This window comes from Benincasa hispida, chromosome 10, assembly GCF_027475165.1.
Source record: "Benincasa hispida cultivar pf3 chromosome 10, pf3_genome.v1.1, whole genome shotgun sequence".
Lineage (NCBI taxonomy): Eukaryota > Viridiplantae > Streptophyta > Magnoliopsida > Cucurbitales > Cucurbitaceae > Benincasa > Benincasa hispida.
Genome location: NC_143487.1, coordinates 32,140,303 through 32,212,391, shown reverse-complemented (window position 1 = coordinate 32,212,391; position 72,089 = coordinate 32,140,303). Strand labels below are relative to the sequence as shown.

At 33.5% G+C, this 72,089-nt stretch overlaps 2 protein-coding genes, 1 long non-coding RNA gene and 1 pseudogene across 5 annotated transcripts; 2 read left to right on the top strand and 2 right to left on the bottom strand.

The window, feature by feature from the left end:
- Window positions 1-680: 680 nt before the first annotated feature.
- On the top strand, window positions 681-1,847 carry LOC150033270 (uncharacterized; annotated as a pseudogene).
- A 9,075-nt stretch (window positions 1,848-10,922) lies between these two features.
- LOC120088444 (OBERON-like protein) lies at window positions 10,923-14,654 on the bottom strand. 2 transcript variants are annotated; one of them, XM_039045748.2, is made up of 3 exons: window positions 14,317-14,654; window positions 12,506-13,610; window positions 10,923-11,793 (listed from the first exon to the last, which is right to left on the bottom strand). In XM_039045748.2, exons 2-3 carry the CDS (start codon window positions 13,590-13,592, stop codon window positions 11,279-11,281), a joined length of 1,602 nt encoding a protein of 533 aa, XP_038901676.1. In that variant the 5' UTR covers window positions 13,593-13,610; window positions 14,317-14,654; the 3' UTR covers window positions 10,923-11,278. The 2 variants fall into 2 exon arrangements, with proteins under 2 accessions (XP_038901676.1, XP_090162060.1); XM_090305934.1 differs by having other exon boundaries at window positions 12,506-13,604; window positions 14,317-14,640.
- Window positions 14,655-35,885: 21,231 nt separating this feature from the next.
- HSP89.1 (HEAT SHOCK PROTEIN 89.1) lies at window positions 35,886-43,082 on the bottom strand. The gene is made up of 20 exons (XM_039046895.2): window positions 42,789-43,082; window positions 41,998-42,183; window positions 41,821-41,894; window positions 40,639-40,764; window positions 40,460-40,553; window positions 40,292-40,375; window positions 40,064-40,207; window positions 39,868-39,981; window positions 39,714-39,773; window positions 39,522-39,596; window positions 39,326-39,430; window positions 38,834-38,974; window positions 38,647-38,739; window positions 38,467-38,544; window positions 37,717-37,971; window positions 37,467-37,569; window positions 36,853-37,027; window positions 36,661-36,766; window positions 36,494-36,583; window positions 35,886-36,237 (listed from the first exon to the last, which is right to left on the bottom strand). The coding sequence occupies exons 1-20, from the start codon at window positions 42,906-42,908 to the stop codon at window positions 36,112-36,114; spliced, it is 2,349 nt and encodes a 782-aa protein (XP_038902823.2). The 5' UTR covers window positions 42,909-43,082; the 3' UTR covers window positions 35,886-36,111.
- A 3,261-nt stretch (window positions 43,083-46,343) lies between these two features.
- Window positions 46,344-56,208, top strand: LOC120087994 (uncharacterized). 2 transcript variants are annotated; one of them, XR_005484781.2, is made up of 2 exons: window positions 46,344-46,709; window positions 55,554-56,208. It is a non-coding gene; the product is annotated as an uncharacterized LOC120087994 (long non-coding RNA). The 2 variants fall into 2 exon arrangements; XR_016523669.1 differs by lacking the exon at window positions 55,554-56,208 and adding an exon at window positions 46,860-47,163 and having other exon boundaries at window positions 46,348-46,709.
- Window positions 56,209-72,089: the final 15,881 nt, after the last annotated feature.

Here is a 72,089-nt window from a genome sequence, read left to right as displayed (position 1 = left end):
AATGGTTACTACTATCACACATAGAATCACGATGATGTTAGGAGGGTTCAAAATAGTGGAGTTAGTATAACGGCTACAACAATGCAAGTCTCTAGTGCTAAGGATAAAAGGCCCGTCATGTCAGATATGACCTTTTATGGTGTAATACAAGAAATACAGGAGCTTGACTATCATAGATTTTCATTTATTTTATTCAAATGTAATTGGGTTGAGAATAGAACTGGAGTCAAAACAGACGAGTTTAACTTTACCATTGTGGACCTCAATCGTATTGGACATAAATCAGACCCATTTATTTTAGCCTCTCAAGCAAAACAAGTGTTCTATGTAAAAGACCCCGAAAATTCGGGTTGGTCAATTGTTTTAACATCTCCACAACGAACAATTGAGGATGATTTTTATGAAGATGAAATAGGAGATATGCTACAAGAGTGTGGTTATGGAGGTATGCAAAGAATGCCCAATGTTGATACATTTACTGAGATTGATGATACAACATCCACATACATTAGACATGACTGTGAGGTCGATGGGTTGATAAATAATGTATTAAACATGGTATGTCATTTACTATGGTTATATGTATTTAAATATTAAGATTATATGTTTTTTGTGTGAGTAATGTTTTTTTTTTTTTTTTTTGTGTGCAGATTGACATGGAAACTTCAACAAGTAGTAGCGAGGATGATAGAAATATGATCCCACAAAAACATAGTAGAATAAGTATACCACGTGGCCCAACTACAATGTCTGAGTTGGCACAAATAAGGACATCTGGGCAACGGTTGACCATCGATTATAATGAACATGGACAATCGGTTGGATCTGAAGCAAAGAAGATGCAGAGTTATATAGGAGTTTGTGTTCGACAATAAATTCAACGTATGATTCTTGGAAAAAAGTTCCAAACCATTTAAAAGACAAACTTTTTGATTGTGTAGAGGTATGTTTTCTAAACTTTTAATTCATGTGCATAGTAGTTTATTAGTTTATTGTTTAACTATTTTTTTCATTGTGTAGATGTCGTTCAATGTGGACTCTAAGTTCAAACAGTGTATACTAATGTCTGCATCTAGGAAGTTTTAGACTTTCAAGACAACGTTGACTCAAAAGTTCATACTTCCATTTAAGGATGAACCTCGGTCTTGCAATTTCCACCGCAACAATATTCTCATATAGAGCAAGATCATTGGACATCGTTCGTCAATGAACGATTGAGTGAAGAATGGGAGGTAAGTCATTCACAATAAATTACATGTCAACATTATCATTGTTTTGATAGGTAACTTCAACTAGATTTGTTGTACTGAAAATCAGTCTTGTTAAAAAAGAAAGACATGCGAAATGTGTATATAATCACCACATTTCTCAGAAGGGCTATGCGAATCTTGCCCAAGAATTAGTGAGTTATTCGACTTAAATTAAATATTTTATTCTAATATGTTTATGCTAATTAAATATGTATGTTCATATAGAACCTATCGAATGACCCTTCTTATCGGGCGACTTTATGGAAAGAAGAAAGAAAAGGAAAGAATAATGAATACTTTGATGAAGTTACTCGAGAATGTGCCAATCGGATTGTAAGTATATATTATGCAAAATTTAAGATGACATATATATAAGTTTAAGAAGATATAGATATTGTGTGAAAATTGTAATATATTTTACAAGATAAATTGGCTGAAGTTCATGAAGGTGAAGATGTTCTCACTGAAGCATTGGGTACGGAAGAACATTGGGGACGTGTTAAAGGAATGGGTGATTTTGTTCCCCATTCTCAATATTTCAAATTAGTAAAACCAAAGTTCTCTATGAGCCAAGAAATTAAAGGAGGCTCTAGTTAAAAAAATTGTTCAACATGATAAAATATCAAGAGAAAGAACTCACAGCAAACAATCTCATCAGTTCAAATCATCTGTTGAAAGTGTTGCACTAAGTGCATCTGAAGAAGATACTGAGAAGATGTCTAAAGAAGAAGATATTGAGAAGATGTCTTAATGTCAGTTAAGAATTAAAAAAAAAGACTTTAATGTCAGTTGCAACCGACATTAAAGGCCTTTAATAACACTATCTTTAATGTCGGTTTAAAATCGACATTAAAGCCCGAATTTCTTCTAGTGACGAGAGACTAAATGCGTGTGTATGGAGCTAAAGGTTTGATCCTTATAGGATACATAGACTCTGACTTTCAGACTGATCGGGATTCTAAAAAATCCACATCAAGGTCAGTGCTTACTCTAAATGGAGAAGCTATAGTCTTACGAAGCATCAAACAAGGATGAATTGTATACTCCACTATAGAAGCTGAATACGTAGTTGTTTGTGAAGCTGCTAAAGAGGCTATTTGGCTTAAGAAGTTCTTACTGATTTGGAAGTTGTTCCAAATATGTCTTTACCCATCACACTTTATTGTGCTAGTAGTGGTGTTGTGGAAAATTCTAAGGAACCTATGAGTCATCAAAGAGGCAAATACATTGAGCGAAAATATTCGATTTGAGAGATTGTGCAATGAGGTGATGTGATAGGCATGAAGATTTCTTCAGAGCACAAAATTATTGATCCATTTACAAAGGCTCTCACGGCCAAAGTGTTTGAGGGTCATCTAGAAAGCCTGATTCTACGGGACATGCAGCATACTATCTAGGGCAAGTGGGAGATATAACTGAAGTATAGTGTATGCCCTAGTTTATTATATATATATATATATATTTTTACTTTATTTGTATTGTACATTTCATTCCCTTGGCTTTAGGAAAAGTGGGTGATTGTTGGGTTTGGTGTCCTAAATCTCTCTTGTATTCTCCTAGTTTGTAAACTCCGTAAACAAATTGTTATCAATAAAATAATTGTTATTTTATGTGCATGTACTCAATCCAATAAACTAAAATCCTAGGTTATTTTATGTAATTTACACATGTATGTAAAGACAAACAAGTGGATTATGTTTAAATGATAACTTGAACGGTCTATAGTAGATGGATAAGGTTGGGTACCTTATCCTGGTGGTACTACGAATATGGCCTACTTTGTAGTTGTTACAAGTGTTGTAAAGTTCTACAAATGATCTGATCCTGATCAATCATGTGGAGACATATGAGCGAGGGTATCCTATACAAAGAATACTGAACCACGAAATGAATAGTCTCTCTTTATAATACCATTGCTAGAAGAGACTTACATTTCACCAAGATGACCATAGGTGACTTGACCTGAATCCTGGGTGAGTTGTGAACTTCTGCCTATAAAGGTGGTCCTTTGATTTGTATGGGTGAGAGTGGCTAGTTTCGCCGACTCAATATGTCTACCATTTTGGGGATTCATCTGATTGAGAAACTGAAAACAAAACTACATAAGAAGGAATTCACTCATTCCCTATTGTTAGGATAAGTAAAGAAATTGCTCCACTAAGGGCTGATTCCGGGGCTGAACAATGAGGTGTCTCACCATCTTCTGATCAAAGAGAGATTCAGTTATAGTTGAACTATAACTTATTGTTCATTAAAGGGATCAGTAGTACTTAAGGAGTAGATGTAACTATAGGTGCAAAATGGTAGTTTTGTCCTAGTTGTACTTATGAGCAATTTGTGAAGGGTCAAAGCACTGTTGATTGGTTATATCCAATGGGCACAGAAATATATATGTAATGCGAATAGTGCAGCTGTCGGTCTTCAGTGGAGTGACAGTTAATGGAGGTTGATTAATTTAATTAAAGATTTTAATTAATTAATCAAGTATCATTGAAGATTCAATCTATAGGTTCATAAGGTCCCCTCGTTAGCTCATTTGGGATTATTGAGAATCGAATTAATTTTGGATTAATTTGAATTATTCAAATTAATTAAAGAGAATTAATTATATGAGATATATTTAATATATTGTATAGGATACATTATATAATAAAGTTTTATTGAGAGAAATAAATATTTAAATATGATTACAATATTAATTATATGAATATGATTCATATAAAAACTATAGGTTAAAGTTAATGTGAATTTGATTCATATTAATTCTATAGGTTGTGTGAGAGATTTATAGACCATAGGTATTATCTGTGATATAATATAAATTAGAGATTATATGTTATATGTGATATAATATATAGTTTTATTAATTATTCTTATTTAAAGTTTAATTAATTAAAATATTAAATAAGAGGGAGGAAGTTAATTTTGTAACCTCCTCCCCTTTAATCTTTCACAACCTCTCAGTATGCAAGTAGGGGCAGTTTTTTCATTTGACAAAATATCATCTTATTCCACATTCTGTGTTTGAGTTTTTCTTTAAGATCTCTTTCTCCCTTGATGAAATTCTCACAAAAATTCCCTTCCCTTTCCAAAATTATTCCTATTGCGAGCCCATAACTCCGCATCGGTTCTCATCCTTGAGAATAACGAGGAAAGTCTCGTGGTAGTGTATGGTTCTTGGTATTGTAGTGTTCGTGAGGATCCAGGAAAGTGTTTGAAGATTCATTCGTGTTCGTGCGGTAGATCGGAGAGGAAATTCGTGAAGAAAATCGTTCTTCAAAGGTAAGCTTCGAAATCCTCTTTTTCCTCTTCAAAGCATGTTGTAATTTTAATTTGATGTTTATTCTAAAATTTATTTCATGTTCTCTACTTTTCTATGGTTTTCAAAATGGGATTTTAAAACGTATGGTGTTCACACGCTTCCACCTGGGATTCAATCCCTTCAGAGTTTACTCCTCCGGTTATTTAACTCTTTGCGATCTTTGAAGGCTTGAAATTGGCCCTATCGCTTGGTATTTCTAACCTTTGAGTCGAATCAGATTGCTTTCTGGCTGTGAATCTTATAAACAAGAGGTCCTTGGCTCTAAACGAGATTGGAAGATGTGTTGATAAAATTTTCTCTCTTAAGAAGAGGTTTAGTTACATTTCATTTCTCTTTATAAATCATTTGGGTAATAGGTTAGTTGATGCTTTAGCAAAGGAGGCTAAGGCTATCCATCAGGATAGTATTTGGGCCTGAGATTTTTCAGCTCGTTTTCTCATTATGGTTGAATCGGATGTTACTCATTCTTAGACCATGAGACAAGTATAAAATTCTTTCCTTTATTCAAAAAAAAAAATGAGAAGAAAGATTCCAACATGCAACTTTTAAATAGGAATGTATATTGTCTAAATTAGTTTGTTTAAAATAGTATTTAAAAAAAAAAAGTCTAGAAGTGATGGAAAAACACAATTTTAATTAGTTAAAATGATTAGAGAGAGAAAATTTTAAGATTTTTTTGTTTGGATGATCTTTTTGTTAAGCTTAAATGCTTATTTGACCCACTTTTCTAAACATAAGTGTAATAACTCGATGGAGACACGAATGAACTGATATCAAATTCGAATAAGAGGGACTCTATGGACATGAAAGTATAGTTAAGAAATGTTTAAAAGAATTGAAAATTACTACCAATACCAACAAGGTGCACCTTCTTTTTTTGTGGCTTAATCATAAGAACTTTAAAATTAAGCATGTTTTGTTTGGAGCAATTCTATGTTGAGTGATTGAGAATTTTCTTAGGATGCATGTGAGTGAGAACAAAGCATGCTGAAAGGACTAGTGTTGGTTTGTGAGGACAATTTTCACTTCTAGAAACATTCAAGACAAGTAAGGATGATGTAGTCAGGTCATAGGAGATGCAGGAGAATGTTGGGACCATCAGATGCCAAATCTGGATTCCGAATCTTAGACTTGAGGTGTTACAATAAGTCTTATAACATTTTGTTTGCATCATCATGAAGTGAAATTATAGAATTGATCCTGTTGTATATGTTGATGCTCGACTCCTCGTTCTTGATTCTTGTTATTTCACTAATTGCTCCTCTTTTTCCTTGCTCCTTTTGCGATTCATTATGTAATTCTCCTTTTTTGGGTTACTCATTATATTTAAAGGAAATGACAACTCGAAAAAATGTCAAAAAGAAAAAGGAAAAGAAAATCTATTGAGTAATAAGAGAGAGTCGAGTATCATCAACTTGCATACACAATAACGATTCAGTAATTTTATTTGGATAAAAATTCATAAAACTTAAACAACTTTCAAATGATAGGTTAGATTTTATTTGGATGGAATGAGTTATTGAGACAATTAAGTAAAAATTGTAATTGTTAAAAAGAAAACGAGAAACATGAAAGGAAGTTATGATAAAAGATTTCAGTGATAGGGAGCCGATCTACTTTATGGCATTATTAAAAGGGTTTTATTCTTTTGATGCATAAGCTAAATCAATCCATATATTTTTTACTAACCGTTTCTTTAAAATATTAATTTATTTGGATACAAGCTAAAAATTCTAATAAGAGAAAAACTTTGGATAAAATCATGAATGAGGCATATCATATTGGACAATCAATTTTTTTTAAGAAAAAAATAAATATGAATTTCTATTATAATATATATATATATAATACATCATCTTAAGTTAGTCAACTAGCGGTCAAACAACCTCACGGACCATTTAAAAAAAAAAATTCAAACCTCAAAGACCAAAAATATCTATTTTAAAACCTTAAGGATCAAATAGATACCTAACTCAAATTTAAGAGGCCAAAAGTGTATAATATGTCATTTTTTTAATATAAATAAAAATCAAATCTTAATTAAAAAAAAAACATTAAAGAAATACAATACATATGTAAAGATGGGGAGAAGGAGACAGAATTTGGTGTTGGTCCCATAAGAGTTTGGTCTCCGAACACATTTTAGTGGTTAATGTCTTTGGTTTAGTATTACGTTGGCTAACGCTAATGTTTCCAAAGGAACACGACAAATGTCTCAAAGCCTATATTATTATTATTATTATTATTTGTTTGTTCGAAGGCCAATGCTTTATATCTAACATTATCAATTTCTAATAAAAATTTAAGAGTGAATATCACAATTAATAACCTTTTATTTGATAATGAATGCTAAAATAGTAGTAACCATAATCCTAAGATTTGAGATAATCGTTGGTATAACATCGTATCATAATAAGATGTCCTATATTACTAAAAAAAAGAGTAAGATGTCCTATATGTTTAGAATCTTTGTAATGTCATTAAATTTTTGGGTTCATGACATTATGTTTAGTGAAAATTAAAAGTAGACTAAACCTTTTTTTTTTCACTTATTTGAAGTAGTTTCTACTTAACTTCTATCGATGTTCTTAGATTTAACCACAAATAAACATGTATTGGATATTTTTGTAAAATGTACTAATTGTTAATATATTAGAGTAACTTTAATAAAAAAAAAAAAAATAGAGATGTCGGTGAAAAACTTCTAATATATAAAGATCGAAGGAAGCTGAGAAAATTTTTCTTTTTACTTCAAGCGTGATTTGAATACTTAATCTTTTTAGAGAGATTATTACTGATATCTTAACTTGATAAATTAGCTGAATTTTGATCTAAAAAGCAAAGTTATAAAGTGTTTACATTAAAAATGCAATTGAACTCTTCTTGGAGAGGAAATATTAGTTTATGAATTTATAGAGTTCATTAAGAAAAGTTTTTTTTTTCTTTCCTTTGGTTGCCTTTTTAAAGTAGTTGATTAAGTGCTATAAAAACCACTTAAAGTGGTTGAAGGCCAAGAAGGATTTAAGTGGGTGATTTGATTATTTGTTGAGGTATTAGATTTGACTTGAACCCTAATCTGTCTACTTCAATCTTAGTTTCAATGCCATTATATACCTCATCAAAAAGATCAATGCTTTAATTTGGAGATTAAAAAGAAAAAAAAAAAAAAACATTTTTTGCTTCTCCCTCTCTCTTTCAAAATCTCAATTAATTGCTCAACAAAATTAAACAAATAATTAAAGAACAATGGGGCTAATTTCTCTTTTGTTTAAATTGAAAATTGCTTGGGTTGCTTCAAAAGAAGAAGATCATCCAAGAATCAAACAAGATTTATGGTACAAATGACCTATTCTTGTGGCTTCAATCATGCTTTCTTTCTCTTTCACTCTTCTAAATAGTGATCCATATATTTTCTTATTCCATGTGATCAACTAGGCCTTGGTGGGGCAATGGGGAAGATAAAGATTATATTCTTCTCACTTATAATTATTGAATTACACTACTAATAATCATGGTTTTAATTTAATTCAATTTAATTTATACAATATCATCTCTCTTTCTCTCTTTGCATTATTGTTAAATATTAATTAGATTACCCCCACCCCCCCAAAAAAAAAACAAAAGAAATCTTTATAGAGCTTACTTTCATTTAAAGCCTACATATTTGTAATAGTATGCTTTGATACCCCAATTCAAAAATATTAACTTTTTTACACTCTAAAAAGATGGGTATATGGTGACATTATTTTATTAATGTTAATGAGCCACAACCTACCTTAGTTAGATTCCCACATTTACTTCAAATATGAGTTGTTTTTTTCTACCATATAAAATTTTAGGCCAAAAACATTGTCTTGTCAATATTTAACAAACTCCCTTTTTCTAGAAAGAATCTAGTTGCAATTGTTGTTCATTATTTTTATAACAAAACTTAGGAATAATTATATAAATTTATGTCAATACAATACTATATAAATCAGATAGATTTCACTTTTTCTTTATTTTCCCCCCAAACAAAGGAATTTCTATAATTTATACCAAAGTCAAAGAGTAATGTAAAGTAGTATATTGGGGTGCCTCATTTTTTGATTAAATTTCATCTACTTTATCAGAGTTGAACTTTTTCAGCTTCTCCCTCTGCTCTCTAATTAGGTCTCCTTCTTGCTTTAGAAAGAAAAAAAAAAAAAAAAGAGCTTCTAGTACAGGAAAGTACTTTCAAATTTTGATATTATATATGTAGTTCAAACATGATTTTCTATTTAAAATGCATACGATAAGAATAAATTCAAGTTGTTCGTAAAATTAGATTATTTTTATCGATTGATTCGGAACTAACATTTAAGAAGTCATTTCAAATAAATTGGAATGGATCTTTTTAATGGTCATTTTGTTGGTTATAATATTTGTGTATAGTGCTTAATTAATTGTTTGATTTCACTCACAGGCCAGGGAGTCAAGTGATGGACCAAAATGAAAGACTCATTAATAATCTAGAAATTTGTCATCATATGCTTTTAGATGGGAATTATGGGTTTAATAAATATAATTATATGTTCTTTGAGTGGTTGAATAATGAATTTGGTTAGTACAACTCACAGCTTCATGTCAAAGCTTCTACAGGCATTGTTTGGGATTGAAACTGTTGTACCACATTTTTTAGAAACAAGATTCAAGAAAACATAATTTCAATAGTGAAACTTTTATTAAATTTGTTATTGATTAGGTTTTCCTAAGCAAGCTATCAAGCTAAAATTTAACCACGAAGTGTCCGGGTTAATTAGCATGTACTACATCCTTTGAGGCTCGGAGGTTTAAATTCTCCTCATCCCTTTTTGTTGTACTAAAAAATTATTAAAATCTATGAATTTAATGTAGATAACATTAAAAAATGTTCACCTTTTTTTTAATAAATAAAATTGATTTTGATTAAATTATAAGTTTAGTCTCAAATTTGAGTTTGTTTCATTTGGTTCTTAACTTTAAAAATGTCTAACTTTCAATTTTTTGTCTAATAGATTTTTGAACTTTAAAAATGTTGAATAAGTTCATAAACTTTCAATTTTGTGTTTAATAAATTTTTTAAATATTAAAAAAAAAATAAAAGTTAACTAATCTATTATATATAAATTTTAGTTTTGTTTCTAGTAGGTCTGTGGATTTTAAAAACTTTGAATGGGATAATAATTTGATAGACCAAAATTTGAAAATTTAGTAACCTATTTAATACAAAATTGACCGATTAAAGACTTACTTGACCATTTGTAAAGTTTAGAAATCTATTATATACAAAATTGAAAGTTTAAAGACTAAACGCATTTTAAAGTCTGGGGACCAAATAGACACAAACTTAAAAACTTACGAACTAAGAATGGTAGTTTAACTATCTAGTTTTTATATGATTTTTAATATCAATAACATGTTTTGATGCATATTGATGATGTACATGTCACCATTATTATAAAATGTAATGAGTTTGAGAAGACTCTAATGGTCATTTGCATCTAGCAAAGATTATGATCTACAATTTTTGTCCTCAAGTATACTGTCTTACAAAGCCTCACAAATTTGATTTATGGAATCTTCTTATTGATTGGATTTCCTGCCCTACCATTTTTCCAACAAGTATTATGCACCAAAGTTAAATATCAATATTAAGATTTCTAAGAGGTTTTTTTGGAGAAAAGAAAATATTGTTTTCAAAAGATATTTCTACTTCTATTTTCAACAACTGTTTCTAAGGACCCAGAACAGCAATAGTCTACTTTTTCATGGAAGTACAACTTCAATAGCTCCTAAAATGGTGATTGGTAAAAAGTAAAAAGAATATATTAAAAAAAAAAAAAAAAAAAAAAAAAAAAAAAAACTTAAAACAAACAATGAACTAAACATATTTTTCTGAATCTGAACAACAAATGTGAACATTTTTGTAATTATCTGAACAACAAATGTGAACATTATCAGTCCAAGGAAGAACTGAGCTCAGCTTTCTGAATGCAGCCTTTATGTCAAACAATGAAGAAGTAATTTATTGTCCACTCACATCATACCATCTCCATCTCCAAATCATTCATAGAGTTCTACTGCTGAATTGATTGCTGCATATTGGAGGTGGGTTCCATTAGAGAGCACTCCTAAAAAGGATGTGAGTAACAGCAGCTGAGTGGACCTACTTACAACTAAAGCAAAGGATCTGTCTATTCATAGTTGGGTCTAATCTCTTTTAACATAACTACTTTTGGTTTCTCTTTTCTGGCTGCATTACCCTACACAATATCAGTGCTCACTGCGGCAGAAACCACAAACCAGATTGATCTAACCATAAATTGTTGGAGTTTGATAGTTTCCTGGTGTAATCAAAGACAAATTAGTATATCATCTTACATAAATGAAATGAAACCCAGGATTACCAGGGCTGGATTACCAGGGCTTACTACCATTATAGAATCCCTTGATAGTTTCAAATGCCTTAATAGGTTAGGCCCTTGTTGATATCTAAACAATGTTCTATAGATGAAAAAAATAAGACAACATTACAGTCCCCCAAACAGATACATAGTTAATTCCAGTCAACCTTACGGCATCTTCCTATAAAGTATGTATATTCTTCAAGTATAATTCTTCAAAGGATGACCATCATTAAGCTGGTATGCGGTACGATACAGTCATGATACAGAATGGCATTTGGAAATGTATATGGAATAAGGATCTAGGACTGATCTGCCCCACCACTGCTCTGTGAACGAAAACTTTCCTGCAGCTTAATCTTCTCTAACAAAAATTGTTTCTCTGCCTCAGCCTCTTTTAACCGTTGTTTTAGATAACTGCTAGCATAGTCTTCTTCGGATTTTTCAGATTTGGCGAGAGCAATCATCTGGAGCCTCTCAGCCTCTCGTTTTGCCTCATTTGCCTTAAGTTGGAACATGTCAGCTTCTGCAAGTTTAAGCCTCACAATTTTCTCCAGCTCTTCAATCTGTAGCTTTTTTCTCTGTTTCTCCAGCTTTAATTCTGCTGCTTCCCTGGTCTTGTCCTCAACCTCTCGCTCAAATGCCTCCACATCCATTCGTGCTTTTTTGTATCTCCTCTTTTTCTCATCAGCCACTATTTCCATTTTTCGTATGGCCTCCTGTACCACATCGGCAATGCGGGTGCAAGCCTCCTGTGGGGCTACCAGTCGTCCACCTTCCCCATTTTCCATGCTTCTTGGGGAGTCTAACTCAAGTTCTTCATAAAGAGAAACAAGAAACATAGGTATTTCATTAAAATAAAATATGACGTATTTACTTTGAGTCAAAGGAGTAAACTGACAGGGAAAAACATGTAGCTTTAACCCAGCACAATGCAATTGAGTTTCTTTTTATCAATTTCATAGCAATATGAGTAGCTTTTCACATGAACATCAGATGTAATCTACCATTACAGTTCAATTTAACTCCGAATCCTCAAATCATGATTGAAGAATGATTTATCTAAAAAGCATGCCCAGAATAAGATAGCACAATCAAAAGACATGCCTATAAGAGCCTATTTTGATTGGTAAATACATTCCTTTCCTGCCTCATTATGCAGAATAACCTTTTCTTTCCTATCTTGTGAACCTCGGAGAGAGAATTGTACACGGCTAATATCCATTGAAAAGTGTCGGAAGCGGTTTGATTTTCCTACTCTCTAAACCTCACCATTCACCACTGTAATATCATCATGCAAATAAGAAGACCAGAGGGTTGTTGGGATACAGTTTGAAACTTTTTTATGAACATTTTTAAAATCTGTTCTGTGGCTTTTAAGTTGAAAACATGAGGAAAATCATAATACGCCAGTAGTAAATACGGCCACCATTGTGTCAACAAGGAATCAGCAGAAGGAAGTAGGCCAACATCTAAATATATGATCAAGAAATGATTAAAAGTAAATACACAACCGAATAGTTCTTTACCTTGGAAAAATGCCAATATAGTTCTGCATGCCACTGAAGAGTCCACAACCCCATTTTTCATTTTTTCTTTGAGATCTTCACACTTCCAGAAAAGCTTCCTTCCTCTGGTGTCCTCACTTCCACGAAATATTCTACTAACATAGTCAAGTTCCCTTGTCAAAGCCTCCAGATCCCATGCAGGTGCACAGTGCTGGAAAACATCCTTAACCCAACCCAGCAGCTCTGACATTCTATTGCAGGCTTGGCACCTGAAAAGCATTTCAGTTTGCCCAGGTGCACTCTTAACAGATGCACCCATACAAATTTGTCCATCACGAATGGCGCAATCCGTGTGAGTCCAGTGAGAGCACAGATCACAACCAATCCAACGACAGGTATTTACTTCAAAATCAAACTTATTACATATTACACACATGCAAAGATTGCAGAAACCATTTCTGTTGGAGCATAGTTCACATGTACAGTCATCAGCTGGCAACTGATTCTGACATGCTATGTTCCTACACCTCTTGTACACAAAGATCTCAATTAGGGTAGTCTGTGGGAGGGTAATATTTGGGTGCAAGAATGCCTGAATTCCAGTATTTATTGCAACAAGAATCTCAAGTTGCACCCGATTGGCTATAAGTAGAGTCTTAGCTGTTAAATCAGTTCTATTCTGAACAAGCTTCTGCAAAATGAAAATCTCCTCTCTTTGCTGTGAACCACCATTACCATCAAGGATAACTCGAAGCCCAGTTTTCAACTCTTCAAGAAACTCATTGGGCAAACGATGCATCTTTTCGGCGATTAAATCTACTCTCTCCCTTGCAATATCCCTGAGAGATATCTTATCAGCACTGGAAAGACGGTGAACAACTGAATGTTCAGCATTATCATTCTCTGTCTTCCCACCTTCCATTTTCTTTGCCAACATGGCTTCAACATTAGGCCAAGTTTCTCTAGAACTGGCACTCTCTGTAGGGGACTCCCGAACTTGACCAGAATTTGATCTGGGTTCCTCTTGAGGTATGCGTCCATCTGCTGGCACTAGGGAAAATGAAGTTTGCAGTGTGCCCGACTGTGATTGCTGTCGTGGAAGCAGCATTTTTTCTGGAAGCTGTTGCTGGATGTAAAAACCACAGATTGAACTCAAGAATGAATCGTAATGAGACAAAAAGAAAAATCTGTCTACTTCTACAGTTGTACTTAATAACCAAAACAGTGCACAGTGACTGAAAACTGGCGAGGGAAGAAGTTAAGCATGAAAGGTGGACCTCCAACAAAACCAAGAGAGTTCAAACGGAAAAGGGGGGAAATTCCCCACCCCAAAAAACATAAAGATAAAACAGAATAAATACCAATTTAGAGACGGGCATAATTCCCTAAGAGGAACAATTTTGTTTACCAAAGTTATTCAGAAAAAAACGAAAGATTGGCTTCTGAATAATCCATATGCCTGTAAGTTTGCAGGATAGATATAAAATCCAAATATTATGCAACTAAGTAACACTTCAACAAGGGATGGCAGCTCTTTCAAAACGTGCCATTCAGCACAAAAAAAAAAAAAAAAAAAAAAAAAACCCTGAAACAACCCAATTTAACAGGACTAGGATCACTCAAATCCTGTTAGCAAATCAAAACATCAGCAGATCATATACCACAGTGCAATAGCAGACAAAGCAAAGCTATGCAATGAATTTAATGACAAAAGAAAGTAACAAAAGTTAAAAGGGCGAAAAGGGTCGACACAAATCTTTCATGCAGCCGGTAATTAGATACTCAAAAGAACACCTAGAATTGGGAAATTTCGCTGTTGAGAAACCATGTACCTGGGATAACAAGTACGAGCAGAAGCACTCGAGGGCTCAGAGCTTCAGCAGTGATTTCGACCGCGCCAGAAGAGAACAAAATTAGAACAAGTGGGAAGAGGAAGAAGAAAGGAAGACGAGAGAGTTCAGAAGGGGGTGACCATTAAAGACGAAAGAAAGCAAGAACGGCGAAGAGGGTCGATGAGGCGATCGATGAAGAAGAGAAGAAAAACAGGAGATTCCAAAAGTGATTTCAATTCTTGATTTCGGTTTCTGATTTCTGTACCCTATACCAAACCAAACATAGTCAACGCTCTACACCAATGGAGCCAAGAGTCAACGCCAAGGAACTTCCGTCCACCTGCTTTAGCTTTGACTCACTCAACGTTAACTTTCCAATATCCAGACGTGACGGCTCCTCACAAATTTCACACCGTCATATGTAAATTCTTTTCAATTAAAAAAAAAACCATTATATCAAAAAGTAAAAATGTTTTTAAGGGAAAATATCCATTAAAAAAATATTGGTCAAATAAAATGAAAATATTCTGGATTAAAATATTATTTTATATTAGTGGTCCAATTTTAGTTTATATATTTTTAAACATCGAATTTTAGTTTTTGATTTTCAATTAATTTTAAATTTAATCCCTCAATATTAATCTTTTTCGAAATTATTTAAATAATAATAATAATTTTCAGGTATGAAATTATGATATGTGAAAATATTTTCAAAATTTAGAATGAAAATGGTAATAAATAAAAATTTTAAAAAATCAATCCTAAACAAATTATAGGAACTAAATTTAAGATTTCTTGAAAGTATAGAGAATAAAATTAAACGAATTGAAAGTGTTAAAAAGAAAAAAAATGGTAAAGAAATATCCTTTTTATAGTCGTGGGGAGGTGTAAGTTGTAAATGTATTTGAATTCTGAAACTTTTTAATAAATTCTATTATTGAATTATAATTAAAGGAAAAAGAAGCTGTTAGGTTAGTAAGACATTTTGCATTCCAATACTTAAGTTTCTATAAGTTATTATTGATAATTAAGAATTAATAAATTAATTGACTATTTGTAGTTAATTGTTAAAACCATTTGATTAAATAAGTTAAATAAACAAGAGACAAAAGTGGCTAAAAATGTTTTTCCAATATCCGCAAATTTTTAATATATCATACATAGAATATGTATAGATAAATTTAGTTCTTAAACGGTTAAATTTCTTCAAATTCATCACTGTACTTGACACAAAATTGAATATATAAGGTTTTATTAGACACATTTTAAATTGATGTTTTGTAGATATTTAAATTGAAAGTATATATTCCGGAGTATATAAATTAATTGATTTTTAAAAATTTTGTATTTGACGAATATTTGTTAAGACACAAAATTAAAACTTCATGAATTTATGAACTTAAATAGAGACACAAACTCTTAAAACTTGTGTTTGATGATTATTTTATTTTTTGTTTTTGGTTTAAAAATTAAGCCTATTTCTTCTCCATTTCTTAAAATAATTTGTATCTTTCTTAAATACGGTTGAATTTTTAACCAAATTTCAAAAACAAAAATAAAATTTTAAAATCTTGGTTTTTTTAGTTTCCAAATTTTTGTTTAGTTTTTTAAACCATTGTTAAAAAGAAGATATCAAAGGAAGAAATTTGGAGGTGGAAGTAATATCTATAGACTTGATTTTTCAAAACAAAAAACCAAAAACTAAGGTCTCATTTAGTAACTATTTAGTTATCAAAAACAAATTTTTTGTTTTTGAAATTTGGCTAAGAATTCAACCATTATAGTTAAGAAAGATAAAGATCATTGTCAAAAAATGGGAAGGAAATAGATTTAATTTTCAAAAACAAAAAACAAAAAACGAAATGGTTATCAAACGGGGCCTAAGGCTTCGTTCGGTAACTATTTCATTTTTAGTTTTGGTTTTTTAATACTAAGCCTGATTTTGAAAACTGAAAAAGTAGCTTTTAAAATTTTGTTTTTATTTGTGTTTTTGAAATTTGGCTAAGAATTCAACCATTATAGTTAAGAAAAATGAAGATCATTGTTAAAAAAAATAGGGAGGTAATAGATTTAATTTTCAAAAACCAAAAACAAAAAATGAAATGGTTATCAAACGGGACATAAGGCTTTGTTTGGTAACCATCTTGTTTTTTGTTTTTGATTTTTGAATACTAAGCATATTTTCTCCGCATTTCTTACAATGATCTTCATCTTTTTTAGGTACAGTGGTTGAATTCTTAACCAAATTCCATAAGTAAAAATAAGTTTTTAAAAGTTATTTTTTTTAGTTTTCAAAATTTGGCTTGTTTTTTAAATCATTGCTAAGAAGTAGATAGCAAAGAAAGATTTTAGAGATAGAAGTAATGTGTGTAGGCTTAATTTTTAAAAATAAAAAATAAAAGATCAAATAATTATCAACCAGATCATAAATAGTAATGTTTAATGTTTTACGAAAAAGTTGTTTTGGCGGAAAAAAAAAAAAACTTTCTTTTTTAGGATTATGTAGAAAGTAGGCATTGCAGAAATAGAAGAATTTTCTTTCCAAAGTTATCCTCTAAAATCAGACAGATTTAAGATTTAAGATTTAAGATCTACCACATATTGGTCCAGCAGTCAACTCCAATTTCAAGAACAATAAAAAATGAAATACCTAACCGTAAAAATTTCAACGGCAGAGTAATTTTAATTCAACGGGACCTTCAATACTTGGGTCTAAATTCCTTGCCATGCATTTACTTGCATACTCAATCCCCTTTCATGGTCATTTCATTTTTAATTTCTATTTTTAAAAAGAAAGATTACAATGAATGTCTACCTAAAATATCCAATGTTGAGATATGTCTATGATAGAGTTGACTTCAACATGCAGAAGCAATTAAGGATATAAGTACGCTAACTACATCAATTTTAGGCAATCAGCATGCATGTTCTTAATTTTCAAAATATTAGGGTTTCAGAATCATACATTTGATGAATTCTTCCAATTGCTTGAAAACACCACATAATTCTTCTTCTATCTCTGCAGTAGACCACCATAAAGGTCTTCTTTAAATCTCAAACCTTAGATTGAAGTGTGGTCTCCAAATTAAGAAGAATTTTATATGAAATTTGAGAGTCTAAAGAAAGGGAAGAAATATATGTTTATTTTCTCTCTCTTAATCTCATATTTTAGGTTGCATGATCTTCAAATCGGATCTCTAAACCTCAATATTTAGAAGCTAAACATGCAGATCATATTAAACATGAAAAAACCAGTTCATATTCCATTCAAATTTAGTGGCATGAGGTGTTATTCATAATAGAATAAGTGGGATTATCCCACTTTCGTTTAATCCAATTTAAATCATGAAATTGGATCATTTTGATTTTTAAAACTCATTTAAAAAACTGAATTTCTCAAAATCAATATTAATTAAACCAATTTAATTAATTTAATTTAATATCACATATTAAATTAATATAATACCTCATTAAATATTTAAATCATATTTAAATATTGTCAACTCTCTAAAACCGTAACGTTTAATTCGATAATTAAATATTAATGATATCAAATATAATAATACAAACCCTGAACCGAGTTTGAATATTCCAAATTCTCTCAACACGCTATTCTAATGTTTAATTCTTTTACGAGCTGTAGAAAAACCTAATGGACCTAGAGATCGTGAGCTCCAACAATTTGAGATTAATTGGCTAAACTCTTTAAACTGAATTAATCAATATTCGTTAACTATTGAGACATATCACTATAGCTCAATAGTTTCACTCTCCTCACTGTAGATATATTTTGTCCACTTGATTTAACCATAAACAATAAGTTAATCCTTCACAGGTCATTCATATTTATAATTAGGTCAAAATTACCATTTTACTCCTGTAATACATCTTGCTCCTTAAGTCTCCAATGATCCTCTAATGAACAATTAGTTTATGGTCCAATCAATAAATTGAATCCTTCTCAACCACGAGGGCGATGTCCCTTTGTTCAAGACCAGGAGCCAATACTTAAGGAAACAACCTATCTGTTGACCCTAAGATGGGTAGGAGTAAATTATGTTTGCAAAACTATGTCCCCAGCTATTTATCCAGTCTTACCCCTAAAATAGGAGGCTTATTGAGCGACGATGTTGAACCACTCTCACATGTGCATATTAAAAGATAATTCCGAATAAACAGGAGTTCATAGTTAGCTCAAGATTAAGATCGAGTTACCTTAGGTCATCAAATTGAAATAGTCAATTTTAACAGTAAATGATCATTATAAAGAAAAAGTAACTAATTCGTGGTCTGATCTTATGCAAAATTCTTTTGTATACGATGCTCCCACTCGCATGTCTCCACATGAACGACTTTGGGATCACATCATTTGTATCAATATACAAAACGAGCTGCATCCATAGTATCCCCAAGATAAGGTACCCAACCTTATCCATATACTTATATGTTGGGATTGGTGTTCTAATTCTCTCGGAGTCTCGTAGTTTGTAAGTTGTACACATCGTTATGAATAAAATAAGAGTTATTTTATTTAGCATTTACTCATATCCAATAAACAAAGCTCCATGGTTATTGTATGAAAACTTAAGCATGTATATGAGATATACAAGTGGATCATGCCTTAAGTGATAACCTAAAAAGGTATGCAATACAAAGATTAAGGAGGGATACCGGATCCTTGTGACACTGCGGATACGGCTCACTTTGTAGAGGTTTACAAGTGTTATGAACTACTATAGACGGATGATCCTGACCATTCATGTAGAGACATGCGAGCGAGGGTGTCCTATACAAAGAGTTTGTATAAGACTAGACCACGAGATGATTTGTCTCTTTATATTGTGTCATTGATACTTGAGACTTACATCTCACCTAAACGATCATAAGTGACATGACCTTAATCCTGAGTGTTTTGGAAACTTCTGTCTTTGAGGGCGGTCCTTTGATAGTATGAGTGAGAATGGCCTAATTGCCGACTCAACAAGCCTACCTTTTTGGGGATTTGTCTGATTTGGGAGTTGGGAACTCAGTTAAACAAGATGAAATTCACTCCTTCCTCGAAGCAGAGGTAAGTAGATAAATTGCTCCCTTAAGAGCTGATTCTGGGTCTTGAACATAGTGGCCACAGTTTCTCTTTGAAAGAGAGGACTCAGTCATAGTAGGACTATAACTTATGTTCATTAGAGGGATCGGTGGTACTTAAGGAGTTAGATGTAACTACAGGGGCAAAATGGTAAATTTGTCCAGCTGTACTTACGAGTGATCTGTGAAGTTTTATCGCACTGTTGATTGGTTAATATGGACACAAAATATATCTGTAGTAAGGAGAGTGCAACTGTCGGTCTTTAATGAAGTGTCCAGCAGTTGACGGATGGTGGATCCCATGACTAAAGAGTTTAGTCAGTTATTTACGTACCGTTGGAACTTCAAGCTACAAGTCCATAAGGTCTTCTTGGTAGCTCAATGAATTCAAGTTGAGAATCAGTTCTTGGTATTGATTTGAATTGTTCAAATTAACAAGAGAAAATTCGATTATATATGATGTAATCGGTCTAATATATGAGATACATCAAGTGGATGATTAATGTAAATATGATTTACATTAAGTACCATAAAATAGAAAAATAACTATGGTTTGTATGTTTCATGAGATGAAATATTAAAATTATAGGTTATAAATATAATATGATAAGTTGGTTATCATATTTATTTATAATAATATTAATTATTAGATAATTATCTCTTTTTCTCTAATAACCAATTGAGTGGGAGATTATTGGTGGTTTTAACACTAAGATAAAAGAAAAAATATTTTCCTAAATTTAGTAGAGTTGCTTAATTCGAAAAGAAACTCACGAATTGTTATAAAGTAAAATGGTTTCACTAAACGATAGCTCATAGAGAGACTAACGATCGTGAAGTGTTACTATACGATAGTTCACTCAGCTGATCGTAGCTAAATGATCGCAGGGCATTGTCTATATGATAGGCTGCCTTCTTCTACACGATTGAGTATTCGTCTATACGATAGACACTTCTCATCTCCCACTTGTTCAATCGTCTACACAATTGTTGTTCCTTTGGTCTCTTCCTCTAACCAAGTCCATATAGAACCCACACTTCTAGATTCTCATATTGAGAATATTAAGGTAACCATTATGGTGGTGTTCTCACTCAACTCGACTGAGTTTGAGGTTTTAGAGTCCGTTCGTTAGGTTCGTGATCTTAGAGATCGTTGGGTTCGTGGTTGTTGTTGATTATGTTGTGTTACAGTCGTTGTGTTCGAGCGTTCGTTGTATTGTTGTCTTGGAGACTGAACGAGCATTCATGATCGAGGGAGTTTGAAGAATGAATCTTCAAAGGTATGACACTCTATCCTTTGATCTCATTGTAAAGCATGTTGTAATTTGTATTGTGCATGACCTGTTAGTTTCCATTTTATGACTTATGTTCAATTTCGAATGGAATTTGGAACGATCGTTCCGCTGCTCATGGAAATCCTCATGTCTGATTTCCTTCATTATAGACCTTTTTGGCTATATACTACAACTTGATCATCTTTTATGTCTCTTCGTAAAGTTTAAGTATTCATGTTATAGTCATGTGTTAGTTTATTGGATTTAGGAATGAATGCAATTCAATAATATCTTTATTGTGAATAAAATATGTTTAATGTTTACAAATGCGAGTTTTAGGACATTCCCAATAAAGTCCCACTTGGACTAAAATTCTAATGGGTTTAAATATATACAAATATACAATGTTGAGTACGAGAGAATAATACAATAAACTAGGACATTTATAAACCCATGAACTCTCCCAATTGCCCTAGATTTATGAAGCTTGTAGTCCTAGTCCTACTAGGTGACCCTCAAACACTTTAGCCGTGAGGGCCTTATTAAACAGATCAGCTAAATTGTCGTTTGAGGCTATCTATGCGATGATCACGTCTCCTTTATGTACTATCTCCATGATGAGATGGTACTTACGTTCGATGTGTTTTCCTCGTTTATGGCTTCTTGGTTCTTTTGAGTTGACAATTGCTCCACTATTATCATAATATAGGGTGATTGTCATATGCATATTTGGAACCACTTCCAAATCTGTCAAGAACTTTCTAAGTCATACTGCTTCTTTGGCTGCTTCACATGCAGCTACGTATTCTGCTTCCATGGTGGAGTCAGCATTACAATTCTGTTTTATGTTTCTCCATACTACAGCTCCTCTGTTTAGAGTGAAAACTAATCTAGAAGTAGATTTCTTAGACTATACATCGGTCTGAAAATCAAAATCGATGTATCTAGTAAGGATCAAATCTTTAGAGCCATACACAAGCATATAGTCCCTCGTTCTCTGAAGATACTTGAGGATATTATTAATGGCAGTCCAATGTTTATATCCAGGGTTGGACTGGAACCTGCTGACTATTCTAACTGCAAAGCATATGTCTGGGTATATGCACAACATAGCATACATCAAGCTCTCAACTACTGATGCATAAGGAATTCTTTTCATAACCTCAACTTCTTGAGATGTCTTAGGACACTATTCCTTAGACAAATGAATTTAATGACTAAAAGATAATAAACCTCTTTTAGAATTTTGTATTTTATATCTTGACAACATCTTGTCAATATAAGATGCTTGAGATAGTGCTAGTGTTCTGTTCTTGCGATTCTGAACTATTTGGATTCCAAGAACATACTAAGTATCTCCTAAATATTTCATTTGAAATTGCAATGCTAGTCATCTCTTGACATCAACAAGGAATCCTACTTCATTCCTAATAAGCAGAATATCATTAACATATAGTACCAAAAATGCTACAGTCTTGTTGAATATTTTCTTGTAAACACAAGATTCGTCAACATTTTATTCAAAGCCATAAGATTTAATCGCAGTATCAAATCTTATATTCCAGGACCGAGATGCTTGTTTTAATCCATAAATTGATCTTTTAAGCTTGCAAACTTTTTGCTCTCGACCCTGTTCAATGAACACTTCTGGTTGAGACATATAAATACTTTCTTCAAGATAACCATTTACAAAAACTGTCTTGACATCCATTTGCCATATTTCATAATCATAAAAGACAGAAATGGATAAAAGTATTCTGGTAGACTTGATCATGGAAACAGGAGAAAAGATTTCTTCATAGTCTACCCCCTCTCTTTGGGTAAAACCTTTTTGTTGGGCTGTATGTCTTAAAACTCGCGGTTTGTAATGTTAAACATATTCTATTATCAATAAAGATGTTATTGACTTTATTCAATAAAACTATTGTTGAATATTAAACTGCACTTGTAAAGACTAAATCCAATAAACTAAAGATCCATGGCTATTATATGAATGAACTTTATATGGCGACATAAAGATGGATCAAGTTCGAGTAAATAGCCAAAACGGTCTATAGTATATGAATAAGGTTGGGTGCCTTATTCTGGTAACACTATCGGATACGACCCAGTCTGTAGTTATTACAATTTTTTGTAAAGTTCTACAAACGAAGTGATCCTGATTCGTTCATATAATGACATGAAGATCAGGGGTGTCCTATGCAATGAGTTTGCATAAGATCGGACCAAGAAAAAAGTCACTCTTACTTTATAATGTTGTTTATTATTTAAAGACTGACTATTTCAAAACGATGACCTAGGTAACTTAACCTTAATTCTGAGCTAACTATGAACTCTTGTTTATTCAGAATTATCCTTAAATTTTCATGCTTCAGGGTTAGCTCAACAACGTCGATTCAATAAACCTCCCATTTTAGAGGTAAGATCGAGTAGATAGCTGGAGACATAAGGTGCAAGACAAAATTCACTCCTACCTGCTTTTAGGGATAGTAGAGAGGTTGTTCCCTTAAGTGCTAACTCTAGGTCTTAAACAAGGGGCCCCATATTCTCATTGGCCCGAAAGGGACTTGGTTTAGTGATTGGATCACAAACCAATTTTTCATTAGAGAATCGGTGGGACTTAAGGAACAAGATGTAATCTCGGGGGTAAAATAACTTTTGACCTAGTTGTTATTATAAACAACCTGTGAAGGGTTGACTTATTAATCATGGTTATATTGAGCGGACATAATATATTTACAATGAGGGGAGTGCAATTACTGAATTTTAATAGAGTGACCCAGTAGTAAACGAATGGTGGTTAATTAGGTTAAAGAGTTTAGCTGGTTAATCTCAGATCATTGGAGCCCATGATGTATGTCCATGAGGTCCCCCTACTAGCTCATATCGAACTAAACCTTAGAACAATGTGCGAATTTGAAGTGTTCGAATCCGGTTTTTAGAGCAAAGCGTTAAATATATAAGATATATTTAATCTAATGTTTAATTTTTGAATTAAACATAAAGAGAGAGAAAATATGAGATATTTAAATAAGATTTAAATATCAAGATTATGAATAGAGATTCATTTTAATTAGGATTAGTGTTGAATTATTAAATTAAATTAATTAAAACATTTAATTAATTATTTAATATCAATTTAATTTTAAAATATATTAGAATTAATTTTGTAATTAAATAGAATTGGTCAAAATTGCAATAAAAGTCAAAATAGTTGACTAGGTCAAAAATACAATGAAAGTCAAAATGTTGATTGTTGACTTTGAAAGTTAAAAAGTCAAAATTGTTTTTGGATTTTGAAAGTCAAACTTTGACCTTTGACCAAATTAGTGGAAGGATCCAACAATTTTGAGTGGGAAATTCTAACATTTGCATTGCTAAGTGTTATCTTCAATTGAAGACACTTGCCCCACTAATCCCACTTTGAGTTAGTGGATTTTTTAATGTCAAATTCTCATCAAACTCAAATTTGCATGTTTTGGATAATATGGCCTATAAAAGGAAGAGATTTATGAATTTTAGACCTCTTGGCCAAAGTGAATTATTATGAGATTATTTGATAATCTCAAACGTATTTTCTCTCAAATTCTTAATTTTTTCTTCTCCAAAGTAGTCACTCATTGGATCTCACCATCCCATTCTAAGGTCGGAGAATAATCAGGAAGACTCTCGTGGTGGTCTACGAACCGTTCCTGAGGAGATTGGAGTTAATTTGGAGAAGATTTGAGACTACAAAGGTTGTATATATTCTTTCTCTTTATTCTTAATTTAATTGCATGCTTATTCTTTGAAATTAACCTAATTATAGTACTTTAAATCATTTTTTCTTTCGTTGCTCATGTATTCGTTCCATCACTTTTTCCACTAGTCTAGTTTTGTAGGTTTGTACATTACCATCTTGGTCTCGTTTTCTCTTGTAGATCCACTTATAACCAATAGGTTTTACCCCATCTTGTTGATCTACAAATTTCCAAACAGAATTGAAGTACATAAACTCAAGGTCCATGACTTTTATCCATTAGTCTTTATCTACATCTTCCATTGCCTGTTTAAAAGTCAATGGATTCTCTAAGCCATCATCATGTATGATGACCTGAGTTTCTGTTAAACCTATGTATTGGTTATACTATTGAACAACTCTCCCACTATGTCGAGGTAATCTCAGTTCATGAGAAGGATGTGATAGACCACTTTCATCAACAACGGACTAGCTTGATCAATAACTTTTGTTGATGTATCTGTAGATTCTTTGGACATCTCATTTAATATCAGTTTACTGCGAGATTGATGAATTCTTATGTAGTCTTCCTCTAAGAATGTAGCGTTTGTTGATACAAATACTTTATCATCTTGAAGATCATAAAACAGACCACCTTTTGTTTCTTTGGGATATCTTATAAATAGGTATATTTTAGAACGTCGTTCCAATTTCTTAGGATTTTGTACCAACACATGTGTCGGGCATTCCCAGACTCTGAAGTGACGTAGGCTACCTTTACGTCATCTCCATAACTCGTATGGTGTTTTTTTAAATACTTTTCGAGGGAACCATGTTTAAAATATATACTGCAGTCTGTACTACGTATCTCCAAAAGGACTGAGGTAACTAGGCATAACTCATCATTGAACAAACCATGTCTAACAGGGTTCTATTTCTCCTTTCTGCTACACTGTTTTGTTGTAGTGTACCAGGTACAGTAAGTTGGGATTGAATTCCATGTTCTACTAGATAGTTGTGGAATTGTAAATCTATACTCACCACCTCGATCTGATTGAAGTGTTTTAATCTTTTTACCTAATAAGTTCTCAACCTCTACCTTATACTCTTTGAACTTTTCAAGAGTTTTGGACTTATGATGCATTAGGTAAACATAACCATATCTTGAATAGTCATCAACAAAATTGATGAAATACTCAGATCCTCCTCGAGCTCTAACATTCATTGGACCACAAAGATCTGAATGTACAAGCTTTAGAGGTTCTTTGGATCTATGACCTTTTCCTGAAAAGGATCTTTTGGTCATTTTTTCCTCAAGACATGACTCACATGGAGGTTAAGAATTGTCTTCTAACTGATTTACAAGACTAGTCTTTACTAATCTCTCAATCCTGTTGAGATTTATGTGTCCAAGTCTTAAGTGCCAAAGAAAGGCGTTGGGAGAAATATTTCGTTTCTTATTTTGAGTTTCAACTGTTTTAAATATCTTTATATTTAAAATAGCTTTTTTCTTAGTTGGTTTTAACACATATAAGTTATTTTCAAGTTTAGTAGAACATACTTGAACACCTCTTGAACTAATGGACACTTCATTTATATCAAAAGAAACTTTGTACCTATGTTCTAACAAACAGGAGATAGAAATTAAGTTCCTTTTCATATTAGGTACATAATATACGTTTTCCAATAAAATATAAGTATCTCCAAAAAATAACTTGAGATCTCTCACTGCTCGAGCCGAAATGACTTTACTCGTTCCCATTAGCTGCCTCTAGGAACTAGTTTCTTGAATGAAAGTGCAAATATGATTAGCGGCACCTTAATCCAGTTTTCAGTTTAAATGAGAACTTTCCACTAAACGTGTTTCAATTACAAGTAATTTACCTTGGTTTGCCTTTTCATCCTTCTTTTTTGCAAGATATTTAGGACAATTCCTTTTCCAATGCTCATCCTCGTTGCAGTGGAAACATTTTTCTTTTGCAACTTTTGTCTTGCTTTTCTTAGCAGGAGCTTTCTTCTTCCCTTTTCCCTTGTTTTTCATTTGGATACTCTTATCTTTCGAAGGACCAGACTTCTTTTCCAAAGGTTTCGTACCAGATGTTGATCCTTTTTGAAATTTTTCGGATATATTCTTTTCCTTAGGTATATTCTGACTAAAAAAAATCCTAAGTCTAGATGGTTTATCTAAGTATAAAAATTATATTTGGATTTTAGGCTATGATTTCCAAGTGATAAAACCATTTTATTACCTCACACTACTCACGCATGCTCATAAAACTGGGTTAATTATTCGGCTTATAATCCCTAGGTAGCAAGTGTTTCATAAACCGTCAACTTAAGTACCTCCAGCCTTAGACAAGATTATAGACCAATTGAGCTTGTAACCAAAGTTTTACAAGATAACGATCTATTTTAACTATTAAAATAAGTTGTTATTTGTTAACCCTAAGTGAGCATGCTTTTTATCTTTATTATAGATTTTAAATGTCTAACCCATTTTATAACACTTTATAAAATTATAGACATTCTATAACATACATCAAGCATTCCACATTTTAATATAACAATTATATTAAATACATGAAACCCTAAATCATGCATTCTATATATTATAACATATTATAACATATTTTCAATGCATGAAACATGCTTTTTATGATGGGATTTTAAATCTACATGGCATACTTTATGCACATACAAGATTTAATTTAATTAAACATACATTCATAATGCATAAATAATTAAACATATACTGAAATGAACTAGTTTTGGCATTCTAAGCAAGTAAACAAGCTAATTATTACATTAATAATTGAAAAAAGCTTTAAAAATCCTCTGGACTACTTGAACCGACTCGAACTGGACCTGAACCAGACCTTCAGGTCTTCAAAATGGGTTGAACCGATCAAAACCACGTTGAACTGAACCTCCAAAACCTGAATTGGTCAAACCAGTTCAGTTGAACCGCTGGACGTTTGGCGCGCGTGTGAACTAGGCTGGGATGAACAGCGTTACAACACTTCATCCTAGAGTTGCAATGCCACGGGAAATCACCTTCATTTGCGAGCTGGCTGAAGAACAGCGTTGCAACACTGTCTGACAAAAGCTTCAAATTTGAAATTATGTAGCTGAGCATGCTTTAGATTTTCTTTAATTGCAACCTAATTGCAACTATATTGACTCTAATAAATTTACAGACTCTTAATTACACATTAAGACCCATAAACAAATAGCCAATTACAACAATTACTTGTAAATTGATGGAAATTTTAGATGCCAAAACCAAAATTTATCCATTTCAACAACTATTTCATGTAACTCATGAAAAACACCTACCACGCTAAAATTAACGTAAATTGAGTGTCTAAAACATGCTCTGATACCAATTGATGAAGTTGACATTCAATATGCGGAAGCAATTAAGGATCTAACATGCTAACTACATCAATTTTAGGCAATTAACATGCATGTTCTTAGTTTTCAACATATTAGGGTTTCAGAATCATACCTTTGATGAATTCTTCTAATTGCTTGAAAACACCACATAATTCTTCTTCAATCTCTATAGTAGACCATCATAAAGGTCTTCTCTACTAATTTCAAGCCTTATATTGAAGTGTGGTCTCCAAATTAAAAAGAATTTGATATGGAATTTGAAAGTTTGAAGAAGGGAAGAAAAATCTGAGTTTTCTCTCTCTTAATCTCAGATTTCAGGTTGCATGATCTTCAAATCTGATCTCTAAACCTCAATATATAGGAGTTAAACATGCAGTTGAGATTAAATATGAGAAAGTCACTTCATATTCCATTCAAATTTAGTGACTTGAGGTGTTATTCATAATGAAATGAGCGGGATTATCCCACTTTCATTTAATCCAATTTTGTTTTAAAAACTGAATTTCTCAAAATCAATATAAATTTTAAAAAAAATTATAATTTTGAATTTCATAAATTCAAATTTTAATAAACCAATTTCACAAAAAATTCAAATTTTGATAATGCTAATTAAACCAATTTAATTAATTTAATTTAATATCAAATATTAAATTAAAATAACACCTCATTAAATATTTAAATCATATTTAGATATTGTCAACTCTCTAAAATTATAATATTTAATTCGATAATTAAACATTAATTACATCAAATATAATAATCCAAACCCTAAACCGAGTTTAAATATTCCAAATTCTCTCAATACGCTATTTTAAGGTTTAATCCTTTTACAAGCTAGTAGAGGGACCTAATAGACTTACAGATTATGAGCTTCAACGATTTGAGATTAATTGGCTAAATTTCTTAAACCGAATTAATCAATATTCATTAACTACCGAAACATATCACTATAGCTCAATAGTTGAACTCTCCTCACCATGGATATATTTCTGTTCACTTGATTTAACCATAAATAGTAAATCGATCCTTCAAAGATCGTTCATATTTACAGCTAGGTCAAAATTATCGTTTTACACTTGTAATACATCTTGCTCCTTAAGTCTCTATTGATTCTCTAATGAACAATTCATTTACAGTCCAACCAATAAACTGAATCCCTCTAAGTCGTGAAAGGGCAGGACCCCTTTGTTCAAAACCAGGAGTCAGTACATAAGGGAACAACCTTTCTGCTGACTCTAAGACGGGTAGGAGTGAATTCTGTCTTGCAAAACTATGTTCCTAGCTATTTATCTGGTCTTACCTCTAAAATGGGAGGCTTATTGAGCGCCAATGTTGAACCACTGTCACCTATGCAAATTAAAGGATAATCCCGAATAAACAGGAGTTCATAGTTAACTCAAGATTAAGATCGAGTTACCTTAAGTCATCGAACTGAAATAGTCAGTTTTAACAGTAAACGATCGTTATATAAAAAAGTGACTATTTCGTGGTTTGGTCTTATGCAAAACTCTTTTGCATAGGATGCCCCCACTCATATGTCTCCATATGAACGACTTTGGGGTCACATCGTTTGTATCAATATACAAAGTGGGTCATATCCACAGTGTCCCTAAGATAAAGTACCCAATCCTATCCATATACTTATAAACCGTTTTGGTCATATACTACAACTTGATCCTCTTTTATGTCTCTTCATAAAGTTGAAGTATTCATGTTATAGCCATGGGTTAGTTTATTGGATATAATAATGAATGCAATTCAATAACATCTTTATTATGAATAGAATCTGTTTAATGTTTACAAACTGCGAGTCTTAGGACATTCCCAACAACCTAGACTGTTAATAGTATTACAAAAAAATGTCTTTCAAAGTTTTAGAAGAGGATAGTGAATATTTTTTTCAAATTATACCCCTGTATATCTAGTTATTTACAGATTGACTATAACAACAATACGATTGTTTCTATTAGAAGTAAGAGATATTTAGGAGGATTTAAATAAGAATAATATTTGGATGCATCCTAAGATGCATCTATCTTTGTGCATCTTTCTCACAAAAGTAAAACTTGCCACATGGCAAGTTATGATTAGACAATTTGGTGAGATGCACAAAGATATGTGATGCCCATGATGTATCTAAGTACATTTCTTTGAATAATATATATTCTTTATAACCCAAAACCAATGCAATATTGCAAATATTTATATATTATTATTATTATCGTCTATATTTAGGGTTGAGATTTCTCATTTTAATTTTTCTATTTACGCGATATATTCATCCTCTTATTATACCATGAGATTCCTTCATCGACAGCAACAAAAACTGAAACAAATGAAGATCATGTGAAGGAATGAGAGAGAAAAGTACAGTGTTCGTTGGTGAAGTTTCTATCTTTTGCTTGTCTTCGATCCTAGTAAATAGAACTTATACAGATTTTCAGGCATGATGTTGTGCCCATTCATAATCTCTATTTTACAATATTGTTAGCAAACTCTAGTAGAACTTTTGCATTCTAATTGCAATTGTAATCAGGGAAGCAAATTAAATGGTTTGATGAATTTCTCTTTAAAGGTTTGAGATTGGATGGTAAGGTGGATTTTGGATTTCAAATGGAGGAATGCGCCCTACAAAACCATTGAGGTAGTCTATTTTTTATTCTTGCATGCAATCATTACTAAAAATCTCATATATATATAACATTTTTACCTCATATAAGTCCTATAAACCGTTTATATACACCTTGTAATCCCACTTTTATTGAATACTAGCTATAAAACATGTGTGATGCACGTGGCTAACAATCTTTAGAACATCACTTTTGTTGGTGAATTATCAATAACAAATCAATATGAATTTTATTGAGTTTTAAGTAATAAATATCTAACCTAAGAATTAGAAATAATAAAATAATTAATGGACAAAACTACATATATCTTTTTTTAGGTTAATTTACAACAATATAAAATGAGTTGTACATTTTTTTAGGTATTTGGAACACTTAGAACATAAATTTTGATGATTACTGATTTTGCTAGCATGCTTGTGTGATTCAAAGGGATTTATTTTCCTCTTTAAAAAATAGCACAACTCTTATTATTAAAGTAAATTTGAGAACAAAAGAAAATAAAAGATTAGAGATATATATAATACTAATACATTTATTTTGGACTTTAAACTCGACTTAGTTTAATGTTTAATTTTAGACTTTTAAATGCAATTTACATATTATAACAACCATGAAAACCCTTTCATAATCACATCCAAACTTGTCTTAATTACTTTTTAATGATATCCTTTTTTATTTCATAAAATTTTGTTTTCACCATATACTTTTGAAAAAATTTGGTTGAAAACCTTTTTTTTCAAAAAAAAAAAAAATGCACAATAACTAACTAAATAAATTAATAAATTTGACAAACAACCATTTTAACAATTTTACTCTTAAAAAGAGTTAAAGTTTTACCATTATGAATTAACAAATTTGACAACCAACCTATTTTAGCAATTTATCATAGGAACAGTTTAACTTTTACAATTATGTGAATTTAATATTTAATTTTCACAACTAACTAAATTTATAATTAAAATAACCATTATAATTTTATTTGATTTCTTGAGAGAAAAAAACTCATAATTTACTTGATTTTTTTTTTTAAAGAATATAATCTTATCATTATCAAATACTTGTTACTTAGTTTTGGTATTATATTATATCTAAAACAATAAAATATTTACTTCACTTAAAAATGGTCAATTAAAACATTGAACAACTTTTTTACTCTAAAAAAATATTTTTGTTGGGATGAACTTCGACTCTTTTCTCATTATTTATTAAAATGAATTTTCTTCCTATTTTTTTTTTAAAAATAAGTTCCTTTGGTACTTCAAAACTTTTTATAAACCCCACACCAAATTTTTTATCTTTCTATTTGACAGAAGTCAATAATAATTTTTTGAAATTATTATTAATCATAGATATTGAGCAATCTAAGAAAATAAAATTTTAAAAATATTATATTTCATTAATTTAAGGAAATATAATAGGAGCGATTGTAACTTTAATAAAAATAAATAAATTGAAAATTGGGCACGTGTCCCTAGATTTTACTCTTTTTTTTTTGCAAACATGGCAAAAAAAATTCCGCTTGAAAATTTGATTGCTATCTGATTTCGATATGATTGTTATGTGTGATTGCTATCTGATTACCATAACTGCAATTATAAAAAAGTTGAAATTATGACTTTGGTTTTTTAAAATGTATTTATCATACAATGCACTCAATATAATAAGAGTTCATAAATGTACCTTTATTAGTTGACTACATAACAATAAATTGAAATAAATAGAAGAAATTTAAAAGTATAGAATGAAAAATGAAAGGGGATGAATATATAATTGAATAACTACTGAGATCTTGAAAAGAATAAATCTCTCTTTTTTATTTTCTCTAATTTGTTTTCATGCGTTCACTATGATTCGGTTTACTCTCATGGGTGTTGTAAAGAGGGCAAATATGAGAAGCAACTATCGCGAACATATGTGGGTTACACACAAACATCAAAATTCCTATAAAAAGACAAAAATAATTATAAAAATTGGTGATTACCTTGTTTGTAGAAGATATGTTTAATTTATTGAAAATGTGTGTTTTTATAAAGAGTTAGTTTGTCCACAAGTTTTAAAATGAAAGAACGGTAAGGAAAAAATAGTATTCAATACAAAAAATTCACATCAAAATGAATGTCAAAATAAACGAAAAAAAAAGAAATTTGTTAAATAAAATTTATAGGAATTGCAATGAGTAGAAAAATAGGTTAGGAAAATTGAAAAGTGTGAGGTAATATTCAATTACTGATTTTCATTTTCTTCTAATATCGGTAGATTACACTAGCACCTTTCTTGTTGGGTTTTCTCCTGCATTTTCTCCTTCATTGTTCAACATTTTAAAGCATGTCCTCCTAAGCTTACAATCTTAACGCTATCATCATATTCTTAAAGAGACGGAAAAAATACATACATATTTGAAATAAATAATTTAATTAATTGATATTCTATAATGATGTTGTTGAAAAGCCTACCTAAGACGTATTTATATTATTGATATACTTAATTTTAGGTGTTTCACTAGTATATTAGTGATATACATCATTTTAGCTAATAAATATTAGTTGAATGATATACTTTATATGCTTAGTAGTATATCCATGGAAATTTTACATCTTAATATAATATTCTTCATTTTAGGTCTATCACCATTCAATTAATAAACCAAATAAATATATCAACAAGGAAACTTTTAATATGTAAAGCTAATATAGCAGATATACCAATAATATATCAATATCGGATATCAAACAATTAATAAGTAAATCTATAGTATATCATAGATTAATCTATTTTCAAGTATATTAATACTATACAAATATCAAACGGCTTTCAAGTATATCAGTGATATATCAACAGCAAATTAGTACTTATTAAGCAACTTTTAAATATATCAATAATATATCAGCAATATATCACGTATCAATCAACTTTTAAGTATATCAATTATATATTAGTACTTATCAAAAAAAAAAACTTTCAATAACATCAATAATATATTAAACGTGTATCACATAATGATCAACATTCAAATATATCAGTAGTATATCAGATATCAAACAATTTTCAATAATATCATTACTATATCGATAGTTTATGATCAAATATCAAACAACTTTTAAAATACATCAAGAACAATCAATCATTATTTTATTTAAAATATATGTATCATTTTCAAATACAGCAGTATATAAGGAGTACATCAGATAGTAACCATGGTTTTTTTATGACGGGTTAGAGAGAGAACAATATGTAGGTTTTTTATGAGAGTACTTTAGACTTTCATGTGTTTAGTGTTTGGGCTGGGCAATTTTTGTTATTTATGCAAAAGTTTTTTTTTTAAGAAAAAAAAACTGCTATAAATGCAATAACGTAAATGCCCGTTTTTGGTAATCTTGCAACCGGCATTTCAACCCTAAATTAGGAAACTGAATTGGGAGGGTATTTGGAATATTTCCTTCAATATATGTGGCCTGGGCTTGAAATTTGGCTATTCTCGCAATCACAAAAAATTTGGGCGGGAGGCTTAATTATCATAACCTATTTTGTTCAGCTCTAAATTTATATATAATATTTACCTAAAATTTTAAATTGTATCTACCTCCCTTTCATATTAATTAATTTTATACAGCTGTGATAATTGGACCAAGTCGACGGCGACATGACAATAGAAGAGAGGAGGCCAATGTAGTAACACTAAAAGACCTGTGCTGCGCTTGGTGCAGATGCACCAAGGAACGATTAGGGTTGGCAACGGGGCCAAGGTGGAGCGGGGGGCGTCTCCCATCCCCGGCCCCGTGAGGGAAATTCTCCCCCATCCCTGCCCCCGTCCACGGACGGGTCTCCAAAAATTTTCCCGATTTGACCCTATACCCGGTCAAACCGAGGATTCGGGGTGGGGCCCGCCGAGACCCAAACCCATGGAAAATTTTGCCAACCCTAAGAACGTTATATTTCATAATTTTTGGGAAAAGAAATAAGAAAATATTTGAAAAACTACCTAATACTTCATAGATACACAATCCATATATTTAATAAAACATATTATTCTAACAATTTATATATGTAAACGTCATATCTAAATGACCAACAAAATCTGAAGGCACATTGACCATAATAATGTTCTATTACTTCTCTTCTCCTTTTCTACACTTCAACTCAATCAGTGCAATTTCATTTGGGTAGTTAATAATTGATGACCATAACAATTTTTATCTCTCCACTTTTTAGTCTTTTTACTAAACATCCTCCTTTATTCTTTTTCTTTCGAAAAAAAGAAGAAGAAGAAAAAGAAACCCACCTTGGTCCAGAAAATACTTCACTATGAGAGTCTTGGATGTTGGTCACAATAGAAACCCATTGAAAAAAGCAACCGATACAATGATATACGAAAAATGATCAAGGACATCTTGAAATGGAGAACGAAAACTTCATTCTAAAACTATTTCCATAACATTATAAAAATGAAGAGATGTGGCCAAAAAAAAAAAAAGTAGAACAGTTTGTATTTATTATTTAAAGATTTAGTAGTTATAATGCAAATCAATGTATCTGTGTGAAGTGTGATATTGTACATATAAGTGTGGTGGCAAAATAGAAAATATTGAAGGAAGACAGAGTAGAAATTTTTAAAATATTTGAAGGCAAAAAGAGAAGAAAATTCTCCCCTTATGACCCCTTTTAATATAGTATGTAGATAGATTATTAGAAATTTACATATATACTCTGTTATAATGTAACTCATTATATTTATGTATATATATATTCATAGAGTTCATCTACAAGACAAGTATGTAACTCATCATATTTATGCATCTATACATCATTGAATTCATCCACAAAACAAGTTCTACTGGATGTAAATACGATCTAATAAATTGTCCGTGAGATTGAAAATAGTTGAGGGACTTAGTAATTTTTGACCATTTATTTATCCATGAATTGTTGGTATTTATTCGTCATAGATCCTATATGATTGTATATACTGAATAACACAAACATCATTTTTCTTCACATATGCCATATTTGAATTTATTTAGTTTAATTAAAAAATTTGTATGTCATTATTTTATATTTGATAAAATTTTGTTATTTTTTATTTTTTTTATTTTTTTTTATAGAGATTGAAGTAGTGGCTAAGAAAAATGTGGTTTTTTATAGGGATTAAAGTAATTGCTAAAAAAAAATACTATAATCTTAGTTGAGATATTGTTATCACAATAAATGCAACAAATTCTATTAAAATGAAGGATTAGACTTTTTTGTAAAGAAACTATTGGTTAAAACCCTATAAATCAACCTGATATCAAACAGTGTATTAGTTTTTTGAAAATTTAAATAATAATAGTAATAATAATTGCATAAAATCGGTTATTAAAAAGATATAAAAATTTTCAAAATCGTTATCTAACCGACCTCAACAATGCACATTAAAACTATTAGAAATTAGAATGTTCCTGTGCCTAATCGAAGAAAATCAACAAGCCAATCTTGTTATAAATTTCTAAACAATATTTGAATCGATAAGCATTTCAGTTAAAAAAGAAATCGGTAATACAAAAGAAACCAATTGGTCCTGAGGACAAAACTAGCAGTCTGGAATGGAATAATATAATTAATCATCAATCCCAGAATATCATCCTCACCCATCCTATAAACTTTTATGGACAAAATTTCTCGGACATCACCTTGAACTACAAAATGTCCAGTACTCACTTCACTTTTGGTTGCCAGCTTCGACCGGTTCAACTACTTCTGCTTCTAATGGCGCAGACCACTTGCCGGAAAGTGCCATACCCATCATCTCATATATCTTACCACCAAGCTGGGCCGGATTTTCAGGCTGCACCGACAATGGAGTAGGGTGGTTCAGTTCATGCCATTTGAGTATTTGGAACAAATAAACACACATTTAGAACGCACAAGACGAGAGCATGGTATTATTTGCATGGTTAGAACTACTACTGATGTTGAAAGTTCGACACTCATATTTGTGAGCCTAAGCGACTAAATCTTGCAGCCAATCAGCTGGAGAATAGATTTGTTTCCTAAATACAACCATGTTGAATTACAACACATAGAGCGCAGAGGAAGTTTACCGTAAAGCCACTGGAAACTAAAGCTGCATCATACAGAAGATCAATGGCTCTCAAAGCATCTTCATCGTTGGGGTTACTCTTGAAAGCAGCCTGTGGATATTTGCATAATATGTCAATTTACATGAATCCACAGAAGAAAGTATAAATGTACTTCTGCTCTTACGTACATCCAGATTTTTAATAATTGGGTGATCAGGGTTGACTTCAAACACCCTTCTACTTCTCATGAAGTCCAAACTAGAGGTATCGCCGACAGTTTGTGCCTTCATAAGTCTTTTGAGAAGAAAAATGAATGAGGCGCAACACTTGAAAATAGAATATATATCTTTTGTCTCGACATGAGAAACACAATAACTTACCTCTCCATGTTGGCAGACCAACCAAACTTTCCAGCAACAAGAACACAGGGTGAAGAACTTAGGCGACTTGATATCTGAACATTGGCAACTTTATCTCCCAAGCGCTTTTTAATCCAATCACAAGTTCGGCCGAACTCCTGCTTCATTTCTTTCTCTTTCTCTTCATTCTTATCACCTAAAAACACATTACAATTATCATTTCCTTGTTTTCAATTACACAAAGTAGACTAATAATGAAGGCAAGGGGTCATCCTAAAATTTTAGACGTGGAAGTGCAATGGGGCCATCCAATAAATCTAACTAATGAACTTGACCCTGAATATTTGTTTTATCTTCGGTCCAAGTATTCAGTTCAGTCAATTAATAGTGAGGGTCAAAAACAATTTAGTAAGGAGAAGCAGAAATAAATTGTGCTTGAATAAACTATAAAACAGAAAGATAAAAAAACAAAAACAAAAACAACTAAATATAGAAATATAATTAAAAAAAATCAAAATCTTAAATGAAGTACCAATAAAAGTCAAAAGATGTAAAGTTAAGATAGTTCAAGTAAACTAACCTAAATACGGATAAAGTTAAAAGATGTGAACTTGAGATAGTTCGAGTGAACTAACCTAAATCCAAATCTTCCTTGCTAATGTCAACAAAGTTTTTCTCTTTGTATGATTTCAAGTTCTGGATGGCAACTTCATCAATTGGATCAACTAAATATAAGACCTGCCATAGGGAAAAATGAACAAAATGGATAAGAACACGGAAGGGAAAAATATAGGTGACCAATAGCCACCAAACGAAATTAGAGAAACAAAAGAATTGCTCTCAGAAACAACGTGAGAATAAAATGAAGCAAAGTCAAGTTCTTACTTCAAGATCCTTTTCAAGAAGTTTCTCAAGGAAAGGAGTATTCCTTGCACTAGTCACACTGTCTGAAGCAATATAATAGATATCCTTCTGCTCTGGTTTCATGTTTTCAACATATTCATCCAGACTAATCATATCCGCTTCACTTTGAGAAGAGAAAAATCGAAGCAATGGGGCAATACGTTTATGGTTTTCACGGTCCTCAATGCAACCCAATTTCAAATGCTTTCCAAAATTATCCCAAAATTTCTCATAATCCTGCCAAATAGAAAAACCAGATAATTAGAGAACGTGACTTTATTTAATATGGATGGAAACCAAAAAATGCAACTAGAGTAAGTATAATCCTTCTACTCAGCTGGCTGCATCAGTGAAAAATGACTGGTTCAATCATATTTCTAGAAGTCAAGGAAATAATTGTGAAACCAATAGAACAGGTCACTTCAAGAAAGGTCAGTGACTAGTTTACTCATATAAATCAAGGCATATCATTTAGTGATCTACTAGTACAGATCACTTTGTATCCTACATATTAACATAATCGTGTTTTGGTTTTAGTTGGAGAAGAGAGGAAAGGTAGATGCATAACACACGCACACGCACACAGTGAACTGGAGGAAAAACGGCATATGTGCATCCATATTACTCTAGTTTCATTAAGATAGGTCATCATTTTTTTTTTTTTTGGGGGGGGGGAGAGAATAACAGAAGACGGGAAAAACGTATAAACATCAAAACTCTTGAACGACATACTTCTCTATTATCACTCATGGAGATTCCTAGAATCATTTCAAAAGCTTTCCTGACCAATCGCTTCCTCATGATCCGTACCTATAAATAACGAGAGCAAATATCATTATATTGATAAAATAAATTAAACCAAAAAAAAGGATGATGAATATTTTACGATAACGATTTCTTAAAAAAACTCACTATGCGACTCTCTTGAAGGATTTCACGTGAGACATTAAGAGGAAGGTCATTTGAGTCCACCACACCTTTGACAAAGCTTAAATATCGAGGAAACTAAAAGGCCAAAATTAATCAAAATCGTTAGCATTGTCACTGGTAAAACTAACTTTATAGCCCAGAAGGTTATTTTATTTAGGTAAATTTTTACCAATTCTCCATCAAAATCATCTGAAATAAACACCCTTTTCACGTAAAGCCTAATATTTTTAGTCTTGGGATTGATAAGATCCTCCTTTCCCATTGGCGCAACAGCTGGAACATAAAGTATTGACCTGAATTCTACTTCACCCTGCAAATTCAATCAAATGTTAGCTCCATGAAAATAAAATAGGAAGTAGCAAGCATTCATAGAAAGTAGACATCTTATCATTTAGAAAAATCAGCTAAATGTAAATCCAAATATTTTAGATATTTGGATGAACTCTTATCATTTTCATAAATTAGCTAACAATTATTTGAAATTTCCATCATCTAGGAAACAAACTTGTAGTTTCTTTTTAAATAGAAGAATTAATTGACAGGATGGTGAACTCCTCATCCTCCCAGGACTTCAAGCAGACAAAAGAGGTCTCAGACATGCACGATCAGATAAAAATGGACTCCGAAGGAGAGGAACACAGTAAATATACATTATGCATACCTCTGTTGTAAAATGAGATGATGCTAATGGATCCAAGTACTCATTGAAAGTTTTTTTGTAGAATTCATTGTAATCCTCCGTGGAGACTTCCTTCGGGTTCCGAAGCTGCAAATACAAATAGAAGTAGAACCCTTTAGTTGCTTAGAAATAAGGAGTAAACGACAAAACTGGAAAATTAAAGGAGTTGTGAGCTAACCCATATTGGTTGGGTCTCATTAGTGAGTTCCCAGTCCCAGTACTTCTCCACGACAGTCTTTGTTTTCTTCTTCTTCTGCACAGCAAAATCATCAATTAGATTACAATTAATAGAAGATGCTGCTGTGTAAGCTTAATCCCTCCGTTCCCCTATAAAGTGCTGGAGAAGTGAGGATGGAAGAAAACGGGCTACCTCAGTTTTTCCATCCTGTTCGTCCTTGCCAGCTTCAGTCGGATCCTCGTCAACTTCTACCTAAAAGGTTGGAAGAAGAATAGATTTCCCAGAATGAATATTTTAAACTTGAGAAGAGTTCAGAAATTAAGAGGGCAAAAAAATTTATCCATACCTCTTTAGTGATACCCTTCTCCTGCCAGGTGTATATTGGGAATGAAACAAACTGTGAATAGTTTTTCACAAGCTTCTGAATACGCTCTGGATGAGCAAAACCTTTGTCATCACGCTGAAAATAACAGGCAACAAAGAGAATATATGTTAGATGAGTATGTAATAACAAAGAATACTACAAATATATTCAAACCGACCTTTAAATACAATGTAAGGCAGGTTCCTCTCGAGAGTTGCTTCTGAGGATCTGTTTCTTCCCTAATAGTGTAGGAGCTAGCATTTGCCTCACCTTCCCACACATATTGCTTATCAGACTTGGGGCTCTTTGTAGACACAACCACCTTAAAAAATTAAGAGATGTTTATTAGATGCTATAAAAAATATTTTCACCCTAAAAAGCATGAAAAACTTTTAAAAAAGCATACCCGATCAGCAACCAGGAATGCAGAATAGAATCCAACACCAAATTGACCTATTAAATTATTGTCTCCACCAGCATCCTTGCTATCCTGTTAAAAAAACAAAGTTAATTAAGCATACGGCACACTAAATGGCAACAATTGAGTTAAATCACTTCATTCCATTCAGAAGACCTTCAGCGCTTTCAAGAACTTGGCAGTTCCACTCTGGGCAATAGTACCAAGGCAGTCGACAAGTTCTTGCCTAGTCATACCTATTCCAGTATCACTGCATAGAGATAGAAACAGGTCATTGTACTCATATCAGTATGTGAGGAAGAAGAGGGAGCGGGGCAACATAATATAATCCTTACGTTATACTTATAATCCCATTATCTTTGTCAGTATGGATACGTATGTGAAAATCAGTTTCTTCCTTCAATAGTCCAGGGTCTGTAACACTCAGAAAGCGCAGCTTATCCAAAGCATCACTTGCATTGCTGTGAAGGTTGAAGAGGCAGGAAACATCATTCAATTTAGGTATCAAATGGTAAGCTTCTAAAAATAGAAAGAAGCCAAATATGGACATAGCAGATTCCTACTGTGACCACACAAATATTATACATGCCAGAATAATACTTTACCACAAAAGTTGATAACGTAGAAGAAAGGAAATCATGTAGCGTTGTTTTTTCATAATGAACCTGGTCATATATTAAGAACCAAAAAGGCAAAGACTAAGGGCTGAGGGAAGAGGTCACCCCCTCCCGAGGAATTAGTAATATGAAAATCTTCCAATCATTAAGAATCATGGATTAGGGTAATAAAGAAAGGACTTGCTTTTTGTCTAACACCACACAAGAGGTAGTGAACTGTACATTACTACAAAAGTTTGAAGCTCAACGAAAAATTTCTACTCTTTCTTTCCCACAAACAACTCAGAGCACAATCATAAAGTCAAAATAAAAGTCTAAGCATCAGCATCATGAAATTTTTTTAAGCAAATGTCATCAAAATGACTCCATATTTCCTCAGTCCATGGATTACCCTAATGACATCAACATGATAGAGGTTTCTGATTACATTCACTTCTACCTATTACTTGCAAAAAATTGAGCAACTGACACCGAGACGAAGACATTCAGCCTAATTTGATGGTGATACAGATAGATACAAGGAAAACAGGAAGGTGCCATTTACGATTTAGGGGCACGGGTACGGTAGAGTAACCCACAGAAATGAGCAAGATGTACAAAATTTTCATTTAAAAAGTATAGAGAATGAGAAAAAAATCAAATACTGCAAATTTAAAAAAAATAGATAATAAATAAAAAATAAGAGAGTAAGGTTAACTGTTTTCTTCCACAGGAAAGGCACAAACTTAAAAGCACCATAAGTGCAATATATAATCACTAAGATCTTACTGTGTACTGCGTAGAGCATAACTAAATGACAAATCCAAAATAACAAAAGTTGAAAACACAAAGAATTATAAAACTGTAATAATAATAATTTTTAAAAAAAAAAAAAAAAAAAACACACACACACACACACACCTTATAAGCTCCCGAAGAAAAACTTCCTTGTTGCTGTACAAGCTGTTAACAATGAGGTCCATGAGACGACTCACCTGCCATGGAAAATAAAACACCAATTCAGAAGGCGGTCGTTGAATTTAAACATTAAGATTAAATGCCACATTAGTATATAGTTTCTTATTCCAAGGAACATGCCTCTGCTTGGTACTCGTACTTCTCAGCTGGAGGAGTAGCTGATGCATCAGACGCTGTGGCAGTTGATTCAAATCGAGCCAAGGAAAAAGTATGTTTCAGATTCAATTGAGAGGAAGGTTTTGCCGCATCCAATTGGCCAACCGTTAACAATGAGTACCGTCTAACTTTAACATCACTCTCCCCCACCTGAAAATTGTTGAGCATGTGTGATTACCCATTCCATATTTCAGAAAATTAACAATCTAAACAGAAAGTTCGGCACCAAAACAGAGAAGCATAAAGTCAAACTTTCCACATAAACCACGATAAGAAGGCAATAAGGAGACCTTCAAAGTCTAAAACATGCCATCTCCGACCAGGGAGCATAAAACGGGTTTTATTCGTCAAAAATGAACGATCCAACAAAATACCTTAATCTAGAATGGATGCGGATGAACCTACCATGCACGAATACAACTATGAATTTAAATGAAACAATAACCAAGAAAATTTACCCACTTACAGAACACTTGATTGCTATTTAAACTCAAAAAGGTTGATCATATGTAATAGGTTCTTCATCAACATCAAAGATTCAATATATACCATTGAACTGGGGGGATAGGGCACAAAACATTCAACTAAGGTAATACAAACCATCAACCATGGAAAATGATATAGATGGAGGAAAGGTAAAGGAACACAGAAATGTTGGATTATCAAAGATTTAAGAAACCAAATCCAAAGCATCAAATCACAACGCGAAAACGATACAGAAAGAAGTTTTCGTGTTTTAGAAAAAGCACACGAACCGAATTGGGAAGGAGTGAGGCATGGGTAACCGGAGCCACAGCGGAGGCAGCATTACGGTGGTAGCGAGCTCCACCGGTGCGAAGGACGGCAGAGACGGAGCGCCTGGAGAGCTTGTGCATATTGTAGAAGCTTGAATGAAGTAAAAGAAGGGATTGAGATCAGTAGAAATGAAGAGACGAAAGCACAGGACGGACGCTGGGAAGGGTTTTAGTAGGGTTTTCTGGTCGACACTAGGAAGCTTCTGGAGAAGATGAGGGTACTTCCGTATTTTCGCAAATGTATATGGATGTAATGACTAAATAAAGATTAAAATATCATTTTTATGTCAAAAAGTTTAATTTCCATCCAAATTAATTAAATAATAACAATAACTTTTATGTAAGAAAAATATTGGATAATTATTTTAAATGGAAAAATTGTTGTAAATATTTTTAAATATAGTAAATTGACAGTGATATTTTGGTATATTTGTAAAAAAATTTAAAGAGAAAAGGAATACATATATATATAAGAAAAAAGAAAAACCCCGTCTTCATGCATGTTATAGCTACACGACACCACTCATTCCCATATTCTTCTTCATTTAGCCCAGCCACCAGCCTCCTTTGCCAGCAACCATGTCACTTTGTCTAGCCGAACTATTGCCCAACCACCGTCGACAACAGTTGATCATCACCTTCTACTATCGTTGCTCTACCAGTCATATTTTTTTCTCTCTCTCTCTATCTATCTCTTTCTCTCTCACGTCGATCTTCTTCTCAGTTTGATGACCATAAGTGATTTAACCTAAATCCTAAGTGGGTTGTGAACCCCTGCCTACGAAGGCGATCCTCTTATTTGCATGGATAAGAGAATAGCCAGTTTTGCGGACTTAATATGCCTACCATTTTGGGAATTCATTTGATTGGGGAGCTGAGAACATAGCTATACAAGAAGAAACTCACTCCTTCCCCCATTGTTAGGGTAAGTAGAGAAATTGTCCTCTTAACGGTTGATTATGGATTTGAACAATGAGGCACCTCATCCTCTCTGTTGGAGTTAATGTCCTAAATCGAGTGTATCTTGTAATTTATAAAGACAAATTATATATCTAATAAAATAAGAGGTATTTTATTAATGTTTTGACTGCACTAATTCATTCAAATAAACTAAGATCTAAGGTTATTTTATGAAACTTAAATATATATGTAGAGACATACAGGTGGATCATGTCTAAGTAATAACCTAAATGGTCTGTAATAAATAGATAAGCCTGGGTACCTTATCTTGGTGACACTACGAATATGACTTGCTTTGTAGATGTTACAATTATTGTAAAGTGCTATAAATGATCTGATCCTGATTGTTAATGTAGAGACATATGAGCGGGGATATTCTATACAAAAAATTTGTATAAGATCGGATCATGAAATGAATAGTCTCTCTATATAACACCGTTGCTAGAAGAGACTTACATTTCACTAAGATGACCATAGGTGAGTTGACCTTAATCCTGAGTGAGTTGTGAACTTCTGACTATGAGAGCAACACCTTTGATTTGTATGGGTGAGAGTGGCCTTGTTAGCTGACTCAACAAGTCTACCATTTTGGGGACTTGTCCGAGTAAGGAGTTGGAACACAGCTACACAAGATGGAATTCACTCATTTTTCGGCTTTAGGGAAAGTAGAAAAATTGTTCCCTCAATAGTTGGACTATAAACTGTTTATTTATTAGAGGGATCAGTGATTTTTGAGGAGTTAGATGTAACTACAAGAGTAAAATGGTATTTTGACCCAACTATAGTTATGAGCAATTTGTGAAGGGTCGACTCACTGTTGATTGGTTATATTGTGGACATAGAAATAAATCTACAGTACGAAGAGTGCAATGATCGGTCTTTAATGGAGTGACAATAGTTAATGGAAATTGATTAATTTAATTAAAGATTTTAATTAATCAATCTTGTATCATTGGAGTTTCTAATTTGTAAGTCCATAAGATCCCCTTGTTAACTCATTAAATGATATATAAGAGGAATGATTTGAATTGGTCAAATCAATTTCATATTAATGAGATTAATATAATATGGTTAATTATAGATGTGATCTATAGTTAAGAGAAAAATATTTGAATAAGATTCAAATATTAAAGAGATGTATACATATAAATATGTGATAATTATATGTTGATTAATTTTATATTAAATATGATTTAATATAATCGTTTAATTAATTAATTAAATAAATTTTGAGAAATAGAGATAAATAAACATGTGATGTTTATTTATTTATTATATTAAATTGGATTTCATATATGATTATTTAATTATTGGACTAATTAATTAAATAAGAGTTATTTAATTAAATGCAATTAGAGTAGGAATAAGAAACACTAGGAGAAGGGGGTCATCCATTCTCCCTATAAATAGGTCTTTATGGCTCATGTTTGTGACACAGTTGAATTGGGAATTTTGAATCCTAGTTTCCTATTACTTCTCTAAAAAACTCCCTTCGTTTCTCAACTACTTCTTCTTCCTCTTCCAAGTCCTAGAGACCACATATCTAATTCTTGGGATCCTGGAGAATAACAATGTTTCACTTACGATGGTGTCCCTTGATCATTGAAGAGATGCTCTGGAGAAGACGTGGAGCAAATCGTGAAGATTTTGGGAATCTACAAAGGTAAGTTTTGGCTCCTCCCTCTTTTCTTCTCTTAAATGCATGCTAATCTTGATTGTTTGTCCATTATGTAATTATTTTTATACCGTATTTTGTTTATGTAAAATCGAAAATAAAATTGTAAGGTGATCACATGCTTCCACTTGGGATTCGATCCCTTTACTCTCTTGATCAAAGAGGGGTTCAGTTATAGTTGGATTATAACTAATTGTTTATTAGAGGAATCAATGATACTTGATGAGTTAGATGTAATTACAGGGACAAAACAAAAATTTTGGCATATTTGTACTTACAAACAATTTGTGAAGGGTCAGTATACTGTTGATTGGTTATATCCAATGAACACAAATATATTTGTAGTGCGAATAGTGCAACTATCAGTCTTTACTGGAGCGGTCGTCAGTTAACGAAGGCTGATTAATTTAATTAAAGAGTTTAATTAATTAATCAAATACCATTGGAGCTTCAATATATAGGTCCATAAGGTCTCTTCGTTAGCCCAATTAGGTTAAATAAGAATTGAATTAATTTTGGATTAGTTTGAATTGTTCAACTTAATTTAGGGGAATTAATTATATGAGATATAATTAATATAATGTATATAATGCATTATATTATTATAAAGTTTTAATGGAGAAAATAAACATTTGAATATGATTCAATATTAATAAAATAAATATGATTCATATAAGAACTATAGCTTAAAATTAATGTGAATTTGATTTATATTAATTCTATAGGTTATGTGAGAGATTTACAAATTATAGGTTATATCATATGTGATATAATGTAAACTATAGGTTATATGTTATATGTTATATGTGATATAACATATAGTTTTATTAATAATTTTTTTATTTGATTTAAATATTTAATAATAAGGGAGGAAGTTAATTTGGTAACCTCCTCTTTAATCTGTCATCATCTCTTAGTACGTGGAGGGTTCCTTGGTTTTTCACAGAAAGTTTTTTTCCCTCTTCCTCCCTAGGGCTTCACGTAAGCCCTCCTCTTTGGAAGCTCTCAGAATTTTTATTCTATGAATTCTCTTATGAAATCTTCCATTCTCTTTTCCAAAAATTAATCGATAACGAGCTCACCTCCTCATCGATTTTCTTCTTTGAGTATAATGAGGAATTCCTTGTGGTGGTGTCCCAAAGGAAATCCACCTCCGTTGTGATTGCTGCGATCGTGAAGGTGAGACTGAGATCGCATCCGTTCGTGAGATTGGGAGAGAATATGTGAAGATTGGGTATGCTACAAGGGTAAGTCCCAATTTCTCCTTTTATCCTCTCAAAGCATGTGTGTAATTTGATTTACTGTTTATCTTATAAATTTCTTATGTTTCTCTGAATTTTTTTGTTTCATCTTAATTGAAAATTAAAACGTGCGATCTTTACACACTTTTTCCTAAGATTCAACCCCTTCCGAAGGATGGATCAATAGAAGAATGAGGATGCTTTAATTTTTTTTCTTGTTTTCTCAAGAAGGTGGCTACAAGGATGGATGAATGATTAATTATAAAAAGAATGAAGGGTTTAACTTCAACCGTTGGATCTAGGGTAGAAGGATGGATGGTTGAGATTAAAAGGGGAGAGAAAATAAAATAGATTAATTTTAGAAGGTTCGTGATTTCCCACTTTGTCTTCTTCTTTTAATAGATTTGGGATGCCACGTGTTGTAATATAATGTAGTCCCCATTTTCTCCTTTTCTTTTTCTTTTCTTATCTTCTCTATTCAACAATCCCCACATGTCATCTTACGATTGGTTCAAGTTTGACACGTCACCGCCATGTCATCGACCACATCAAATTTCTCTTTCAAATCTTCTTTTAGTCGCAACTTCTTCTTTGGATGTCTAATTTGAGTGATTTAAGGTGTGTTGAAATCGTCTCTGCAAGCTCTATGCTATGGACACTTTAAAAATACTAAAATCATCATTAAATAAATGTTTGTTATCATAAAAACATATGGTGTGACTGAAGCTCATAAAACTAATAATCTCTCCCTTTTTGATATGACAAACTGCATGAGAAATAATAAATTGAAGTAGAATATGTGTAAGAATATTGAACAATTCAAACATGTTTATTAAGAAAACACATATTTTTCTAAATAAATTCTCTCCCTTTTGTTATCATCAAAATAATAACTAAGTAATCAATAACAACATTCATCCAAACACATATAATCTAAAAATTAATTAGCATTATTCTTACAAAGAGAAGTAACATACGCCCATTTTTACAGAGAATAATAGCTCTCCCTAAATGATTGACACAAGAAACATCTTATTTTTTAAGAGATATTTGCTTCCCCTAAAAATTAGCATACTCCAAAAAATGTGTAAAGAAAGTATCATGGAGTTTCTTACATCAACATAAACATAAATAATAATTTCAATTTTCTCAAAAATCCACAATAAATATGGATTAGACAATATGTTCCATAGAGTAGAATACTTTAAACATACTAAATATGGAATCCAATTTAAGATATTTAAAAAGCCACATATGTAATCTCATTGACAGAATGTAATTAAGCACTATGAAGTATCAAATGCCAAAATAAGATTTCATGCAATTAGGGCACCTAATTAACTACAAAATAATTTTATGCCACATACCAAATGATAATAATCAATTCAAAATAGATTCATGGAATTTACGTATGATGTTGAATTTAATTATATAAGAGAATATTAGTTCACCACATGATATATTATACCAAAAAATTAACAAGATATCAAATAGGTCTTTCTCCACATATATATATATATATCAATGTGAGAGACCAAAAAACTATACATGAATATCATGATAGGATTCAATAAAAATATATAACGTCAAACAATAAAAAGAAAAAAAGAAAAAAAAACACATGAGATTTTCAATATATGACATATAGTTCTAAAATTAAAATAGAGCAATTTTAGAAGATAAATCACACTTTCCAACAATAGCACATAAAAAAGTAATCAAAATAAAGATGAATTTCAAGAAGATATTTATAACTAACTCATTATTGATTAATCTAATAATTAAAAAATAATTAATAGCAATTAATAGCTAATCACAATCCATCGTAACAAAGTTTTATCAAATTCATAACATTTACATCATTAAATTTAGGGAAATAACATGAATAAGATTTATGATCCAAATTTTCACAGGACAAAAAAAATACAAATTATGCATAAACTTTTCATTTAGATGATATCTATGCATATTATTATTTCTCACATAAGTGTTTCTTTTATAGATCTTTTCAAAATTTTCATTATAAGGAACGTTTCTCTTTCCATGACTATTAAGTATATTTTTTAATTTATAGCAATTTGGTCTAATATAATCTTTTATTCCACAATAATGACATATAGGTATAAATTTTATATCATACACAAAACTAACATTATGCTTAAAATTAGTCGTAGCATGAGAATGAGTTTTTAACAAATTTTGGTACATCATGCCTAGTCTCACATTTGGGTTCATTATGTTTATGCACATCACATTTGGATAAAACATAGGCAAAACATTATTAGGCATAATGGAAGAAACTTTAATAAAAGTAGTTTTGGAACTAGATAGAGTAACACTCTCATCAACATAACCAAGACCCCTTTTATCATTTAATTTTGTCTAATTTTTCTTTGACTGAACTAAGTTCATTCATAAGGTTTGACTTTTTTTCCTTTAAGAGTTTTAACAAGTTTATTCATTTAAAAATATCATGCTCAAGAAATTTAATCTTATCCAACATAGCACATTTTTTTTATCATACAACATTTCAATATCATCATGCTTCACAACATCATTAGCCTTAAATCTCAAAAATACATTTTCCTCAATTAATGATTTATTTTCAATAATCAAGACATTCAAGTCATTTTTCAATTTTATGTATGAGAAATTAATTTTCTCATTTTCTTCTTTCACCCTAGTAAGCTCATTTAACAACTCATCATTTTTGTGAGCTAATTTTGTGTTTTACTTTCTAAGTGACATATATTAGAACCCATCTTTTTAAATTCATGTTGAATTTCACTATAGGAATCCATAAACTCATCATAAGTGGGATTTTCGTTACCTCTTCGTCATCACCTTCATCGTTTGAAAGATCTTCTTTTTTTAATATTTGACAATTTTCTTTACTTCTATCTTAGATATTTCCTTCCTATCAAGAAAATTGTTAGAAAGATAAGATGAATATTCTAATACATCATTAACTCTAATGTTTTTCATAAACTCAAATAATTAAGTTTTCAATGAAAGTAATTTTGAGAAGAAATATTTTAAGAAAAAAATCTTTTAAAAAATCTTCAAATTAGAACACTTTTTCAAAATTGAATTATAAAAGAAATAATTTTCAGAAGTTTCTTTTTCAAAAGAAATATTGAAAAGTTTAGGAAAATTTAGTTTTCAAGAACAAATTTCCAAGAAAACAAATTTCAGGTGAAATCGACTTCTAAAACAAAAATTTTCAAACTTTTTCTTCAAAAATAAAAAAATTCAGATTTAATAAAATAATAAAAAAACAGTTATTAAAGTAGTGAAAAATAAGATTTCAAACAAATTTTTGAAACAAAAACTGAGCTACTTGCTCTAATACCAATTGTAGGATGGTATGACAATATTAGAAGGAGGAGTGAATAAAGTTGTCTACCAATTTTAATTTTAAAATTCTAACTATGACAACTAAACTTGAATTTTAATTTGAAAAAATTAAATAGCATCAAGCAACCAATTCAAGTTAGTAACATATATCACAATTATGCAAATTAACAAAATAATCCTAACATGCAATCTAAAAATAAGAAAATAAACTAAGTGCAAAAATATAGTCAGTTTAGAGAAAAGAAGACACCAAATTTATAGCGGTTCAACAATCTTTTTACAAGCACTTTATAAGACTCCTTCTTGGGTATTTTACTTTGAACCGTTCTCTTGTTGATGAGAACAAAACCTACATGATCTTTTTTTCGCCTAGGCTAAATTTAAATTCTTTTCATTGGTTTAGGATCTAACCAATTTTCTTTTTCTCACAACGCAAGGTGTATCCACACCTTAATACAAAATCCCAATTTAAAGAGAAAAACAAAAAAAAGTCACCCTTAAGTAGGTAAGATTCACAAGTTTTGCTCCACAACATTCAACAATTTTTCTCTGGACTATTACATTTGTAAAAATTGAAAACAATGAGAGAATTTTGAGTTTTTAGACACTTGAATGATGGATCAATGGAGGAATTAGGTCGTTGTAATCTTTTTCTTATTTTCTCAAGAAGGTAGCTACAAGGATGGATGAATGATTAATTATAAAAAATGAAAGGTTTTTAACCTTAACCATTGGATCTAGGGTAAAAGGATGGATGATTGAGATTAAATGAGGATGAAAAATAAAAAGATTGATTTTAAAAAGAATTTGAGGATGGAATATGGAGGGATTCACGATTTTCCACTTCTTCTTCCTTTTCTTCCTTTAAATAGATTTAGGATGCCATATATTGTAATATCATAGTCCCCATTTTCTCATTTTCATTTTCTTTTTTTTTTTTTTAATCTTTTTTCTCTCTTCAATAACCCAACACATGTCATTTTATGGTTAGTCCAAGTTTGCCACATCACCGTCATGTCATCGACCACATTGAATTTTTTCTTTAAAATCTTCTTTTAGTCGCAATTTCTTCTGTTTGATGTCCCATTTGAGTGATTTAAGATGTATTAAAATCATCTCTCCAAGCTCTATGTTATGGAAATTTTAAAGTACTAAAATCATCATTAAATCACGTTTGTTATAGTCAAAACATATGGTATGAATGAAGCTTATAAAGTTAACAAGACCTAATAGACCTACGGTTATAAGCTCTAATGATACGAGATTAATTAATAAACTCTTTAATTCATTAATCAACATTCAATAACTATAGAGCACTCCACTAAGGATCCATATATGTACTCTTATGAACGGTAGAATATTTATATGTCCATTGTTTTAACCCTTTCACGTAAGTTAATCCTTCACAAGTTGTGTATAATTACAACTGGATTAAATTACCCTGATTACCTTTTGCTTCTTAAGTACCACTAATCCTCTAACGAATAATCTATTTATGGTCCTACCATAAACAAAGTCCCTCTTAGCCCAATGAAAGGGTGGAGCCTCATTGTTCAAGTTCTGGAGTCAACACTTAAGAGAACAACTTATATACTTACCCTAAATGCGGGAAGAAGTGAACTCCATCTTGTGAAGCTATATTCCCAGCTCCCCACTCGGTATTATTCCTAAAATGGTAGGCTTACTAAGTTGCCATCTAGGGCCACTCTCATCCATATAAATCAAAGGACGATCCTTATGAGCAGGAATTATTAACTCGCCTAGGATTGAGATCGAGTTACATGGTTATCATTTGAAATATTAATCACTTCAATTAACAGTATTAAAAAGAGAGATTATATATTTCGTGGTATGGTCTTATATAAACTCTTTGTATAGGCCACTCGCATATCTCCACATGAACGATATGGATTAAATCGTTTGTAATACTTACAAAGTAGTTTATATCCATAGTGAAGTAACTCTATTTACAGAGAACTTTTGAGCGGAAGTGGATCATCCAAATCCCATTTCAATTGAACACATACGTTTATAGTTAACAAGAACAAATTATGCATAAAACTAAATTACAATATGCTTTCTAAATAAAAACAAAGGTTTAGAGATTATACCTTTGAAGAACCGTTCTTCGAGTTAATCCCTCGATCGTACTCGTTCACGAACACGTCGAATAAGTCACGAACACCCTTGAACAGCAGCAAACAACAACATGATCCTCAAACTAAAAAGGGACACTACCACTTAGTGACATTGGTATTCTCGAGGTGAGAATCCAGGAGTGGTGGGCTCTGACTAATTTTAGTTAGATGGAAGTTTGGAGTTTGGAGGAGGAAGACGATCGAGGAAGGGACAAGGTTATCATGTAGACGATCAAGTCTATCGCATAGACTATCTTACTTGATCGTTTAGTCTCTCAAGAAATCGTGTAGAAGACTCGACTGCAAATCGTGTCTTTCTTTGGAATTATGAAACAAATTTCATTTATCCCAGTTTTTGCCACAAAACTAAATAACTACCCACTAAGGGTGGTTAGAGAGAAAAAGGATAATAATCAAATAATTAATAAATTTAAATAAATATGATAACTAACTTATCATATTATATTTATAACCTATATTTTAATATTACATCATATACAATATATAAACCATAGTTCTTTTTCTCTATTTTATGTCATTTAATATAAATCATATTTATATTAAATTTAATAACTATGAATCTTATTCATAGAAAATATATTTGAGCATATTCAAATATATAGTTCATCTAATCAAGCAATAATGTATCAAATACATTATATCAATTATATCATATATAATTGAATTAATTGAATTATATCATATATAATCAAACTTTCTCTTATTAATTTGTACATTTCAAATTAACCCAAAAACTAATTCTCAACTTAAATTCATCGAGTTACCAAGGGGACCTTATGGACCTGTAGCTTGAAGCTCCAATGGTACGTGAATAACTTATTAAACTCTTTAATCACATTATCCACCATCCGTTAACTGTCGGACACTCCACTAAAGATCGACAGTTGCACTTTTTGCACTACAGATATATTTCTGTGTCCATTGGATATAACCAATCAATAGTATGATGACCATTCACAAATCGCTCGTAAGTACAGTTAGGCAAAATTACCGTTTTGCCTCTGTAGTTGCATCTAACTTCTCAAGTACTACTGATCCCTCTAATGAACAATAGATCATAGTTCCATTATGACTAAACTCTTCTTGGGCCAAGAGAGGGTATGGCGCCACATTGTTCAAGACCCAGAATCAGCCCTTAAGGGAGTAATTTTATCTACTTACCCCTGCTTTAGGGAATGAGTGAATTCCATCTCGTGTAGTTGAGTTCCTAACTCCCCAATCAGACGAATCCTCAAAATGGTAGGCTTGTTGAGTCAGCGATCTGACATTCTCACCCATGCAAATCAAAGGACTGCTCTCATAGGTAGGAGTTCACAGCTTACTCAGGATTAAGGTCATGTTATCTATGGTCATTCTAGTGAAATGAAAGTCTCAATTATGAACAACGTTATATAATGAGACTAAACATTTCGTGGTCCGATCTTATACAAACTCCTTTGAATAAAATATCCTCGCTCGCATGTCTAATACATGAATGATCAGGATTAGATCATTTGTAGCACTTTACAACATCTGTAACAACTACAAAACGGACCGTACTTGTAGTGTCACCAAGATAAGGTACCCGACCTTATCCATATACTACAGACCATTTAGGTTATAACTTAAACACGATCCACCTGTATCTCTCCACATACATGTTTAAGTTACAACGATAACTATGGATGTTGGTTTATTAGTTTGTGGTTAATGCAACTAAAATATCATATATTTCGTAGATAGAAGTGAATAAAATATCAAATATTATTAATCACTGAAATGTTTGTTCATACAGGACCCTACGAGATTTAGGGCATCAACCCCAACACATAGTGTTACCAGAATAAGGCACCCATCCTTATCTATATACTATAAACCTTTTAAGTTATTACTTGAACAAAACCCACTTATATGTCAACCACATACTGTTTAAGTTACTTTAAATAATCTTGGATCTTAGTTTATTGAATTTGAATCATGCAAATAATAAAGAAAACTTTATTTATTTGAAAATAAATAATACTTTATTTATTCAATAATTTGTTTATAATTTACGGACTATGAGATTTAGGACATAAATTCCAATAATCTCTCACTTGTCCCAAAGCTAGTGGGATGTACAACACATGAAAGTAAAATACAGTAAACTAGGGCATATAATATACTCAGTAACATCTCCCACTTTCCCTAGACAACGTGATGCATATCCCATAAACCTAGACCCTCTAGATGACCCTTAAAAACTTTACCTGTGAGAGTCTTTGTAAATGGATCAACAATGTTGTACTCCGAAGCTATCTTCGTGGTGATCATGTCCCCTCATTACACAATCTCTTGTATCAAGTGATAATTCCTCTTTATGTGCTTGCCTCGCTTTTGGCTTCGAGGTTATTTAGAATTTGCCACAACACTACTAATATCACAATAAAAAGGTGATAAGCGAAGACATATTTAGAACAACTTCCAAATAAGTCAAGAACTTCCTCAGCCATACAACCTCCTTAGTAGCTTCACAAGCAGTTACATATTTTTCCTCCATGGTAGAATCAGTAATGCAACATTGTTTGATGTTGTGCCAAACTATTGCTACTCCATTAAGAGTGAACACTAATCCTGATATTGATTTCCTTGAATCGTTATCAGTCTGAAAATCAGAGTCAATGTATCCTATAAAGATCATATTCTTAGCGCTATACATAAGTATATAGTTCATCATTCTCCTAAGATACTTAAGGATGGTCTTTACTACCTTTCAATGCTCAAATCCTGTATTAGATTGATACCTACTGAAAATCTCAACTACATAACATAAGTTAGGCCTTGTACACAACATGACGTACATAAGGTTGCCCACAGTTGATACATAGGGAATACGTCTCATTGCCTCAATCTTTTGAGGTGTCATAGGACATTGTTCCTTAGATAATGTAATTCCACGGCTGAAAGGTAGAATACCTTTCTTGAAATTTTGCATCGAATATCTGATGCATTTTATCAATATAAGATGCTTGAGATAAGGATAATGTTTTGTTCTTACAATTTCGAACAATTTGAATTCCAAAAACAAACTGTGCTTCTCCTAATCTTTCTTTTGGAATTGAGTAGATAGCCAATTTTCAATGTTTGTTAGAAATCCTACATCATTCCAAATGAATAGGAAATCATCACCATACAACATAAAAAAAGCAATAGTACCTTCAGTGATTTTCTTATAAATACAAGACTCATCAATATTTTGATCAAAACCATAAGATTTGACTATAGTGTCAAACTGGTAGCACCATAAAAGTGTTATTTTCCTTGTTTAATTCGAGCATGTCTGTAGATTTTACATGTTTATTATGCTATTTTGTAGGTAATTGGGAAACTATGAGACAATTTGAACCATTGATCCGAAAATGAGACGGAAATGGGCCAAAACAAAGCTCTAGAGTATAAACCATGGAAAGAAGAAGGAAAATGACCGATTAATGTTTTAAATGCATTATTTTATAGGTATCGAGCACTTAAGAGATAGAGCCGAGCATTAGAGAGCTGAAGAAGTTGAAATGGACCAAATTGGAGCTCTAATGAAGCAACTAGGCCAAAAGGAAGAAAAGACGCGAAATTACGAAATTACCACTAAGCAGAATGTAGAGCTACGCTCAAAGGCAGGATCGTGCCTAACAAGAGTAACATGGAGAGTGTAGCTGCACTTTAGCTAGGCATTATGATAAGAGTGCCGCTGCGCTCTCTAACAGCGCAACCGCGTTCAACCACTTTTATATAAGCGTTTTTCCCGATTTTTAGGTCATTCTCTTCGAACATTCAGCCTCCAATATGATTTTCTCCTCTCTTCTTCACCTTTTCTCTGTAATTCTTTTTCCTAGATCAATTTTATGATTGTAAATCTTATCTTGGACCAATTTTGTGGCTAAGGTAAGCAGCTAGCTTAGGTCTAGGTGAAACCCATGGATCTATTGTGAGAATTTTGATTTTTATCTATATTTCTCTTTTATTTGTTGTGGTTATTGAATGAGTTTAAATTTCTATGCTTAGATTTATGATTGGATTGATCACGCATAATATATTCTTTATTAGTCTAGAGATGAATGCATCGTTGTGTATGAATCTCATTAGTGCAAAAATTATATGGCATACTTGTATGAACTTATAAGTTGACTAGAGCAATTATTTTCATGGCATTGCATTTTATTCAAGAACACAATCGATTAGTATCTAGGCCTTTTCATTTATTAATCATCTTAGTAAGAACCCGCTAAACTTCTATAGACTAATTGCAAGGTAGTTAAGATGGATGTAAAGTTTTCATGGGTGCTTAAACCCAATTAATCGAGCATTTGTTTGAATTAAGTGATCAATTAGTAATTAGGGCGCTTGCCATGGCTATCCGGGAAATTTGACTAAGCACATTAAATCAAGAGAGATAATTCTTAATAATTCTATGATCAATCGAACATCAGCTGGTCATAAGTGATCAATCGAACATCGGCTGGTCATAAGTTCTGAGCTAGGCATTTCTTTACTTTTCCTACACTTTTACTTTCTTGCACTTTAAATTCCCACATTTTATTTTCCTGTCAAGCTAAACCGTAAAACCCTTGTTTTTATTGATTTTCATAGACCGATTTAACTTAGAGAAGTTCTATATAGGCTTCTTGTGTTTCGACCCTGGACTTGCCACTTGTGCTACCCAGTAGTATAAGTAGTTGGTTTGATGAATTGTAAATTTTATTCATTTAGTGAGGATTCGTGGACGACAACAAACTGACCTAACACAAACCTTATGTTTCAAAATCTGGATGCTTGTTTCAATCCATAAATGAATTGTTTAAGCTTGCAAACCTTTTGCTTTTGACCTTATTATATGAATCCCTTTGGTTGATTCATGTAGATGCTCTTATCAAGATTGTCATTTAGAAAGGCAACATTGACATCCATTTGCCATATATCATAATCATATTTATATCATTTTCCTCCAATTAATGTATCTCATACATCATGTCAACTATATCATATATAATTGACCAGTTTAATCATATCATATATAATCAAACTGCCTTTTGTCAATTTGAACACTTCAAAATGACCCAAAAACTGATTCTTAACTTGAATCCATTTAGCTACTAAGGGGATCTTATAGACCTGTGGCTTGAAGCTCCAACGGTACGCGAATAACTGACTAGACTCTTTAGCCATGAGATCCACCATCTGTTAACTGCCAGGCACTCCACTAAAGATCGATAACTGCACTCTTCTCACCACAGATATATTTCTGTGTCCATCGGATATCACCAATCAACAATACGATAACCCTTCACAGATGCTCGTAAGTACAATTGGGCCAATTTACAATTTTGCCCATGTAGTTACATCTAACTTCTTAAGTACCACTGATCCCTCTAATGAACAATATCTCATAGTCCTACTATGAGTGGACACCTCTCAGGCCATGAGAAGGTGTGTGGTGCCATATCGTTCAAGCCCTGGAATCATCCCTTAAGGGAGCAATCTATCTACTTACCTCTACTTTGGGAAATGAGTGAATTCCATCTTGTGTAGCTGAGTTTCTAGCTCCCCTATCAGACGAATCCCTAAAGTGGTAGGTTTGCGTCAGCAATCTAGCCACTCGTACCCATGCAAATCAAAGGACCACCCTCTAAGGTAGAAGTTTCCAACTCACTCAGGATTAAGGTCATGTTACCTATGGTAATCCTAGTGAAGTGAAGTCTCTGTCATGAACAGTGTTATATAACGAGACTATAACACTTCGTGGTTCGGTCTTATACAAACTCCTTTGTATAAGACGCCCCTGCTCGCATGTCTCCACATGAATGATAGGATTAGACCATCTGTAGTAAGTCACAACACTTGTAACTCTCTACAAAGTGGGCCGTATTCGTAGTGTCACCAGGATAAAGTTTCCCTCTTATATCCATATACTATAGACCATTTTGGTTATCACTTTAGGCATGATCCACCTGTATGTCTCCACATACATGCTTAAGTTTCAACGACAACGAGGGATCTTAGTCTATTGGTTTGTGGTAATGTAAATAAAGCATCCCATGTTTCATAAATAATAATGAAGAAAATATCATATATTATTACATCACAAGCGTTTGTTCAATATAGTAGTTACAAACTATAGAACCCAACGAGAGTTTAGGGCATCAACCCTAACAATCTCCCGCTTGTCCTAAAGCGAATGGGGTGTACAAGACAACAAGTACAAATCAATAAACTAGGGCACTAAGGCCCAGTACAAAAATCTCCCACTTGCCCTAGTCCAGCCACGAGCGGTCCCATAGACCCATGCTTTGAAGGTGGCCCTAAAAAACTGTAGTCGTTAGAGCCTTCGTAAATAGGTTAGCAACGTTGTGCTCTGAAGCGATCTTCGTGACTATCACATTCCCTCGATGCACTATCTCGCAGATGAGATGATACTTCCGCTTTATATGTTTGTCATGCTTGTGACTTCTGGGCTCCCTAGAGTTCGCCACAGCACCACTATTATCACAATAGAGGGTGATGGGCCTAGACATGTCTGGAACAACTTCCAAATCAGTTAGGAACTTCCTGATCCTAACGAACTCTTTAGCAACTTCACAAGTCACTACATACTTGGCCTCCATTGTGGAGTTGGTGATGCACCCCTGCTTAGTGCTTCGCCATACTATAACTTCCCTGTTAAGAGTGAACATGGACCCTGAAGTGGATTTCCAAGAATCCTTATCAGTCTGAAGTCAGAGTCCATGTATCCAGTAAGGATCAAATCCTTAGTTCCATACACGAGCATGTAGTCCCTCGTTCTCCGAAGATACTTGAGGATGTTCTTGACTGTAGTCCAGTGACCCTGTCCTGGATTGAACTGATACCTACTGACAATCCCTACAGCATAGTAAATGTCTAGTCTAGTACAGAACATCGTATACATCAAACTGCCAACAACAAAAGCATAGAAGACCTGTCTCATCTCCTCAACCTCTTGAGGCATCTTAGGATATATTTCCTTAGACAATGTAACTCCATGCCTAAAAGGCAGTACACCCTTTTTGGAGTTCTGCATCGAGTACTTGAGTAACATCTTCTTAATATACGATGCTTGAGACAATGCTAGCACTTTATTCTTTCGATCCTGAAAGATCTAAATACCAAGAACAAACTAAGCCTCTCCCAAATCTTTCATTTGGAATTGGGTCACTAGTCAGTTCTTAACTGTAGTCAGTAGACCTACATCATTCCCAATGAGTAGGATATCGTCTGCATACAACAGTAGGAAAACTACTAAACTATTGATTATTTTCTTGTAGACACAAGGCTCATCAACATTTTAGTTAAAGCCGTATGATTTGATCGCAGTATCAGACTGAATGTTCCAAGATCGAGACACCTGTTTCAGCCCATAAATGGACCAATTCAGTTTGCGAACATTTTGCTCTTGACCTTGGGCTATGAATCCCTCGGGCTGCATCATATAAATGGTCTCCTCAAGATTACCATTCAGAAAGGCAGTCTCGACGTCCATTTTTCATATCTCATAGTCATAAAATATGGCAATGGACAGGAGGATATGGATAGACGTCAACATGGAAACAGGCGAGAAAGTCTCCTCATAGTCGACTCCCTCCACCTGGGTATAACTCATTGCCACAATTCTAGCCTTGAAGGTTTGCACCTTCCCATCAGCACCCTGTTTCCTCTTATAGATCCATTTACATCCTATAGGTTTTACCCCATCAAGTTGATCTACAAGATCCCATATTGAGTTGAAGTACATCGACTCCATCTCGAGATCCATGGCTTTGACCCATTCATCCCAGTCAACATCCTCCATTGTCTTCTGATAAGACAACGGATCCTCAACCTTGCCATCGACTACCATAGCCTTGATTTCCGTGAAACCCATATAGCGAACAAGTGGGTTCGCAACCTTCCCACTACGTCGAGGTTTCCTCAACTCTTGAGGTGGAACTAACCTACCAGATGAACTACCATCAACAACTCTTGCTGATGGAGCAGGCCTTTCAACAACTCTAGTTGAAGTTTCAGTAGTTTTGTTGGAAAGTTTACACAACACAATCTTACTATGTGGACTATGCTCCCTAATATGATCCTCCTCCAGGAAGGTAGCATTCGTTGACACAAACACTTTATTTTCCATAGAATCATAAAAGTAACCCCCTCGTGTACCTTTAGGTTAGCCTACAAAGAGGCACAACCTCAAACGTGGTTCTAATTTCTTTGGATTAGCCTCAAGCAAATGTGCTGGGCAACCCCATATGCGGAAGTGACGAAAACTAGCTTTATGCTCGTTCCACAACTCCAAAGGTGTTCTCGCAACACTCTTGGAAGGAATATGGTTGAGGATATACACTGCAGTCTCTACTGCAAAATCCCAAAACGAGTCCAGTAAGGAAGCGTAACTCATCATCGACCGAACCATATCCAACAAGGTTCTATTTCTCCTCTTTGCTACACCATTCTACTGAGGTGTACCCAATGCTGAGAGTTGGGAAACGATTCCATGTTCTATCAAATAGTTCTGGAACCCTAGATCCAAAAATTGTTCATCCTGATTCGATCGAAGTGTTTTAATCCGTCTATCCAATGTGTTTTCAACTTCAGCCTTGAACTCTCTGAACTTTTCAAAGGATTCAGACTTTCGTTGCATCAAATAAACATACCAATATCGAGAGTAATCATCAATAAAAATGATGAAGTACTCATAGTCTCCCCTGGCTCGCACATTCATCGAACCACAAAGTTCAGAATGCACTAACTCTAGAGGCTCTTTGGCTCAATAACCTTTTCCAGTAAAAGGTCTTTTAGTTATCTTGCCCTCAAGGCAAGATTTGCACACCGGTAAAGAATTTTCCTCTAACTTGCTTAGAAGTCCATTCTTCACCAACCTCTCAATATTATTGAGATTGATATGCCCTAATCGAAGGTGCCAAAGTTGGGCATTTTCCTTAAGAGAAACCTTTTGTCATTTATTTTGAGTTACGATAGTTTTAAACATCTCTATGTTATGGAGGGAACTCGTTGCTACTGGTCTTAGCGCATACAATTTGTTTTCTAGATTTGCTGAACAGATTTCAACTTCATCTTTATGAATAAACACTTTATTCAAATTAAAATTAAGAGTATAATTATACTATATCAGACACTTTACAGAAATCAAGTTCCTCTTGAACTCGGGAACTACATAAACATCATTCAAAATGATAAACTTCTTCTGTAAAGTCAACTGGAGCCTTCCCACTGCCACAACTAAGATGACGTGTCCGATGCCTACTCGCATCGTCATCTCTCCAACCTCAAGCTGTCGCCAGGATCTAATCCCTTGAAAAGAAGAACAAACTTGATTAGTGGCCCCAGAGTCAATAATCCAGACAGAATCATCATTCTCCACTAAACAAGTTTTCAAATCTAGTAAATCATATTTACCTTGTTTTACCTTGGCCTTAGCTTTCTTCTTCTCCTTGATCCAGCGAGGACAATTCCTCTTCCAGTGCCCATCTTGGTTGCAATGGAAACGCTTTCCTTTGTCATCGGCGCTGGTCGCCTTCTCCGTTGGGCGACAGGCTGTGGGTTAGTAGATGCCTTCCCTTTCTCCTTACCACCCTTCTTCTTCTTCTTCCACTTGAAAGTGTTAGAAGTAGAAGGTGCAGGTGATGTGAATTTGATCGTGTGTCTGTAAAGCATATGGACAATGATGAATATGAATCATACAAGCTCATGTTGCCATAAACTTGATGGCGTAAAGATGGAAATGTGGATACTGTGTTATGCTTATGCACACTTTATGCGATACTACTTCTAGATATATGCGTTGTTAATTATATGCTTGTAGTATGCTATGGAGTAATGCGTTGTCACAAGTTTCCTTGCGCTGAAATCAAGTATAATTCCAACGCAAGTTTCTCAGAGTAATTTGAGGTCGAACACAAGGATTGTTGTCATTAATGTGTTACATTTAGAATATATGCGACCGGTTTTTACAATTAATAAAGATTGTGTGTTTGTACAGGAAAGTAAATTGCGGTAAAGTAAAATTGTGCAGATAAAATAAAGTTACGTTAATAAAATAAATTACGATGAAAATAAACCTAAGCTAATGTGATGCAAGATACAAGATACATGATATACATGATACTGAGTTCGAGACGATTATGAAGTTTATACAAAGGATCGTGGTATGCGAGGGCAAATCTTTATGGATGAATTAGAAGGGGAAAGAATAATTACTACAAACGTCGCAAGTTTGTTAATTGCGTTAAAGATGTAACTAAGGTTTCACTTTCCCTTGGCGTACACCTCTCGATGATCGGCCACGTTCCCATATCTCTATGGTGAAACAGGGATGAATGTGGTGAATGCAAGGTTGCTTCCATCTCTGGAAGTACTTCTTGCTTTAGTTAATACATTCTTCCAACCCTCTCTCAATAGGCGGAATGACATCTTCATTTGTGCTCTCACAGGTGAAGATGTCGTCTAGCATGCCTTGACTAAACTTAATTATTTCTTTAACCCAATTAATTTACTTGCTTAATTCTTGTTAATTACCCACGGGATTAAGAAAACGTCATGGAGAAAATAGATTATGGGTGAACGGAAATAGACAGAGAAATGATAATGGAAATGATCATAACATTCACTACTAAGATTAAGCGTCTGATACATGGTGTGAATGACAGACTAAGAAGATGAACAAGTGGCGATGAAGAGATAGAAACAAATACGAAAGAGTGTCAACGTCTTGACACAGATCTGAACATTACTTAACAGCGCAATTTCTTTCTATCCTTGATCATTCCTAACAAAGCCCTACTTTATTCTTCTATACCACAAATTTCTGCTAAAAAATGCTTTTCTAGTTTTAAAAAGAATGTTTACCTCTTCTTGTGAAAACAACTTGATGCGTCTGGATGCGGTGGTCAAACTTTGCGTCATTTATTAGAGAATATTTATCATGGTTACACCCTTCGTTTTGGCTTGTTCTCACGGGTGTCATGCGAACATCCAACTACGATTGTGTGCCAATCTCAACTTTAACTCTTGAATTTCAGAGGAGTTGTTTTTTGTTTCTTTTAGTTTTTTTCCTTCTCATTTTTCTCTTCTCATATTGCGTTGTTCTTGGAAACTCACCTTCGTTTTGGCTTGCTCCCACGGGTGTCATACGAACATCCAACTACGAGCAGATTCCTTTCACAACTTAACTCTTATCAGGTTGGGATTGTTTCTAGAGTTTCCCTTGCGCTGACATTGGAGTTTATATGAAAATTTATTTTTTATTTTATTTTATTTATTATTATTATTATTTTTATAATGGAAACACATTTTTCTTAATGACCGTATGACTTGATCTCATCTGCTCAGACCTTCCTCACCCCCAAATTTAGAGATGCACAAGGTCTTCATTACGTTGTTTGGACAGAATTGACAAACACTTAGACAAATTTTCAAAAAGAAGGTTTGAGTAGAGTTTTGAAGGATAAAAGATAAAGCATTGCTATAGCTACGAATTAACTAAGTGTTAGTTAGAAAATACAAAGTGTGGGAAATGGTACTAAGTGTATGCATGTTATACATCATGGCAGCGTAATGAATAACGCAACATAGAAGATCAAGAATATCGCAAATAATGACCAAGGATGATAAAGAAGAGGCTATTGCGTACTTGAAAGAATTGTTTCTTAGTTGTATTAAAAATTAACTAAGTATACAAGGAATTACAATTAACGCAATACAATTTTTTTTTTTTTTATCATATACAAAGAATCAAAGAATCAGCTTCTTTACCTAGAAAATAATGAACGAAATTATGAATAAGAGAATGACTGCAATAAGAAAAAATGTAAAGTTATTGAGGAGGAGGAGGTTCTGGTGGAGGATTTTGGTAAGGTACGCGAGGGACTTCTTCGAAATTCAGATGCTGCTGCAAATGCGGAGGCACCATGGGACCATGAAGATGGCCTATCAAGAAGTTGAAATATTCATGGTTGCGCTTCGCTACTTGCCTCTGGTTCAGGTGGATCGTGTAGATGTTACGTTGAATATTGGTCATCACCTGCTTTGTCATAGCAACATTGCGTTGTAAGTCTTCTACTCGCTCGTTTACCTCATTTATTCTTTGGCAGAAAATGTCTTGTTGTTGGGAGAGAAGGGACCGCATATCTGCAAGTTCAGCAGCTAAGAAGGCAATGGTGGGTTGTGCCTGCGATGTTTCGCTATCATCGTTTTGGAGTTGGGCCGAAGTGCCTTCACCCAAATCACGTGGTTTATCAACATGCGGCAGTGGAAGGGAAAGTTACGGTGATGATGAAGGTGAGGATAAAGCTACTGGAAATGCGGTTGGAGAATTAGGGGCTAGGAGAAGGTTGGTGAAATGCTCGGGAAGTGAAGAAGAATGTTGTGCAGGAGGGCGAATTATCAAAGGCAAAGGGTCCAAGGGTTCTGGTTCTTACATTGGTGAGTCTTGGACTTTCTCCTTTCCTTTGTCATCTTTGCGCTGTTTCTTTTTCTTGGGTTGCTGTGGTGTATTTAAATCAATGACGGGCCTCTTCAATGGGAGCTCGGGGCAGTGTAGGGAATCTTTGAGGAGCAACCTCAAAATCTTGATGTTTATGAGGCCATAAACTTCTGGCATTGGCTCTTCATCAATACCTACACCCAGTGATAGGCATAAGCTTGAAACCGTCCACGGGAAGAAATACTGACCTCTTATGTGCCCCACAAAACCTCGAATTTGTCTTGCGATCAACTGGCCCACATCGATTGGAATGCTGTGCGCAATGCAATATGTGGCCATGACTCGATCCCTCGAAATTATTTTGTCATGGGAAGTCGGGATGAGTCACCGTTTTACCAAATATATCCAAAGCCGCGCCTTAGGAAGCAGTGTCTTGGACGCCAGCGTTCTGATGCCTTTTAATGAAACCGTCCACTTAGTGCTCGATTGCGTTAATGTTTGCAGCGCATCTTCCATATGCTCTTCAGTAGGATCATCAATGATATTATTACCCAGTGCACCTGGGTTTCCTTTCATCAAGTATAATTCATTGATGTCCTTTGTGTTGAAAGACACCATTTCCCCTTTTATGGTCACCACATCCTTGGTGCCATGTAACCGTCCGTTGTAGAAGTCTCGCACTACCTTTGGAATGACAATGGTTGAACACTGGCAAAATGTTTCCCAACCATGCTCTACTATATAGCTTGTAATCAGATTTGGTAGTGGCATTGATGCGGGGAAAAATCCCATCTCCATCAGCATATCATCGTTTTTTCTCTTTTTCGATGGACGCCCTTTAGCCAACACGGGCTCCCTACTTTCTACAACTGCTTTGCTCTTTTCTTTAGTCAACGCAAGGCGGGATTTTTGCTTTTATTTCCTTTCCGTCTCCTTGCGTTGTTCCTCCTTCTCCTGTTCAGCAAGTTCCTTGCCCTTCTTCTCTCTTAAGCGCTGAACGTTTACTCCACGCTTCTTCTCATTCTTCTATTTTTTTCTTCCTTTCTTGTTCTGCCTCTTCTCTCACTTCTTCTTCAAATTCTTTTTCAAACTGCTCGAAGGCCAGCAAAATGCGTTGTTCCTCTTTGAGCGTTTTCCTTTCTTCTTCTGCCGAAATCTCATTGTTGCGGGGCAACTTCTCATCTTGTAATTTTCTTCTTTGACTACCTTCTACGATGATTAGCTATGCTTGCAACATTTTCTCGTGCTTCTCTTCCTCCTCCTTTCTTCTCCTTTCCTACTCTTCTAACGCATCTATCAAAATTGGTGGGTCAACTGTTGACCCTTGCGGCACATTTTCCTTGCGACGCCGCGTCAAGGGGGTGATGTCTGCATCTTCTCCATCATCAGTCGCAACCAATCTTACTTGTGTTGTTTCCTCCACGGGTTGCGCTGATTCTCTCAGTTACGCTGATTCCCCTTTATTCCCCTTTATGGAGGTGGATTCTTCGTCCAGCTCTGGGCTCTCAGCCTTCTTTCTCCTCTCTTCCTTCTTCTTCAGGCACTTCTCCTCCCGCCTACGTTCCTTCTTCTCATCCATCCTCCTTTCCTTCTTCTTGATTGGATGGGCTTTCTCATCTCCTTCAGCCCTTTTCTCTTTGATCTTCTTCTTCTTCTTCTTCTTCTCTTCAGCCCTTTTCTCTTTGTTCTTCTTCTTCTTCTTCTTCTTCTCTTCAGCCACTTCAGGCTGCTTCTCCGCCGCCGCTTCCTCCAAAGAGACCCTGATGTGTCCCTCATAGGATTCTGCGTTAGCAGTTTCCTTAGGATCCAAGATTGTCAGAGCACTTCTCCTTGATTCTTCCTCCATCTCCTTCTCCGAAGGCAATGGCTGGTTCACAACCCCAGCTTCGAGCAGTCCTCCTTCTTTCTCCATGTTACTGAGTATACTCCCAAACACTTCCTCATTGTCCCTTCTTTTCTTTTCACTTTCAGAGGAAAATGTTGGGAGTGGGGTGCTCTCTAAGCTCTGCCCCCTTTTTAATTGGAGTGGTACAGCTGCTATAGGCTTTCACCGAGGTTTTTTGGCGATTCGAGGGATGGTTTGTGGCTGGGCAGCAAGATAACGGCTTTCCACCTCTCGAGCAGTGATTTGGGCTGACGAGGGTGATGTAGGTAAAGAAGATGATTGGTCGGCCATGGATGAACTAAGCAAGAAAGCTGAGCAATACTTAGGGTTTTAGGAAGAGAGTAAGTATGGTTTGCCCGTGCCTTCTTGTTTGCCCGTGTCCAATGCTCAAAAGCCTCCCGAATGTTTCGAGTGGCGTTCTGAAGTGGAATAGAAGGACACTCCTCCGTAAGGACGAACCTTAGGTTATCGATGATTAATATGGTTGTGATTGTGTACTTCCAATTAGCATAGTTTTCGTTAGTTAGTTTATTGGCGCTTAATAAAGCTAAGGTGGCTGTAGCCATAATTACGTTGCTGAAAAATGAACAAATGTAATGAGTCTATACAAAGTGAAAAGACTTCTATTTTGCAATGATGCCCTAACAAGGCAAGACAAACGTCACCGGTGGGGTGATCAGATGCCCCTTCACTAGGATGAGACGCTCTAAACCATTAGGCAAAACCAACTCTTATAACTGACCCTAACAATCACCATTTTTCTGTCCAGAACTATTAACCCTTAACAATTCCACGTAAGTGTAATCCCTCATTTTCGGCCCTAGAGTCCCGCCCTAATGCGCCCATCGTAGGGAAAAAGCAGATTAGAACAAGAGACTAAAGCGACCTTATCCTATACAGGAGATCAGATAAAGAATCGTGCAAAACTGCCATCCTATAGGGGGATACTCCCAGAGTGCCTTGAGGAAATGCACAGAAATATTATCCAACCTAACAAGAGAGACCGTGGGATATGTTGTCGCACGTCTCGCTCCCATTTACTATGAACATTCTCTCCATTCACCTTGATATTAATCTACCCAAACACCATCCTTTAGGGGGACACTCCCAGGGTGCCATGAGGCCGAGGATAGATCTCACGGTGTGAACATAAAGGGAGAAACGTGAAGAGGTTTTAATGAAGTATCATATACCCCAAGTATCTCCCACTGAATGTTCCACTTAGGGATTCATTAACTTAGAACATCCGACTACTGATTTTATCTAAGTCAGTTTAATTTGCTAAAAACAAATCTTGTCTTTGAAATTAAACAAGTTCAAGTAGTCACATTAAACTCTTTAATAGACTGTCCTCAAATTTGCATGCATGCATCAAATCTATCTAATTCACCTTTCCAAGTAGGTTCCCATGTAGGGGTGTTCCATTTCCGTCAGCTTAAGTACCCCAGCCTAGATAGAACTCGTCTTAGACAAAAGGTACTTTATATATAGATTTGCTATGCTTTTATTTTTTTATTAGTCAATTTAATCCTATTAAACTGATTAAAAGATTACATCTTAGGTTGCTAATCTCATTAAAACCGTGATCTTAGGGCTATCTCCACCAAGTTTTAAAACTTTTAAAACCATGATTCAAGCCTAAGTTTGCATGCATGTCTTTCTTATTGATTTTAGTTCTAATTTCCCTTATAACTCTTATAAAAGAAACAACCAAAACCCATACACATTGCCATGCACAACTAGGTATTTATAACTTTTATAAATTTAACCTATGTGTCATGCTTCATGCCATGTCCATTCATTATTATATATAACACTTATATACTTGGTAATGAACTAAGCAAACATGCTTCCATACACCCTTATACTATAACACTTATAATATAAAGATGATGCATGTCTATGCTTAATGCATGCATAAATATAACTCTTATATTATATGATGCATGAGCATGCTCTTATGTAATTTAAGTCATACAAACTACTATATCATAACACTTATAATTAGAGATGATGCATAACCTAAGGTGGGATTTCAACTATATGGCATATCATATAACATATAATCAAATATACATCCTATGTACATTCACCAAAGACAAATGGACCAGGATGATAAACCTCGAAACTGAAAATAAAATTCTATCTATTATGTAGATCTATCGAGCAAACTAGTTCACAAGCGAATCGGGTCTTGAATCACTCGGGCGAAGTCTGCCTGATCGTTTAGTAAACTGGCCGAGTATCCACGATCTTTTAGCTACGATCAAGTACCATTTACAATGTGATCAAGCATGAGGCACTCGATCATTTAGCGCACCAAATTCAAACATGTAAGTCTATGAAAGAGTTAAATAACATGCAGCGGAAGTATCAAAGATCCATGAGCATTTAAACTCATTAATTTTGGCAGAAACTAAAGCATGCTCTTCTAAAAAGAGGGTTTCAAGATCATACCTTTGAAGAACTCTCCAAGAATCTGATTGTACAGCGGCTATCTTCACCAAAAATCACCGTGAACCACCTCAAAGCCTTCCTTACTATCTGTTGGGATTGGTATCCTAATTCTCCCGGAGTCTCGTTGTTTTGTAAAGATGCACATTGTTAAATGAATAAAATAAGTGTTATTTAATTCTGACATTTACTCATATCCAATAATCAAAGCTCCTTAGTTATCTTATGTGAACTTAAGCATGTATATGTGATATACAAGGGGATCATGTCTTAAGTGATAACCTAAATCGGTCTGTAGTATAAGGATTAAGGTGGGATACCTAATCCTTGTGACACTACGAATACAACCCACTTTGTAGAGGTTTTCAAGTGTTGTAAATTACTACAGATGGTTGATCCTGACTATTCATGTGGAGATGTGGAGCGGGGGTGTCCTATACAAAGAGTTTGTATAAGACATGGACCACGAGATGACTAGACTCTTTATATAACGCCATTGATACTAGAGACTTGCATCTCACCTAAACGACCATAGGTGACACGACCTCAATCCTAAGTGTTTTGTGAACTCCTGCCTTTGAGAGCAGTCCTTTGACTAGTATGGGTAAGAGTGGCCAGATTTCTAACTTAACATGCCTACCTTTTTAGGGGCTTGTCTGATCTGGAAGCTGGGAACTCAATTCACAATATGGAATTCACTTCTTTCCCAAAGCAGGGATAAGTAGAGAGATTGCTCCCTTAAGAGCTGATTCCAGGGCTAGAACATAGTGGCCATAGCTTCTCTTTGGAAGAGAAGACTCAGTCATAGTAGGACTATGATTTATGTTCATTAGAGGGATCAATGGTACGTAAGGAGACAGATGTAACTACAGGGGCATAATGGTTATTGGCCCAGTTGTACTTACGAGCAATCTGTGAAGGGTTGTCGCACTGTTGATTGGTTAAGATGGACACATAATATATCTGTAGTGAGGAGAGTTTAGCTATCGGTCTTTAGTGGAGTACCTCGCAATTAATAGATGGTGGATCCCGTGACTAAAGAGTTTAGTCAGTTATTCACGTACCGTTGGAGCTTCAGATCTACAGGTCCATGAGGTCCCCTTAGTAGCTTGAATTCTGTTGAAGGATCAAGTTCTTGGTGTTGATTTGAAATATTCAAATTGACAAGAGGTATTTTGATTATATGTGATATAATCGGTATGATGTATGAGATACATCTAGTGGAGGATTGATGTAAATGAGATTTATATTAAGTACCATGGAATAGAAAAAGAATTATGGTTTATATGTTTCATGAGATGAAATATTAAAACTATAGGTTATAAATATAGTATGATAAGTTGGTTATCATTTATGTTTATAATAATATTAATTATTAGATAATTAATACTTTTTCTTTTAAATAATCAAAGTAGTGGGTGGTTATTGATCATGGTAACCGTGAGTTTAAAAGGAAAATTGGTTTCCTATTTTAAAAAAGAAGTTTTTACAAAAGTTTGAAAAGTTTTTGAGTTTTCTCTCTCGCGAAAGGAAACTCACGGAAGTCGTCAAGTAAATACAAATTTACAAAACGACGGCTGGGCTGAGCTAAACGATCGTACAGGTGCTAGCTAAACGATCGTGTAGTATTTACTAAACGATCGCATAGTTTTGATAAACGATCGCTAGCCCGAGGTAAACGATCGTGTAGAGTCTGTCGAGCTAAACGATAGAGTTAAACAATCGCATAGCTTTTGCTAGACGATTGCATAGCTTTATCTAAACAATTGGGCATCGACCTATATGATAGGTCTCCGACTTCTCCCACTTGCCCAGTCATGTACGCGATCGTTGTTTCCTTCGTTCGTCTGCCTCACACCAAGTCCAAACAGAGCCCACCCTTTGGATTCTCACACCGAGAGTACCAAGGTCGCCTCATTGGTGGTGTCAGACTCAACTCGACACCGTCGAGGTTTATTGAAGGCCATTCGTGGAGCTTTGGTGAAGTTCGTTCGTGGTGTTGTAGAGGAATTTGTGTTCCAGAGGAGATCGTGATCGAAGAGATCGTTGAGGACAAGTGCGAAGAGTTCGTGTTGTGTTCATGCGGTGTTGTGGTCGTGTAGATCGAGCGCTTGTGGTTGCAGTTGTTCGATCAGAGTCGTGCATCAGAGAGTAGAGACGTCTTTGCATATGTGCGTAGAGTTTTCTTTGTACATTTGGTTTTTTATTCATGCTGTAATTTCTATGTATGATCGCAGAACCGTTTGTATTGAAGTCGACTGTAAATGATTTGTTGATTCATGATTGTAATTTGGAATTGTCTTGTTCCGCTATCATGTAAATCCCAAGTTCGATTTCCTTCACTATCCTCTTGGAGCTTTAGGCAGAGTTGTGGGACTCAAGAACAGCTTGAAAAGGAGAAGAACAATGAAGAACACACAGCAACCGGATAAGAAGAACGGTTTCTTCTCACAGAGGTTTTGCTCTCAAAATTTTTGCTTTCACTCTTCTCAAATGACTCCAAACTTCTTTATATATTGTAGATGAACATGAAAAGAAGTGAAGTGCATGGCTTCTCACGCTTGAAGAATTAATGAAGAGAAGATAATGGATTTTGTGTGAGTATGAAGACGAAGATAATGGAAAAAGTGCATTTTCCATTTTGTGCAACATGCATAAACGATTTTCGTTTTTTTTTAAAACACAAAATGATTCAAAACCATTTTGATTGGAATATGATTTTCTAATATTGATTTCATAAATTAATTTTAAAAATAATAATTACTTTAATATCAAATATTAAATTAATTTTTACACATTAATCATCTTCATATATTTAAATCATATTTAAATATATATTCTCTTGTTCCGTTTAATTTGAACATTTCAAATTAATTTCTCAAGCTACTCTAAAGCTTATCCATTTACGAGCTAGTAGGGGGACCTTGCGGACCTACAGATCATGGGCTCCAACGATTCGAGATTATCGGCTAAACTCATTAGTCTAATCTAATCCCCATTCGTTAACTAATGGGACACTCCACTATAGCCCATAGTTGAACTCCCCTCACTGTAGATATATTATGTCCAATTAATAA

What these genes read in the sequence shown, in the direction of transcription:
- LOC120088444 (XM_039045748.2), bottom strand. Translation starts at nt 13,592, where the DNA reads ATGCTGCTTCCACGACAGCAATCACAGTCGGGCACACTGCAAACTTCA. An exon ending in TATATTGGCATTTTTCCAAG is followed by an intron (nt 11,794 to 12,505) that starts GTAAAGAACTAT and finishes CTCTTTATGAAG; the next exon opens with AACTTGAGTTAGACTCCCCA.
- HSP89.1 (XM_039046895.2), bottom strand. Translation starts at nt 42,908, where the DNA reads ATGCACAAGCTCTCCAGGCGCTCCGTCTCTGCCGTCCTTCGCACCGGT. An exon ending in AGTTCTTGAAAGCGCTGAAG is followed by an intron (nt 40,376 to 40,459) that starts GTCTTCTGAATG and finishes TTTTTTTAACAG; the next exon opens with GATAGCAAGGATGCTGGTGG. An exon ending in CCATGAGTGATAATAGAGAA is followed by an intron (nt 37,972 to 38,466) that starts GTATGTCGTTCA and finishes TCTATTTGGCAG; the next exon opens with GATTATGAGAAATTTTGGGA.